The sequence below is a fragment of the Rhopalosiphum maidis genome, chromosome 4, assembly GCF_003676215.2.
Source record: "Rhopalosiphum maidis isolate BTI-1 chromosome 4, ASM367621v3, whole genome shotgun sequence".
NCBI classification, from domain to species: Eukaryota; Metazoa; Arthropoda; class Insecta; order Hemiptera; family Aphididae; genus Rhopalosiphum; species Rhopalosiphum maidis.
This window is the reverse complement of record NC_040880.1, coordinates 14,752,842-14,807,806: the sequence shown is the minus strand read 5'-3', so window position 1 is coordinate 14,807,806 and position 54,965 is coordinate 14,752,842. Positions and strand designations below refer to the sequence as shown.

Here is a 54,965-nt window from a genome sequence, read left to right as displayed (position 1 = left end):
CATCCATTAAAATACTGTTCAATGCTCACGCCATTCGCATATTCATCTGATTGGTTTTTTAGGTTCTAAGTGTATAGTTTTATCTTTAAATGCATTATTGGTTTTACAATAATGTGTATTTCTTATTTTATGTGTTTGTCATTAAAATATACATATCGATAATTTACTACGACGAGTCGCACCCGTATACAGCCATCACGATTGTGTGTGTATAAGTACCTACGTTGAAAAAACGATTAGAATATCCAATCCCTTTAACATGACGTTTGCTGCCATCAAGTCTATTTCAGTGTGTTGACCATTTGGGCCAGAGTATTTTATTTTTTTAAAACATATTTTCTTAATGATTGTCGGTCATAAATTTTACTTGATCTTTATCTTAAGCAATGTGTATAAGCAGATGTCATTTATTTTCATCTGTATTTAAGATAATATGTTATATCCCTCGGCAGGTATTGCTTTTGAAGGATTAAAGAAATTAAAGAAAAAATGTATTTCAACTGTAAAGTATTTAACTTCATTCACAGATATAAAGGAAATAATTTAATACATTATAATAAAATAAATACTGGTTTTTAATTTTCATAACATAAAATATAATAATATTATACCTCTTTTAATAATAAAACAATTGTTTCATTTTAGTTCAACTAATAACAAAAGATTTAAAATATGTTAATAATTATTAAATAAAATTTAAACTATTTAATTGACAATTTTAATAGTCAGTTCTAAGATTTTCAAATTAAATAGTATAGCATAAATATCATAAATCTTTTATAAGACTTATTATTTATTAATGATTTTATATTTTTTCCAAAAGAAAGAAACTAAAAGTAATTCTACAAATATCTATAAAAAAAAAACACGTATTAGATTGTGAGATTGTCTACCACAGCAACGCGATATCAAACTCCGCGTTTATATTTATATCTGTAAACAGATTCTCAGTCTCCCAGATGAAACAAGAAACACCATAATTTCCAAAATTCTTTTCTAAAATTTCAAATTTCAATTGTTCACATGCGTAAATTAATCACGACTACGAGCTAGGGATATACTCTGTGGACCATGCAACGTATGTGTTGATTAAATTAATTTTAGAATGTACATTATAGTGTTATAGTGGAGCAAATTAAATATTATATAGTATTTTAATATATAACAGTATAATAGATGATCCTGTGAAACCTAAGATAATGTTCAATCATCACACACTAACTACTAAATTTTTAGACGCAAGACAGTTGAAACAATTAAAGAATAATCTAAAGTCCTTAGGCACCAAAAACAAGTATGTACCTAAATAAATGATAATATGTATGTGCCCGTATAAACTGTGAAGTCTTTTTTAAGCTTTTAGTCGGTTTAAGTTATATAGGCATATAATATAGGTAGATATAGATATTTTGGGAACGTGCGTACTACTAATCCAAGTTTTTCAATTAAATTCAAAGAATATTGTCATATAAACACATTTTTGGAATGCAATAGTTATTTTATAAAGATAATGCACTTATGACAAATTTCAAGTTATACAGCAGTTAATTTTTGTCATTTTGATCAATTAAAATTTAAAAGTATATATCAAAATTAAAAATATCAACTTGTTCTCATATTTTAAAATCGAAATTCAATGATTCAAAATTACAAAGAAACATATATAGCTCTATCAAAACAATAAGTGCCATTTAAACTTAAATAAAATATTGTATTTTCGATTTTTTATCTCCATGTGTGTATATTCATATATTGTATCATTTATAAGATTTTAAAACGAGGTTCTTAGTAGTTGAAATATTTTAATTTATAAAATGTCACTAAAAAAACCTATTAAACCCAATACATGAATCCTTGGACCCTATATTTACGTGTACTTCAAGTATATTATAGGTACCTAACTATGCAATGCTAAGCAAGGTCTTAGCCAGAAAAAACTTGGGAGAGGAGAAGATTAAAGTAATCAACATTTTTATTTACTACTATAACTACAATAAGATAAAGAATTATTTTGATATAGGTATAAAAAAAATTGTCAATCAAACAATGTGCTAAAATTGTGAATTTCATTAGTTTATATAATTATACAATTTATGTATGTAAACGTACAGGCAATTGAATCACTATCTGCTAACGACCTACGAAATAATCAACGATTTGGAATCAGCGCAGGCAGAATACCGTCGACCGAAACAAGTCAGGGTCGCAGACAAGGAGTACGTGAACACCGTTGAGTTCGTTCGGCTAGTTGCCGAAATCGTTACAAGTCATATTTTGAACGCAGTGTGTGGCGGTCGCAAAGACTCGCCAAAAGCCGACGACGACAGTGGTCTAGCCAAACGGCTATTGGAAGAGATTTCGAGCCAATTTGGGACCGCTGACGGAGGTACATCGGAACAACACACTCACGGCGATCACATACGTTTGGGCGTGGCGAACGCCGTGGCTGAAATGTTGACTGCAGCCAAAGCGACAGGTGGTTTGCCAGGAGTGGAGCACGCCGTAAAGACGACCGCGTTGAGTGCCAAAGCCGAAGCTGAGCGACGACGTCGCGGGGCTTTGGCGGCGCGGTTGTTGACCTCCGGTAAACTCAACTATGACTATTGCGACAGTGGCAAATCGAATCCACCGGTGCAGGCGTCGCGGAATAAAAAATTCCCGAAGTTTGAGCGTCGCACTGACGCTGCCACGGTAGACAAAGGACATACGTCGTCGGATGGCGTTAAAAGTGGAGTGAATCCTAAAGCGGTGAACAAAGTTTCCGGTCGTCCGAAACCGAATATTTCGTTACCCGATGAAAAGGATCGGGGAACTGCGAGCTCGCATGACACTGCACGCAGAGTTCAGATCGAAAAAACAATCGGCTCTCGGACAGGCCAAAGACGACCGGCCAACATAATTAGGACCAGCTACGCACCTAAGATACCGGACACCCGAAAAACCGTAGGTGAAAGCCACATATCCAGCAAGAATAAAAACGTTAACGCCACGATGAATAAGTCACGGGACCCAATACCGCGACAACCGGTGGTCGGCGACGACGTCGTAAATAAAATGAGATCGCGACAACGGGGCGACGCAGTCCACGGAGGAGTAACTATTCAACTTCCTAAAGACGTATCTCGACGCAAACAAGCCACAGTCGGCGAATCGAAAACGGGCGTGTTGGTTAAGACCGATACAGGAAAGTCAAAATCAAATGTAGGTGAACCGACGTCCGATACTAGGAATAGTAAAGTCCGGTGGACAGCAACGATAAAGGACAATCGGAAAAAATTCGTCGATCCAGTGTCCGCGAAGACCTCGAATAAAATTCGGAAATCGGGACCGACCGGAGTGCTGCCAAGAGAATTGGGAACGAGTGAACCTCGGAGGAAACCTACTTTAACGAACGTCGAGGGACGCGATAACAAACATGAAAAGTCGTTAAACGGCAAAGGAACCGTTCTCGGCGACAGCGATATCATAGAAAAGTCTAAAAGTCCCGGGAAAATAAACAGGGATGCTGCTATGGAAAAATCTAAAGCCTCGAGAACGAAAAACGGTGGAGCTACTGTGGAAAAATCGAAAACCTCAGGAATAAAAAATGGTGACGCTGTAGTGGAAAAACCAAAAATCACCGGGACAAAAAACGGTGGAGTTAATATGGAAAAGTTGAAAACCTTGAGGACGAAAAACGGTGACGCTGATATAGAAAAATCGAAAATCTCAGGAATAAGAAAAGGTGACGTTGTAATAGAAAAGCCAAAAATCACCGGGACGAAAAACGATGGAGTTGCTATGGAAAAATCAAAAGCCTCGAGAACGAAAAACGGTGGAGCTACTGTGGAAAAATCGAAAACCTCAGGAATAAAAAATGGTGACGCTGTAGTGGAAAAACCAAAAATCACCGGGACGAAAAACGGTGGAGTTGCTATGGAAAAATCAAAAACCTCAAGAACGAAAACCGGTTACGCTGTCGTGGAAAAACCAAAAGACACACGTACTGGAAACGACGTTGACAAACCTGGGCGGGGCGAAAATATGAATAACTTAATGACGCCGCCGTCGGAAACCCTGATCTCACCGGCAATCGACTACCATGAAGATGCTTCGCTAACGGCCACCCGCGGCGGGATAAACGAACCGATCGAAACGAAGAGGACGGCCACAGAGACCATTAGCGGCCCCCATGTACCTGTAGACGAACAAGACGACGGCGGTGGTAAAAACGCATTAAATCCGGGCACCAGAAAAGATCTTGATTTTGATAAACAAGATCCGGTAAAAAACAACGAAGATCTGGTAGAAACCAAACGGGATCAGGTTGAAAACAGTGCAGATAAGCCTAAAACCGTGGCGTACAATGCCAAAACCGGAGAAGGTAATGTTGAAACCGGAGCAAATAATGCCGAATTTAGACAGAACAATGCCGAAACCGGACGTAACCGTGATGAGCGGGACCAGGAAAAAACTGGACATAAAACGACTACGTCGATGGCAGCGAACGGGGCTGATAGTTGCGATACGGATATTTGCAATGACGACGATGATATATATAAGCTACGTAAAACTTGTGTTTTGGGCCTATCGGACCAATACCAAAATCAAGTGAGTAACAAATTTTATTTCATGTCATTTAATTTATTTTTTTATTATCTAGAGCCCTAAAGGACCCTACGTTGTCGTTCACTATACTGACTTTATATAACATAATCTGCGGCCTTTTTGATTCTCCTATCAGTCATAATATCGCTTAGAATAGTTTTTCGGTGAAATATCACTGAAAAAACAACCTATTAATAGTTTGAAAATAATTATTAGTGTTTTACCAAAAAGATGTTTGTCAAACCAAAATTAACTTTAAAATCTTAATGATAAATAATATTGCATGTTTATTTGATAAGCAATAACTAATAAGTTAATTATTCTATGGTAAAATTTAATGGGGGGGGGGAGTAAAATGAGTAAATGCTCAAAATGTCAAATATTTTGTAGCGACAATAAAATATATTAAATAATAGCGTTTGTTTAAAATATTTTGGTGGCTACGAAGTACAATGCCAAACCTCGCAAGTTAAAAATCAAAAAGTTTAACCTTGAATCAACAGTCTACACTCGTATGTTTTTACAAGAATCAATGATTTTCATACCTTACCATATTCAAGAAGTGTATTCTTATTTCGTAGTCTTACTTATTAATACAATCGTATTTATAAAAATTTATTGTAACAAGTTTAATACCTATCAAACAAAACCAAATAATTACGAAACTAAATAGTTAACTCGATTATAACATCGTATAGATTCTGATTCGACTACGAAAAAGTAGTTTTGCCAAGTAAATCGTTTTTAAGGGGCAAGACGATGGCTATAAAAATACACGCCTGACCTTCAACATACAGCGCCTTACTGGATGTCATAATTTCGTTAGACGTTACAGATAAGGATAATTGATGTCAGACGTCAATGAATCTAAGAAAAAAAAGCCTTGTACCAGCTAAATACATTTTCGTTATTTTATTATGATTTACATAATTAAATATTTAAATATAAATATATAATCATTAGTCATTACATTTATCTATGAAACACTTCTTTAGCATATCTATAAGTATATATAGCTGCAATCTGCATTTAACATTGTCAATAATTTATTATCATTTACACTTACCTAATACCTACATAATTTAAAAAAATATTGAGGATAAAAATTTAAAATAATTGTCATTTATCATTTGTATTTTAAAATTAAAAAATTATTATTATTATTAAAAATAAATTATTTAAATTATATACAAATGACAATTATTTTAAATCTTTATCCTTTAACATTTTTTAAATTATGTAGGTACAAATGACAAATGGCAGTTATTGACAATTTTAAATACAGACTGCAGCTATACTTTTAAGATATGTTAAAGAAGTGTTACATAGATAAATGTAATGATTATATTTAATTATGTAAATCATAATAAAATAGTGAATAATGTATTTAGTTGGTATGGAGCTTTTTTTCTCCAAATACCACATCAGTATGTCATAATGCTTTATTATTGTCTTAAGAATAAGAATAAACTTCAGTATTTTATTATGGCTTTTTTATGATTTAGTATTTGACATATAAATATAATATTTAATCTTCGGCCTACGGACTATGATTGTAAGAGATCACTAGTTTTTGTATAGGTACTATTATGGTATTATCATATAATAAATTATAATAGAGCGTTAAGGTTCTCCAATTTAAATTCAATCCTGAACAAATTTTTTAGTAAAAATCTAATGAATAATTATTCCAATACTTATTGAAATATAATATATGACTATGATTTATTTGTTTTTATAGCACACCGGTCTCTATCAAGCTAAAAAAATATATAGTAAATATGAAGTAACAAATCTTACCAAAGAAGAATATTGTAAAAATACACTTAAAAAGTAATAGATCATACAAAATCAAATGTATATTTGTATTAGTCATTACTCATTAGTATACCTACTATTTAACAAGATTTTAGAGATTTAAATTGTAAAGAACATAAACTATTTTTAAAACATAATTTTATTTCCAAACATTAAATGATGTCATTTAAATTTATGAATTTACGATTTTAGGCTGTACCTAACTATAATTGATATTATTGATAAATGTACATAACATGTAAAACTATACCACTATTTGTATAATATAGGCATCACTGCATCGGGCAGTTTTTATAATTTTCATTATCCATCAATGTCAAGACCACCATGTGTTGGAACATGTTTTAAACAAATAATTTTGTTTGAACCTTTTTATACGTAAATGTTTAAAAAAAAGCATAACATTTTATCGTAATTTTTTGTATAAAATAAACAATCATTCATAACAATAGTCATATACAACCATGGTTTGGTTTTTATAGCATATAATTATAAAATGTTTAGAAAATTAACAAAAAGTATTTAGAGTAGAAAAAACTATTTTTTTCAACCCCAAGTCCACCAGGGTAGGTTAGATTAACCTAACCACCTAGGAGAGATGAAAATATCTAGGTTGACGTCAGTGAGTCAACTTAATATCTATAGTCAGTACTAAGAAGGGAAGGCAGCCCTATTGTATGACGGACCGGTTTGTCGCTCAAGTTTGATGATTCTACCTCAGTTGAAACATATGGTAGATATGGGACCCTAACAATGAAAGTCATTCAACAACTCAAATAAAGTATAGGCCACCAAGTAACAACTGACTAGAGGAAACACAAACAAATATTAAGATATCTTAAAAATGTATTTTAAATATATTAGTTTATATAATTATATTTTTAGATAAATCACCATCTCATGATTTAGACTACCATTTTAAGATATTTGATTAAAATCAAGATAAATCTTGTATCAAAATTGTTTAATAATAAAAGTAGTCGGAATCTGTATCTCTAGATCAAAAATCTTGATAAGGGGATTGGAAGCAGTGATTTTCTGTCTGTCTTATACACATGGAACATAGGAAAAATAGCTATACGCGTCTGACAAAAATTTAGGTACATCTAGTTGTTCGATTTAAAATATATAAAGATAATTGAATTGGTATACAAGTTAACTTTGCATTGGTCGAGGCATATTTTTAATAATAAAAATTGACAAATTTATAAAATTTAAAATATTTATTTTAAATAATGAAACAATCGAAAAAGTGCTTCAACCGATGCAAAATAAACTTGTATACCAATTAAAACATCTTTACATATTTTAAATCGAACAACTAGAAGTACCTTAATTTTTGTCAGGCGTATAGCTATTCCACGAGTGTTAGATAAAGACAAAAAGTTACTGCTTCCAATCCCCTTAAGAGAGTATGAGGATAACATGAGTTGATTATAATTGGAATACTTACAAATTACAAGATATAGGACAACATTATTTTATATCAAAGTATTTATTAATATGAATGATGAATTACAAGTACAAACCCTAAATTAGGTTTTATTTAAGCTCGCATATTACTTAAATATTAATACCATGTTTATTATATTTATTCATAGACCCACGAGTCAATAGCCTTTGTCCATGGGACCACTTCTTTTTCAGTGAACCATAATGCAATTTCTTTGTTAGCAGATTCTACAGCATCCGATCCATGAATAATATTACTAAAAATATTAAAACATAAAATAGTAAAATGAAAAACTGTAAAAATAAATTAAAACAATTATTATATAATATTTACCGGCCAACTTGGATACATAAATCTCCTCTAATTGTTCCAGGGTTTGAGTTTTTTGGGTCAGTAGCACCAAGAATGAAACGTCCAGTTTTCACAGCATCTAATCCTTCCCATACCTAAAATTTTTTAAATGGTATTAATTAATTAATCAAATATATGTGTAAATTAATATAATACAACATACCATGGGGACAACAGGTCCAGATGACATATACTTAATAAGACCAGGGAAGAATGCTTTACTGGAAAGATCAGCATAGTGCTTCTTCAACAATTCTTCAGAAGGCTACACATATAAAAATTAAGATTTTTAACAATTATTTAATGTATTATTAACAATACAATTTAAAAAACATGCTCATACATAACTTTCAAGAGGTTTATTTATACTATTGTCTAAAAAACTTCAAACAAATGTTAATTTATATGTATAAAAATATTTTATATTATAGTTATTAATTAACTAACCTAACCTTACCAACACTACATTTTAAAATCACAAGTTTATTCGAGCCCAGGAATAATCAAATTTATTTTTGGACAAAAAAATGTAAATTGGATAAGTCCCAAAATATAAAATGAAAACAGTTATATATATTAACAATAAAAACCCAAGTTATTTTTTTTTTTTAATTATATCTGAATCTTACTACAGAAATAACTAAATTTTAAGACCAAATAATATCAATGAAGTAGTTAAGACATACAAGAAATGAAAGCTATCTAAATTTTTTTTCTTCTAACAAATTTAATAAAATCAATTTTTGTCTGAATTGAAATTAATTACTAGCATTAAGTAATTTTTAATAATCTAACTTGAATTTGTTAAAAATAATTTAATTAAGTATCTTTACAATAACTAGTATTTATGGTTTAATAAATAAAAAAAACGAATACAAAAAATCTTACTTAAAATAAATTTTAATTTCTAGTAATAAACAAAATCCAAAATAATTATGTTTAGATCCGGAAAATCAAATTAAATCTATTAGTAAACATTACCATAACCTAAAAATAAGTAATGCACTGATATTACTTCTGGTACCTATGTGATGGGAAAAACACATTGTTACAACAATTATATGTCTAGACATAAATTGTAAATAATCATAAATAATATTTCATAACATTTTAAATTTCAACATAAATTGATATAACCGGTGTAAAAGAAACTAATAATCTTAAAAAATGGATTGGATTAGTGTTAAAATTTGTAGTCGCTTCTCCAATTACGATTACCAGTTACAATATGATAGATCACAATCAGTATTTAGATCCAAATTTACCATGTATTTTACGGCTTATGACCATTGTTATAACTCACCCAGACGAATTTCATAGCGACCAGTTTGAATCCCTTGGTCTCGAAACGTTTGATGATCTTACCAACAAGTCCACGCTGAACACCATCGGGCTTGATCATGATGAAAGTACGTTCGGCATTTGGATCGCCCATGGCTAGTCTGATGAGGATTTGAAAGGCTGTTAGTATCGAGCAAATGAACATGTAAAACAAGTAAGGAGATCGCAGGGGTGTTTGATATTGTGTAGCGGCCGCGAGGTGATGGACAGCGAAGGAATACAGTGAGATCAGATTTCGTGAGAAAAGGAAAAGAAAACGGTTGCAGAATAGTATGTTGTTGTACTGACCGTTGTTTGGTGGGCGTTGCTTCGAGAAAAATTTGTACTGGTGAGAACCGAAAAGGCGGTCCTTTAGTAAGTGTTTATCGGACGAAAGACCAACACAAAGTGTCAAAGTGCAAAATGTCCAGACTTCACAATAGAACAATCGTCAATCATGCTTCGGTGGCCGGTTTTTAACTTCATTTTGTGGTTATATTCTTTAATAGTGGTATTAACACAAAACCAGGGTTAGGGCGTTTATAACTTCAATTTATGAGCATAATAATATTACTCTTTTGATAAATGTTATCACTCATGTGTGTAAAATGTAAACAAAACCGCGTTGTTTTTTTCAACTTAAACTTAAAATACGAGTTTAAACTATGCAACAATAATTGATTGTAACCTTTTGTCCGCCTATAAAAGCTTTTTGGCGAAACCCTTAAAGATGAACGTGAAAGGTGACGAAGCAGAATCAACACACAGAAGGAATTTACCGGCTTTTCAAGGAATCGGATCGGTTAAAAAATCCAAAGGAAATGGTAATATAAAAAAATAAACAGCTTTGTATCATTCAGCTTTCATTAGATGTTATTTTTCATTGATTTTTTTTTAATTTGTGTAGAAGTAAAAAGTGCCGTTAAAACTCAAGAAGCCGAAGCCAAACGTCAGAATGCATTGGCTGAAAAATGGAAAACGTTACAAGAACAAAAGTGTGCAATTGCAAATGCACTAAAGGTACCTTATCTATCAAACATTGTTTTTTCAAAATGTGTGTAACCTATAATATTTTACTTGTTTCAATATAGAATTTTATTTATTCATTAATTCGCTGAATAAAAAGTTATAATGTTAATTATTTTACAATTCAACTATTAAGTAATTGTTTACAAAGATTGGTATTTTTGTATATTTAAATTTTTTAATAAACCTACTTTATTCAAAATATATTACCCATTATTAATAGAGAATTTTTCATAGATTATTGTACAATTTATATTTTATATATTTTCTCATAGGTATATAATGTTGAAACATATTTCATATTTTATTTTCACTGTATTTGACTTATTAATTTGAAACATATAAATTGTTTAAAAAAATATATAAGTTAGTGATTTTAATTATTAAATATTTTAAAAACAGTTTTTATTTTTCAATGCTTTTTAAGATATTATTCATAAAAATATACTATTGGTTCTATCAGTACATGAAACATTGTATCAGCATTTTAAATTTTAGGCCTTATAACTTGATTTACAAATAAGTGACAGTAGCCTTTTTAGGTTAATTTTACTATGTAAATCACAATGTTTAATTTTATTGAGAAAATTAAAAATGTATTGAAATAAATTACTTTATGTTATATCATTAAGTTTAAAAATGTTATTATTAAAAGTTTAATTTAATTTAACGTAGCTTATTGTCTTAGTTATAGCAGGACATTGCTATAAGCTATCTTAACTGAAACTGAAAATAAATAATAAAAGGTTAATTATAATTGTATTTCTAGGGAGAATCATTGAACAGGAGAATAAAATTTGATGAAGATGGTGATCATCAAAAAAATGATTTGCAATTATCTAAACAAAAGATTTCATTGTTTGATGATGATGATGATGATGATGCTAGTGATCATGAAAATAAAGGAGAGTTAGTATCAGATTACAAGCTAAAATTAAGATTTGAAGGTGAAAAAGGCAAAAAGGTGACACATTTTTGTAGATATTGTTACTTTATCATGTATACATTGCATTTATGTATATATTTTTTATTTTCGAGTAACAATATACATTTTTTTTAAATGTACTTAATATAATATTATACAATAATATATATTTTATTTTAATTGAATTGCTATTATTTATGTATTATATTAGTTGTTCCATATGCAAACATCTAAAGCTACTGGAGATGATAGATTTGTAATGGATAAACGATTTTTTGAAGAACAAGAAACTACTGAAAAATTGAGCGATGATGAGATAGAAAAACAAATGAATATTTTAGAAGATGTGATTGGACGATCAATTACTAAACCTAATAAGGCTAAAGGAGACGAAATGTAAGATTTTTTGAAACAAATCTATTTTAAATACTCTAGAATTTGTGTCTTCATTTCCTGAGTATTTTAATGTTTTTATTCAGTAATATATAAAACATAATGTAAATTAAAAATACTAGGTACCATATTTTATATGATAAATTTAAATTGTCAAAACTTTATAATTAGGTTTAGCTGATAAACTCTACATTGTTAACATTGCAATTATATTTACTATACTAAGCTTATAAGACTTTTCACAAAATCAACATTTTTTTTTTATGAAACTGACTTAGAGTATTATAAAAAATCTCGATAATTTGGTATTCAAATAAGATAAAACAGATTTGACTAAATAATAATGTTGCTTTAACAAAAAAAAAAACATAAGGTTGGAGGATTTTTTTTTTTAATTCAATTTATCAGATTTGAAATATCAACCTTGTATAGATATTAATATTCAAGTAAATGAAAGTTCTATAAATGTATTTTGTTTTTAATAAATATTAGTTTTAATAAAAAGTAATTATAACTAATGCTATAAATTAATTTATTAAAGACATATAGTATATGTTAAACAATTAATTTTTTATGATTTAGATTTAACATGGTAAGATATGATCCAACACAAGAAGAACATAAAAAATATGTTAAAGATAAACCAGAACTACCAAAACAAAAACGACCTAAAAAGCAAAAAGTAGAACAGAACAAAGTTGTAGCTGAAGCAGTTGTTGATACAGATAAATATTACAAAGTTGGTGATAAACTAAAAGATGTGTTTAGTACTCAAAATCAATTTAGTTTTACTAGCTTATTTCAATCTTCTGATAAAAGTGAGTTAAATAAAAAAATTATGATTTTATCTCAAAATTGTAATTTAATTAATGCCATTAATTAGATTTTTGTTTCATAAAGTGGCATATCCAAAATTGTTTTTATAAGGGAGAGGGCACACACTGACTAAAATGTTATCAAATTTACTATCAAAAGTAAAAATTAACCAACTATTTTATGTAAATACAACTAATGAAGGCGGGCTATGGCCACTGTGCCCCTCTAGATACTCCACTAGTTTCACATATAATCAATTAAGATTTTATTTAATAGAACTTCTACAGTTTAAAACATACTAATTTTCAAAAAACAATTATAAAATAAATTATAATTGATATGTTAGTTTCAATCATACAGTTACTTAAAAATGTGTATACCACCAATTGTCAATTTTTTATTTTTACAATGTTCCATGAATAAAATTAAATTAAATTCTTTCTATAAATGTGTAACATAAAATTATTTTCTCTCTGTACATATCTTAGCCACTTTATTAAATCAATTTTTTTCACAATAAGTTTTTAATTTTATGAATTGCTATTTCACAAAATGATCACTTTTACCTTGTATAATAAAATATTCACTGCACAAAATTATTAATATTATTTATTTAAAGATACCTTAAGTTATGTATAATAATATTAAATATTCATAATTTTTTAAGTCATCTTATTATACAAAACACATTTTTTTTTAAATACTTATTAAAAAATAAGTTTATATAATGGTTCAATAATTTATTTTTAGACATTTTAAGACATTTTAAGTAGGATGATGAGTGCTATCAGCAAATTACAAAATTTCATGCTCTGCATTTAAGTAGTTGTTTTGATTGACATGCACTTTTATACCAACAACTTAGTAGTCTCTAACCCACTATACAACTTGAAAAGTCATACAATGTTGATTATTTTTGTTTGTCAAGATTTCCATTTAAAATAAAATTTGTAGTATCATGCTGTGACACTATGTACTTCCAAGATTAAAATGTGTGAATATTAAATAGAACTTAACATAAACGGCAATTTACATATTTCAAATATCTAGGTGGCTAGACTACTATATGGATATTATTGAATTATTTATGTGTAACTGTCCAAGTTGTGTCAGAAAGTCAGAGGTCTCCGCCTAAGTTATTTAGTTATATGTTTATAAGTGCTTGTAAAATTTGATGATGTGCTTATTTTAAAGATGTAAAATACAATAAACAAATTATCATATATTTATATAAAATTTATTTTACAAATTTTCATTAATATTCATTTTTATTTTTTGTGTATAAATATTTTAATATTATGATTTAATTATTAATACTTAAATATATAATACACATACAATTTTGCATCGTACTAAATATGTCAAAAATATAATATAATAAATAATCATTGTATACCTATACCTTAAATAAACTATAATATTAATAACTATGTGCAGTGAATGTTTTATTTCTGAAAATGAAAAGTTACCATTTTGTAAAATAGCCATTTACATTTCATATATTAAACAACTTTTCATTAAAACATCAATTTCACAAAGTTGCTATAATATAAACACATAAAATGTTTTAATATAATATATATTTTAACAAATTATTTACTTATTTTTACCTTTTTGTTTTATAGCTGACTATGATGTAGACAAAAATGAATATCAATCAGAAAAAATAACTAAACCTCAAAAAAAATTTGGTCGTAATCCATTTATTGACGACTCTAGTGACTCGGAGAGTGATGAAAATAATTTAGAAGATAAAAAAGAACATTTTGATGCTGAGACTGATGAAGTGCCTTCAGGAAAATTTTTAGGATCTAGAGGTGTTTGGCGAGAAGTCTTTTTTTTCAAAGTAGATGATTCTAGATTCAAAGGTAACAAATTAATTTAATACTGTATGGTTAATAAATTATTTTTATTATTTATTATTATTATTTAGATGCTGAAGAATTTTATGATCCTCAATTTAATAAAACCAATTATACAGGAAGTCAAGATCCAAGATTTATTAAAAAAAGGGATATATTAAGAGATTTTTTGAAAAACAAAGATAAGAGACATAAACGAGATGTAGGCAAAAAGATGTTTAGTAGAAAACTTGGAGGAACCCATAATGACTATAAAAATGATAAAAGTCGTAAAAATAAATCTACAGTTAAAACAAATAAAAATAAAGATGGAAAAAAATTTAAATCAAACAAAACATCATAATAATTATAAATTTCCTTGTTAACAAAAATATATTATGTTATTAAATTATTGTTTGTATTGAAATAAATTTTTTATATGACATTATTATGTTTTATTTTTTAATTCTATATAAATAATATATAAATTCAAAATATTTTAACTAAAATGTCTAAGATTATAACAAATGAAATCCATTGTTATTCATGAGTAACTGTAAGTTAGTAGCTATAAAAGTTGACATGTTAAATTTACTTGTTTTTTTTAATAATTTTTTATGTGTGTGTTATCTTCTTGTACAGATACAAAACAGCAAATTTATGTTATTAAAACAATTTTGTGTTGCTAACTTCAATATTAAAATGATAAACGTTTTCTTAAAACTTAAGGGAATATATCTGTGTTTGTAAGCTGTTATTTTCTTACAACATTTGAACTGTTAATTGAGTTCTGACCATTTATTAATAGTAATTTTTACATAATCATAACTTGCTTAGAAATTCAAATATTGTGAATATTCAATGTATATCAGATAGAGATATACATTGAATATTAAAGATGCTGAAGATCTTTGATATATCAAAGATGTGGACAATGTATTACATAGATTTTGTCAGTAATCCTCAGGGTGTGTTTGAACTTAAAAAACTATGTTTAATGTTTTATGCTTTAGTCGATTTTACAATACATACATATAATTTATAAAAAAATTAGTTTATAAATTATTTTTAAATTTTCAACCGTTTATAGTTATATCATTGAATTATAAACTATTAATAGATTTAGAATATACTTAACGTCAAATTGTCATAACACTAATGTTGAAATTACTCACCTAAATATTCCAATAGACAATAGTATTATTAGTATGATTAAATATCAATATGATGCTGGTTAAACATATTATATATTATAAGTGATTTGAACTTATTATTTAAACGATGAAAAGAATTTTGTTATATTTTAGACATCAACAAATGTCAGACTACAAATTATGCCATTTTCTTAATATATTAAAAGTTATAAACTTTATTATAACATATTACAATTACATTATTTATGGAAATATTTTGTCTCAATTTCATTAGTCCAACTACTCCAAGTCAAATAAGCAAAAAATGCTGGATACTTAATTGTTAATGTGCAAAAATATTGATATCAATAATATAATAATATAAATATTAAATTAATTTATTACATTATAATAAATAATATAAATATTATTTTTCAAATTACGGTATTTATTATTAACATTAGTAATTATTAGTTAACATCTACATTCTACATTAAAAAAGAATGTTTTGCTTATGATTAAAGATTTAAAGATGTAAGTTCAATCATTAATTATGAATGTATAAGGGATCTGAATATCCGATACCAATGGTATTATTCTTAAAACTGAAGAAAATCAATTGCAATATTGACGTATTGTTATAAATCATATTTCTAATAAAATGAAATGTATTGTGAATTGTGATGCTGTATCATAAAATACAATATCATCTGTTTCAATGTTTAATATATTATATATTATATACCTATGTATATTTCTTTACAATGGTATAATATTAAAATTTTATTTTTGTCAATAATAATTGCATTGGTAAATTTATTTTTTGAAAAAATTATTCCTTGCTTAAATGGCTATAGAATATTTTTAGGTATTTTTTTTTATGAAATATACAAAAAATATATTTCAATAAAAAATGTTGAATGTAGGTAAGTCGTAAATTTACACCAACATATTTTATTATCTATAATATAATTAAGGTGAATATAATAATAAATAATAATATATATGTCTATAACTTTATTTAGGTATCTACATTCTACAATCCGTTAGTCCTAATGTAATAACATTAATAACTAATATTAATTTTTATTTTTAACAATTACTATTTTGTTATTATAATAATATGTGTATAGAAAAATCAATAACTTAAAAAGCACGCAAACGCTAAAATAAATAAAAATGGAGTTCCGATTATATTACGTATGAAAATAATTTATAAATAAAACCTAGAAAAGTAGAAAAGAAATCTATAATTATTATTTCCCAACAATTTTAAATTATTAGTTTATATTTAAAATTTAAATGTATAATCTAATAAGTTATAAATAATAAAAAATATTAGTTACAAATAACAATTTACAATTAGAGTATGTTTTATAATAATGGTTATTCACAACTAAACAACTAAGATTGAAAAGATGGGCAAACAAAGGATTGATGGTTTAAGAACCTGAGAAATTCGAGATAATTATTACTCGGATTATAAAGATGAATTTGTGTACCAAAAACTAGAATTCCGGCTATAAATGAATATAATTATTCATTTCATATAATATTCTATAAGATTTAATAATATAGTAATTAGACTAGATACAATATCTCAATATCTATGTCTATATGACAAACTGTTGAATATTATGCTGAACAGATTGATGTCCTTTAAACTTTAGTACCTATAGTATAATCTTTGTGATGTGCTTACAAGTTAAAATATTATGCATAGTGATTTGGGTATTATATAAAACATACTTCAAAAATTAAAAATATTTGTTCTGTGGTTATAGCAAATTGTCGGAAGTCTCGATGCAAAAAACCGAGATGTGGTACGCCAATTTAAAGACGATAATCAGAACGTATTCCATTTAAATTTTAAATTAAGTATTTTGGATTTTGGCTATTTAGGAATTAGAACAAATTTAACAAATTTACATTATTTGATTTGTCCATTGATAAACAATCAATAATAATAATTATTATAATCGACGATTATCGTCGCCCAGTTCCTTAAATTATATTAATAGGTACTGACTACTGTAACAAAAATAAAAATAATAATGTTGGTGATATTTCATTTCCACGTGTTTCGAACAATGAACTGCCATGCAGTATACAGAGTGAACGAAAAACACGTATTTACGGTCTGCGCTTATTCACTAAAATATTATGTGCACACGTGCTATAAATATTATTAATTCGTGCCTTTTTCAGTTTTCTAGGTAATCAGAAGAAAAATGTACTACTGTATAGTGTACAGACATAACAATAAAACTAATGATATAGGTATACGATGAAAAATACAACATGACGCAAGTAGATATAATACATTCATATTCATATTATATTGTAATATATTATTATGTGATGTACATGACGTGCGAGTGTATGACCTATGGTAGTAAGGAATAATCGTATAACGTAACACCTATAATAATATATTAATATCTACATATTATTATGGTGTGGTGTAATTTTTAATCAGGTTAATATTGTTGAACAGATAATGGTTTATTTATAAAAATTTTAAATTTTTAGTTAAAAATTAAAACATCGATATTATACGACAAAACCACATCCTTCGCGTATCTTTTTCAATACACGGATTCTAATAACGAATGATGAACGAAATGTTGAATGCTAATAAAAGAATGGAATATTATTGTCAAAATATCGTATTATTTTCGAAATTGTTGCTCATTTAGTCGAGTCATGTTTCAAATAAAAAATTATTTAATCATTCATCAGTGCCGAAATATATTAATATTTAATATTATTAATAAACCCTGCTCGCAACTAAATTCTTTGTAATGACTAACGAGGAAGAAATCAAATTTTTCAGAAATTTGAGAATGAATACTAATGTGTGTGTAGGTTCTGCCGAGTAATTTCGATTATTCATTCTGATTTGAAGAAAATACGCGAACAAACGCGAACGTTTCGTCAAGTCGCGAACATTCTAGAAGAACAGTACTATAATATTAATAACCGAATGAGTTTTGGTCAGAAAAATCGCCATCACGACTTTTTGTTCAATATAATATTAAAGCTTTAGGCAAATAAGTAAAATATATTTATTTTATACTACAAAAGCCAACGTTAGAAATCCACCATTTAATATTAGTTTGTCATTAAACTATTTATACTCGTAAATCATAGGGAATCAATATTGTGTATGGTGTTTGTTCTGTAACAATTAACTACTAACTTGAAACTGGTATTGAGGAAATTCCGAATTAAAAAAAAAAAATTATTATTGTAATACCGTATAGTGTTTGTTGTAAGCAGTACAGAGGTACACATTCCAACAGTATTGGTAATATTATAAAACGTTGTCGCCTAATATTTATAGATATCGTTTGATATTATATTATTTTAAAATTAACGTCAAAGATAAGTCACGGCGAAAACAAATTTCCTACGAATACGCCATATAAAATTATAAACTATGATATAAATGATATAATAATAATATAATATACTATGTAGTAATACATTTTTACGGTTATTCTAAAGTTTTAAATCTAAAATCGTATGTTTTTATCGATATTATAATTAACATAAATATATGAGATGGAAAAATCTTTTTTAATTTTTGATAAAGTTTTGACGATCCGACTAAATATCGAGAGAAAATGCATACAATACCTACTAACGGGTGCCAAATTTTAATAAATTATTAAATCCTAGCTAAATGAATAGGATGCCCGGGAAAACCGCGGTGGCGGACGTTGTGTATACGAAATCCGTATCCTTCGTACGTTTATAACATCGACAATCGACATGTTGACTTTGAATCGGATTTTGAATTAAAATTGATCATAAAAAACGATCTATGTACATTAATTTGATTCGAAATAGTAAACATTTCGCGCGATACGCCATGTGAGCGTCTCGGCGTCCCGGCGTAATATAACGACAATTTGTTTGAAATTTATCAGCAAGCCGGGAACGCGCGAAATCGTTGTGCAGTCAGTCGTTAGACTTGAAAGTTTTGTTAAATTATGAAAAAAAAAATGCGCGGAAAAATTTCGTTAGGAAAAGACATGATTTGGTCAAATTCGCGTGAACAAGAAAATCGCATACGATGATAAATAACGAGTATGTTAGCTCACAGGTTTTATAGTTGTTTGTCACGATCATTCACTAATAGTTGGTGAAATTTTTTCCGAAAAATTCATCGGAAATGGGAGAGGAAAGGGAAAAGTTTCAAATTTAATACGAAAAAATCGTCTGTTGGCAAGGAAAAACGATTGTCACTGCAACATCCTGTATACGGCAGGCAACTCATAGAATGTTCTAGAAGATTCTCGGCGTTCACCCGGCCGACCGAAAACGCAAGTTGACATGACGTTGGTCAAAGCGCCCGCGTCCTGGCCACCACTACACCGCCGTTCGCGCGTCCCGATCCGCTGCGCATCGTTTAGTCGCTGCGCACCAGCCAGCCGGGGCACCGTAAACGACCCGGCACCGTTCGTCGTTCGCCTCACCACGTGCTCTACCGCACCGTCCGATACGCCGGCTTTGACCAACGCGATACCGTATAGCCGGTAGAACGTTCGCGAATCTTCGACCCGGCGGCCGGGAGAGATTATAAATACCGAGTGCCGCCGTCGTTCGGTCGTCATTTTGGAGCTCGTTGTCGAACCTTCCACACGCACGCCTTAAAGCTTGCGCCACTACTTGCGATCAAGTGATCAACACTATTTGCGGAGTTTTGCTGCTTGCAGTGTTTATTCTCATTCAATTAACAATCCATCAACACACTATAAATCGTGAGTACCGTTTTCAATAACTATTAATTTTTTTTTTAAATTCATTTATCTCGTTTGAATTTTCATTAACTATTATTAAATTATTTATTCAATTAACTAGGGTTCTAAATATTTTTTTGGGTAGGAATTTCATTTCTCAATCGTAATTTACAATACTTAATGTAATTTTTTTTTAATAATTTCTTAATTATTTTCAATTAACACAAGTCGCGTTTTTTTTTTAAATTTCGTTTTTGTTCTCTTAATATTTTAACGGTCAAGTGATAAATAATTTTATATTTTTATAATTTTAGATGCCTGAAGACGTAACCATGACTGCATCCGAAGATGTTGAGACCTTCGCTTTCCAAGCTGAGATTGCCCAGCTCATGTCTCTCATCATCAACACCTTCTACTCCAACAAAGAAATCTTTTTGCGAGAATTGGTATCCAACTCTTCTGATGCCTTGGACAAAATCCGTTACGAATCGTTGACCGATCCATCCAAATTGGAATCTGGCAAAGATTTACACATTAAGATCATCCCCAATGCTGAAGAAAAGACTTTGACCATTATTGACACGTAAGTATTTTTATTATTTATCTATATATAGATGGTTTTTCGCGTTCAACGACACTTTTCTAACCGCAACTTTTTTTTCGTATAGTGGTATTGGTATGACCAAAGCTGATTTAGTCAACAACTTGGGAACAATCGCCAAATCTGGTACCAAGGCTTTCATGGAAGCTTTACAAGCTGGTGCTGATATTTCTATGATTGGTCAATTTGGTGTGGGTTTCTACTCCGCCTATTTGGTAGCCGACAAAGTCACTGTTGTTTCCAAGCACAATGATGATGAACAATACTTATGGGAATCTGCCGCGGGAGGTTCATTCACAATCCGTTCTGACCCTGGTGAGCCATTGGGCCGTGGTACCAAGATCGTCCTTCAAATCAAGGAAGACCAAGCTGAATTCCTTCAACAAGAAAAGATCACCAGCATCATCAAGAAACACTCTCAATTCATTGGCTACCCAATTAAATTAATCGTTGAAAATGAACGTACCAAGGAAGTCAGTGACGATGAAGCCGAAGATGAGAAGAAAGATGAAACTGAAGGTGAAACAGAAGAAGACAAGAAACCCAAGATTGAGGATGTTGGTGAAGATGAAGATGAAGACAAGAAAGACGATGAAAAGGACAAGAAAAAGAAGAAGACCATTAAAGAGAAATACTTGGATGAAGAAGTGTTGAACAAGACAAAACCAATCTGGACACGCAACCCCGATGATATCAGCCAAGATGAATATGGTGAATTCTACAAGTCGTTGACCAACGATTGGGAAGATCATTTAGCCGTCAAACACTTCTCGGTAGAAGGACAACTCGAATTCAGAGCACTCTTGTTCATTCCCAAGCGCGCGCCTTATGATATGTTTGAAAACAAGAAGAAGAAGAACAACATTAAATTGTATGTGCGTCGTGTCTTCATCATGGACAACTGTGAAGATCTCATGCCAGAATACTTGAACTTCATCAAGGGTGTTGTTGACAGTGAAGATTTGCCATTGAACATCTCTCGTGAAATGCTCCAACAAAACAAGATCTTGAAGGTCATCAGGAAGAACTTGGTCAAAAAATGTTTGGAATTGTTCGAAGAATTGGCCGAAGACAAAGACAACTACAAGAAATTGTACGAACAGTTCAGCAAGAACTTGAAACTTGGAATCCACGAAGACAGCCAGAACAGGAAGAAACTCTCAGACTTGTTGAGATTCCACTCTTCAGCCAGTGGTGACGAACCATGCTCCTTGAAGGAATATGTTGCCCGCATGAAGCAAAACCAGACACACATCTACTACATCACTGGTGAAAGCCGCGAACAAGTATCCAACTCGTCATTCGTTGAACGTGTCAAGAAGCGTGGTTTCGAAGTTATCTACATGACCGAACCCATTGATGAGTACGTCGTACAACAGATGAAAGAATATGACGGCAAGAACTTGGTATCCGTCACCAAAGAAGGTTTAGACTTGCCCGAAACTGATGAAGAAAAGAAGAAGCGTGAGGAAGATCAATCCCGATTCGAGAAATTGTGCAAAGTTGTCAAGGACATTTTGGACAAGAAAGTTGAAAAAGTTGTCGTCAGTAACAGACTTGTCGAGTCACCTTGTTGCATCGTCACATCTCAATACGGTTGGACTGCCAACATGGAACGTATCATGAAGGCACAGGCTCTCCGAGACTCGTCAACCATGGGTTACATGTCTGCCAAGAAACACTTGGAAATCAACCCCGACCACCCGATCATCGAGACACTCAGACAAAAAGCCGAAGCCGACTCCAATGACAAGGCTGTACGTGACTTGGTCATGCTCTTGTTCGAGACAAGTTTGCTGTCATCTGGTTTTGGACTTGAAGACCCACAAGTTCACGCCTCCAGAATCCACAGAATGATCAAATTGGGTTTGGGCATTGACGAGGATCTGCCAGTAGCTGAAGAGAAATCTGCTGAAGTTGAAGCCGAGCCAGTTATTGAAGCTGATGCCGAAGATTCTTCTCGTATGGAAGAGGTTGATTAATTTATTACAAAGTGAATTTATTTTGAAAGAACATTTCCTATATTTTTTATTGTTATATATTATTTTGAGACTGATTTGTCCATTCTTTTTTTTTTTCTTTCTTTTTATTTCAAATTTGTTCCAAAATTTATTACTACATGGCAATTTATTTAAATCTGTTAGATTTATTTAATTAATTTTCATGTACACATGTATAAGTTTGCTTGGAATAATATTCTAGTTGTATAAGGTGTTTTACAAGTTTTACGGATAATAAATATACATGGAATAATTTTTGTACATAAACTGATCAAATGTTAATTTTCCAAGTGTTATTACCTAATTATCCACATTTTATTATTCTGTATTGTGAGTAGACTTCTTGAATGTTAAAACATCCATTCTGTACAGATATTTTAAATAAATATTATGCAACTTGTGAAGTGAAACAAAACTGGTATTTATTTAAAAAAATATCCAATTGTGGTCTGTTGTGATAAATTTAGTACATGCATAATGTGTGTTAGGATAACAAGTTCATAATTAGACATTCTACTATAACTACGATTTTATGAACTATGTATTATGTGAGTGATTTCTTGCATTTAAATTGAAAAACCCGGTCATTTAGTCTTAAAACAAAGTAATGAAATTAGTAAGATTACGTGCACAGTAGTAGTACGGATAAGAACAATTTAAATTATGATTTAACAAAGCTGCATAAACTATCAAACAATTATTATGAGCTATCACTTTAATATATCAATTGGTTTTACATTCTTTCATTTTTTTATTCTATTAATATTTATCATTGATGCTGATTATTAATAAAACCATACTAATGTACAAGTTGTGCAGTTGTCTGAGAATTTTAAAAGTGATGTAGATTTCATAATATGATGAAAAAAAACATAACTAGATGAGAATTACTATTAGGAAACATTTACATTTTACATTTAGGAAAATGTTTCATTATCCATGTACTACATACCATTTCCCAACCAACTTAAAAAAAATGTTTAAATAAAAAATATTGCAAGTGTTACACATTTTATGCTTAAAACCATACAAATATTTTCAGTCATTATTAAGAATAATATTGAGTTAAGCTTTAGAATATTAATAAACTGACATTTTTATTATAATTTAAGCTGTGAAGACTGGTGACATCTTAGTTGTTAGAATATATTGATGTTTACATTTGGATAATTTTTGTAATCTTAGTTCTCAGTTTCTAACTTATTTATTTGTTGTATCTGTATATTTAGGTGTTTTGTTGGCTGTATTCTCTACATTCTGTGATGAAAGTGATTCATACTGATTAATTAATTTAGGATTTTATTAGAGTAAATTTAAGATTATTCCAATAATAACTTGTAGACATTTATATCTAAACAATGTGTATTTATATCAATACAGTTTATAAATATTAATTGTTCAATAGTTAGTATAAAAATGCTAGATTATCTTTTTTTAAATTAATTCAATATTAACCACATTAAATGTTAACCATCATTTAGAATAAATATGTGTATCTAATATTTTTATAGACTTGTCAAATTTACCGATAGAATAGTTGTAAAATAAAAGATTTGATTTATATTTATGGCTTTATGGGAGAATAAGAAATTCTAACATTTAACTATTAATGGTTAATACTTATTTTTTTTTCATCAATAACTAGTAGTTTAACAGGTATTAAAAATGCCAGATACCACTAATCAGTATTTTTTAGTTGAATTGAAATGAATCAAATCATAAAAAAGGTCAATAAATCAGAGAACAAAATTATAGTTTAAAATAAATCCAAGAATACAAAATCATTTCAGATAATGAATACCAATCCAAAAAGTATATCATATAATACAGTTAATTTTAAGCGAAATACAGTTAAAATATATGAAAATTATAGTTAGGCAGAATGATTAACTTTTATTTTTGTAATAAATTATAAAAATATTTATTAATTATCTTTGTGAAATCAGTACTTATATGAATTTAGTAAGTAAAGTTGTTTTTATTCTTAAATAAATATAATAGGCGCACACCACTCATGCTTTTAATCAGAAATGTTTAAGCATCTATAACTTTTATATCAATACCTATATTTAATTTTGGACTAAATTAAAAAAGGCAATAATGTTTAAAAATAAGAATAACTTTATTCAACTCGATTGTTATGTACAAAAATGGATTCCAGGCCTTTGGGATTGTCTTAAGAGTTTTCTGATTCCGTGAATCTGCAAAAAAAAAAACATTATATTAGATTACAAACCAATAAATATACACAAAACAAATATTTATAAGACAGAGGCGATCATAGCTCTTACTTGCAGTTAAGACAAGTGTAAAACACAGTCTGTCCTTCATCAGCTGATCTCAATTGCACAGCAGCATAGGACATCTGGTTGTGACCACATTGGCTACATCTTCTCTCGGCAATTGGACCGTCGTCCGCATCATTTTTGTTATGTTCAGTTTTTACTACATTATCTATATCTTCTACAGAGTTCAAAATAATATTGTATTCAGCAATAGAATTCCATAAACTGTAACAATGAATAACAATTAATATAAATCCTTGATAATCATTAATAATAATTTGTTTATTAATTATATGATAGATTAACGATTATCTGTATTAACAGATTGGTCCATTCCACGCAATACCACTTTTATGCAAGACGAATCTAGCTAACAGCTAAGTTGAGAGAAAGGTAGTTGTATTAGAAAACTTTTTTTCATAGTTTTACAGTACCTAGTTTTATTAAAAATAAAATATACCTTTAGTCTTTGATTTCTCACTTGCACGGTTTTTAACTCAATAATTAAGTTTTTATTTAATTGCTTATATACAATTAAAATTATGTTTTTAGTAAATTGATATGTCATGTTTATTAGCAGTAAGCTTAAATAAGAACATTAAATGCATGAGACACAAATATAATTAATTCATGATTATTACAAATAAAATGATAACTGTTCGCTTTTTACTTACTTTCTGGCCCAAAAACTGTTTTACAAGAATAACACTTAATAAATTCTTCCATACTCAATGACGGTAGTATTGAACCACATTTAGAACAAAATCCTGGATATGTTTCAATGTCGTTGTTTGATTCCATTTGATTTATTTTTCCTAAGACAGCATTAAAATAGAATTAAATATATTGATAATTTAATGATTACAAGTGGAAAACATAATAAATACTCATGCAGGATGATTCACCAGTCATTCTCAACCCTATTTTTCTTTTAATCGTGCATTTCTCCAAATTGTAAACATATCTAGGTACTTAGTGACCGTGTTTTCAAACATTTTGATTATTATATGATTCAACAAGTGTTGTATGGAAACTGACAATACAAATTTATTTTTATTCTAATCGGTAACCCACTATTTTACTGTGAATTATTAATTAAGTAGATGTTTTTAAATTTATAGTAACCTATTCTTTAGTTATTTTATATTTGTATATTATATACTGTAGAAGATCACAGACAGAGATAGTTCATATAAAAGTAATTTTAATATTATGATTTTACACACAAATACCTAGATGAATAAAACTATAAAAGTGGTGCCTAACAAGTTGACTAGAAAACAACTATATTATATATAAAAAGTAAATCATAAATCTTTAGTATAAGCGCTTTAAAATACTCACCAGTCAGATCGTGAATCGAAAAACGGTTACAAAGACCTAAAGACCACAGTCGACAGTCAACACTTTAATTTAGACGTGTACGAAGTTTTAGCTGTTCGAGTTTCAAAGGTGGGTGACGGTTTTTCGTACGACTTGTGCTCAGTGCTCTCAGGCCGCCGCTGATATCTCAGTATAATATTGATAAAAAACCTCGTGTGTTGGGTTGCATTGAATGAGGATTCGGGAGTGCAATATCAAAAGTTCAATTTCACTAGGATCTTATTTCTGATTTTTCTTATTTTGTGCTTGGACCTATGACTAATTATACCATGTAGTATGCACCATAGATTTCTGAATGTCATTGTCGTGTATCTTAAAATTGTATGTTTATGCAGTGTTGGACTCGGGATATAAGTATATAATGTTTAAATAATAATATTGGGGAAAAATTACACGATTTAACAGTAAAAAACGTAATACTTAAATTTATATTATTTTTCTTTTATATGTGTCGATACACCAAATTTAAATAGCCACCCCCTCCCCCCAACTCTTACCACTATTTGTGCCTATGCAGCAAGCATAACACGATGAGCCAAACTATAAGTCGGTACCATGGATTAAGTATTAAATTTAATTGTTCTTAAACGTTTAAACGGTTTATGTTGTACCTTATTAATGAGTTATTTTTATACATCAACTTATGATTGAATAATGTGCTTAAACAATATGTTGTTTATGTTAAATGTGCTCACAGTAAAATCAAAATTGGGGAAGTTTGAAAATTAACTTGCGAGTTATAGACCATAGTTGTCTAATTCAGATTATTCAACGTTAAGGAAATAAAGTTATAGTTATTATAACTTATAATAATATATATTGAGCTTAAGAAGTTAATTGAACAAATACAATAATATAAGTATATATTTTTTCAATAATTTTTCTCTTGCGTTGTATATGCTCTTCGAATTCTACCATCATCTCTTCAGCGTTTATTGATATATAATTTGATTTCAAATAAGTCTTGTAATTTGTTGAACATAAGAACATCCTTATTCACAGTGGCCGAAAACAATACTGTTGTTCTTTTGTCCTAAAAATAAATTTATATTTTTTTTTAAATGTATAGCCAGTTGGTGATTTAGGAACAAATTCAATTTGGTTGTCGCGTTTCAAAAGACCATGGAAATCATTAATTTTTAAGTCTTAATTAAATTTCAGTTTACTGAAATTTACGATTGTCTGTTTTTTTGTTGTGTATACGTTAGCGTTACTATTATATTGTTTAAAATTAATTCTCATTTTTACTATTTATTACCTATGTTTATTTAACTATTTTTATACTACAATAAATATTTTTGCATATTGAAGTTTATTGAAAATCGTCAACTCGGAAAGGCTCTGAAGGCCGATGATTGATGAAGGCATTAATTCACAGCACCGCAGATACGTGCGTATCAGGTATTATTGGACTTTTAGACTTTCAACTAAATTAATTAATTTTAATTTAATTATTTTACCGTTTTATTTTTCGCATTCGAATATTTTTTCAAACGTATTTAAAATAAAGTAAATCAACAGGTGTCTACGTATCTTTAACGTGGTAGGGAGCCGCTGTGCACTTAACATTGTAGAATAAAATATATTTTGTGGTAATTTTTGAAAAAAAAATTGAATTTTATGCCATTTAATCAGAATTTTCATACTTATTACTGAAAAAAAACTGCATTTAAGTATATTGATTTCCTGAAGAGATATTAAGTATGATACGGGACTTTTGGGACACACCGATACTGTTTATTATAATTATTCAACAATCTTATTTTTGTTTTTACTGAAACCTGCAGTGACAGGTAATTCAGCTATTTATTATTTACTAAATAAAAATACTTTCAATTCAATTTACTAGTTCAATTTTATAATCATTTGACGTTATCTTTATTACTGTTACTGCTCTTTGTTTAAATATTATTTTCTTAAACTAGGGTATGAAGTCCAGTCATAATGCCTATGCATCAATAATCCAAATAAATGGATTATTCCTAGTTCACCATTACCAAAATAACTTTCAATAGCTTCTGCCAGCCGACCACCATAGAGTATGATAATATTTTACTATAATTAATTCAACATTTAAAAAATATATAAATTCGAAATTGTTTAATGTTTTATAATCTAAAATTATAACCCATTAAAATGAATCTTTAAAGTTTTTGTGGATACAAATATTATTTATAACCAACTTAACATTTATTGGGATCTTTATTCTTTAGTGTTTATCGCTACCCCTAAAGATATAACCAATAATGGATCCATAATATCAACATAAAACTAAAGATTTAATATAATTAAAAAAAAAACATATTATTATTAATAGAATAATTTATTTTATTCGTATATGAAATAAGTACATATAAGATAGTATATGTTTTGATCTAATATTTTTAATTTAAGACGAATCAAAAAAAAAATATCCTGCCCCGAAATAACTAGAAAAATTATGAAACATTGCAACTACCTAGTCTACATATTATTATGTGAGATTCTTAAAACAAGAATACAGATTACGAGTACCAATGTCGTTTTAATAATGAAGAATAATTAATCATTGAGGTTTCTGTTGACGTAAAGCGCCAATAAACTTAATGTTAATTGAACCGACTACAAACCTAGATGACGCTAGTAACACGACCTTCTCTCAAATTTTTGATAAGAATCTCCGGTAGACCCCGGCTGTGTGAATAAATGTGATCGTATGAACACAATCTGTTTTTAGGCAAAATCCTAAATCGTTTGATTGCAAAATACCTACTTAGATTTCATTCAAATTTTATTCTGCGGTTTCACGCCGGACGTGTAAATAGCAACAACGTTAACTGAATGGCATGCACAGATTTTCGGACGTGAGTATTGCCGCTACAATGTTGGGAAATCTGAGATCCGTCGTCAGGAGCTTTGCAAATAGTAAGAATAAAAATAATTTTACTCGATTTATGATAACACTTTCCTTTGGTATTTGTTTTTTTATATTTATTGAAAGTTTTGAGAAATGTCTTAGTCCAATAATTTTGATTAATTTATAAAAAAAAACCTTTTATTTATAATTTAATTTAATTGTTTTTACAAATAATTCATTTGTACTTAATGTGTAAATACATTTTTTTTTGAGTGGTGTGTCAGCCTACTGCAGATTTTTTGTGGATATTCTGGTTAATAATTTAAATTAATTTATGATTTGTGTACGGTGTACATTTCAATAGCCCTCATTTATTGTCAAACACAAGAATTTTTAAATTTGTAGTGTCTTATGGCGTTTTAAATTTTTAGGTTAAGGTTTTATTAATATCTTAAGTGTTTCATTGCTCTTTAAGTAACAGTTAAAATTGTACATTTCTGAGAATGTTTGGTATGATTCTTTAGATTTAACTTAATAATCATGATTCATAATGTGTGAGCTATTTAAATTCTTTGGATACAGGCAAATACATAGTAGGAAAGTGTACAGATTAAAGTGATAAAACCAATAGCTTATTAATTTTATTATAATTTATTTATTTTCAATTAGTTACTATTGCTGCTGAAAGACATTTACATCCAACTATACGGTCTATTTGCTCTTTAAATCAGTCTCCTTTGGGTTTGCCAACATTACCTATTTCTATTAAACTGCCAACTATACCGACAAAAAAAATTATAGATAAGCCAAATCCTTGTATTCCTTCAAGAATCCCTCGACCAACAATATCCATTCCATTGGCTGATCCTTTGGTTAATAATGATAACGAAATTCAAGCAGCTCGGCTGATAGTAATTCGCCGTAAGAAAATGAAAAAACATAAATTGAGAAAGTTAAGAAAACGCATGAAGTATATTTGGGCCAAAGTTCGACAAAAGAGAGAAATGAGAAAAGAAAAGGCTTTTCAAGCTGAATTAATGGGACAGGTAATCTATGTTCATTTATAATTCGATGATTTTAATAGATTAGCCTAGTTGATATTGTTTTAAATGACTAAAATGTGTTAACAAACAATACAGTTTGTTAATAGTTATTTATATTTTACATACACTAAAATACATGAAATTAATAATTTTAAAACAAATGTAAAATGTATTGTTTTTACATTATAACAGTAAAGCTATTCACATAACCGAATAACTTTTGATAGTTAATTTTATAATGCACATCTTAATAATTTCATCTTATAAAAGTAGAATATTATTTACTTCAAGATATTGAAATATTTTGTTGAGTACAACTCATAAATTCTAAGAAGTCTATGTTATAGAATACATTGCTGATTATTTAACAATTTTAACATTTCACAAAGTAAGAAAAAATAGTGTTCGTTTAAAAAATATTGATCTCAATTTTAAACTGTACAAAATATTATTACTCATTACTTAGTATTAGTATCAGTAAATGTTAATTACAAGAAAAAATTAATTACTCTGTTAATAATTATTTGTTGTTTTTTCAATTATATTAAATCTTTAGTTTTATGTTGATAATAAGATCCCATTACTGGTTATATCTTTAGGGGTTGTATAAAACTAAAGATTCCAATAAATGTCCAAAAAAATAATAGTTAATATTTGTACCCATGATAGCATTAAACAATTTATCTGTGATTTATTTTATGATAGAAATATGTACTCATAATGTTTAATAGTAACTATTATTCACAATTTTACAGGTAAAAGAAGCTGAAAAGTTTAGTGCTGCCAATTATGTGCAAGAAAAATTGAATATTGTTAATATGACAATATTGCCAAACAGATGGAGAGGAAAACGATTACCTGAATTTGTTATAAAAGATTTGATAGCTAAAGCTCAAGCTAAAAAACAAGCCAAAATCGAAGCTCTAGAACGAAGAAAAAAATTTATGGCTTCTTATAAGCCAGATCAATTTTAAGATTGTAAGCAATTTTTAATATAAATTAATAGTACAATAAAATTGTAAGTTTGGGTATTTACTTTTTATTTTTAATCATAACTAATATAGAGTACATTTTTATTTTTATAATCCTGTCTTCCTTTTTATTTTTGCTGATACCAGTAATACACATTACTTTAATTAAAAATTCAATAGCCAATTGGTAAATTGCATAATACGGTAAACAATTCAGAAAGAAGACGTGAAAATATTATCAAATATCTGATGATCTGATGTGTATATTTATTTGTACAATCATTTAAAATAATTTTGGTATACTGATAATTTGTATTTGTTCAAATAGTAAAATATGGTAATTATTCATTAGCATTTAAAAAATATGTATATAATTGACAAAAAAATACCTCATAGTTATATTATAACCACATAATATTATAACATGTAACATAAATAATAATAAATAAAAACAAAATGTCCATAACCAAGTCAATAACGGAATTTAATATTGAAGTCTTATCTAGTTTTATATCCATATTCTTTTGCTAGTTTTTCAGCTATAACCAAATATTGAATATCCGTTGGACCTGCATATATTTCAGTTATCCTTGCATCTCTGTAATGCCGTTCGGCTGGCATATCGGAAATATATCCCATCCCACCAAGAATCTGTATACAATTGTGTGTAATATACGTTGCTGTTTGCGATGCATCTAACTTGGCCATGGATGCAGCCTTAAAAAATAAATTAATATAAGTATCTAAAATATAATATAATTATTTAGTATAAACATTAGTTATAGAATAGTCTATATATAATCAATGGTAAAACATGTACCTTAGTGAAAGGTAGATCATTGTCCTTCAACCAAGCGGCTTTCCATGTTAAAAGTCGAGAAGCCTCTAACCGTGTTGCCATTTTAGCAAGCCTTTGCTAAAATAAAATAATAAATTCATTGTTATTACTGAGGCTTGAATTTTTTATATTTTATATTACTAGAATATGTAATATACTTCCAATAATAAAATTTGTAATAAATCTACCCTCTACATAATTGATACCCACATAAGTCATTATCAATTTAATTTTTAATGGAAATAAAACTTTATAAGTCGGCTATATATAATTGATTTAACAAACATATTTTTCTAAAAATTATTTTAAAGCTTAAAATGTTGATGTCTTGAAAGCCAAAAAAAGCTCGCAAAAATTGTTGTTGTGTGTATTAAAAACTGAGAATATTGATTTGAATTTTTATTTTTTAAATTTGTTCTTTTTGTGCTTATTATTTTGTAAATGTTGTAAAATATTTCTTAATTGTTATAAATTGTTCATAAACAAAACAAATTTAACCACCACTTAATAAATGTTCAATTGGAAATATTCAGAAATATATTTTGCAGCTTTTCCAGTCTTAGACAATTGTTAAATATTGAGCTATAAGATATACGTAATAACAATTAATAATTGCATGAAATAAATTTATCGCTTGCATAATTTAATTTTCAAGTCACAGACTCACAGTGAAAATATGTATTTACATATTATAAATCCAAGTGCTAATATTATAACAAATATATTTACTATAGATACTATAGTATACGTGAGAACATTATTCATACCTGCACTGCTGAAAGTTTAATAATAGCGTTACCAAAAGCGGTTCTATTTCCAGCATAGTCGATTGCACAGTCCATTGCTGCTTGTGATATCCCTAATGCTTGAGATGCAATACCTATTCTAGCCAAATCTATATAAAAAAAAAAAAATGGCTCAAACTTACATTTATTTACTAGTTACAAATTAGTTAATAATTACATGTATCTAGTAATAGAATTTACTAACCAATTCCTGACATGGCTATTTTGAAACCATCACCTTCATTTCCTAACATATTTTCAGCTGGTACAACAACATTATCCAGAATAATATTACAAGAAGACGCTGCTCTAATACCTAATTTATCATCTCTTTTACCTCTTGTTAAACCTAGAAAACAAGACAAAATAATTATCATACATTGAAAACAATTTACTTAAATATAAAAAGATTATTTATGAACAACATAGATTTAATACATTATAGAGTAAAGGTAGACTGTTGAATATGATACAGAATAAACAACTATAAAATCAAATCATAATAATATTTAATCAATTGTATTTTATGGAAGTAAAGCTATTAATAAAATTAAAAAATGGAGCATTTGTTTAATAAATAGGCTTTACCTACATATTGCATCAAGTGTTGACTTTAATTTACTTTGCTTTTTAAATGTATAATTTTAAAATAAAAACACCAACTAGGAATCATAAAACAAAAATGGGACTTGAGATGGCCTACTAATTATAAAAACTTAACAGTTAACACAATTAAAAAAAAAAAACCATCTTCATAGATACTGAATTCTTCACAGAATAAACAATTTTTGTGTTACATTATTATTTTTTAGTACGACTATCTGCTGAATAAAATTTTATTTTGTTATGAACTTATTTTGTAATAGATTATTAATATACATATTAAAAACTATATATAATAATTTTTATGGCTGTTTTTTAAGTTGTTATACCACTTAAAAAAGTTGAAATAAGGGGTGTCTAAACTATACATTTTTACTTTTATTTATGGATTAAAACTAGCACGAATAAGCAGTAAATAATAATATTTTTACAATGTAGATAGTACAACAAATAACTGTACAAGTATTCGATTCCTTAAAAAAGGTAAATGAGTTATCTAAGTTTTAAACTTAAAAGTTATAGATTTAAAAATATAATAATAAAATAAATAATGTGCTCATTTAAAATTGTAAGTTTAATGCTCATGATAATATGATTATAAAAATACCTGGTGAATTTGTTGGTACAATAAATGCTGATACACCTTTATGACCTTTAAAAACATCGGATCGAGCCATCACAATAATCGCACCTCCTTCAATACCATTAGTCACCCAAGCCTTTGTACCATTCAATACCCATTGATTTCCTTCACGTTTTGCTATTGTGTGCATATTAGCAGCATCACTGCCACTTCCTAACCTTACATTAATAAAAAAAGAATGGTTTATTTAAAATATGATTGATATGTTTTAAAATAATTACCTGGTTCGCTAAGAGCAAAACATCCCACAACACCTCTACTAATGAAATCTGGTAGAAATTGCAATTTTTGTTTAGGTGTGCCGACTTTGTTTAATATTCCTGCATATAAAGCATTATGAATGCTTACAATTGAACCAGTTCCACCACAGCATCTAATTAAAGTACATAATATTATATTTATGTTAATCAACATTAAACAAGGATTTCATGACGAATAGTCCAACAGCAAACTACCTGGATATTTCCTCGACTGCTATTGATAATGCAAGAGAGTCAGCTCCTGATCCTCCATATTTCTTGTCAACCACAACCCCTAAAATTCCTAAATCGGCTAATTTTTTGATCTGTAACAAAGGTATTAACCAATATAAACTTGAAAGTTCTACATTTTTATGATGCTTATTTATATTTATAAGCATATATTATGTCAAGAAAGTCTATGCATTTAATACTGCAAATATTTTTCAACTAATGTATTCCAACAGAACACCTCACATATCGCTAGCCGTTATGGTTATTACACAGTTTAATGATTTTAAATCGGTAAATACCTCTATGAAACCACCTGTATTTATTTACTTGATCAGAAGGGTACATCTGTTCCTTATCTAGTGTTGCAGCGATTGGACGCAATTCAGCTTCAGAAAATTCACGACAAACATTTTTCAATTTTGAATGGGTTTCGGGCAATACCAAACTGGATATGTTTCGGACGCCTGAATATTTAAAATGAAACTTCAAAGTTAATTATTCATTACAAAATAACCACCTTTACCTGTAGATGGTCGTAAAAACGTGTTGAGCAAACGCATTGTGAATCGCAGATGGGTGTAAAAATTAAAACGTATTCAATAAGCCTGATAACTTAGAGAAATTAACACTGAACTAACTCTGAAGTATAAAAAATATTATGCCATAGGACGGGATAAAAATGCTATTGGTCGAAAACGAAAACTATTTATATTGTAAACTGTTGATTGCATACGGCATACGGGTAATCGCAGAGAGCACTATCCACTAGGCATTAATCGCTAAACTCAACCACTCGTGATGTTCCTACCTGTGGGTTTTGAGTGTTTTGACACTGGCGGTGGGTCAACATTTAAATTCAGAAACTGATAAGACAGAAACTGTTTCATTTCAGTTGCTGTTATCAAATTGATGGCGAATTCGCAAACACCGCGGCAAAGGCACAAAGTAAATAAATAAACTGAAATAGGTAAATATCATTTATTCTATGGCAAGGGCGAACTTAGAAGTGCATAAATATTATAGTATAATATAATATTATGCATGTTTGGTAATTACCTAACACCGGGGGCCGGGTACGAAAACTTTGGCGGACGAGGTGACTCGGAGTTGTGCAATTGCGCAAACTGCAAAGTAGGCTCACAAACTACCTACCTGTATGCAAATTGTGTATTAGTATATTATATTTTCTTTAAGAGGACGTTATACCCGCATGTGTTGTCTCTGTCTTACTAACGTACATCATAACAAATTTTCGTTCAGCAGAACACATTTTGTGATATTAGCTTTAAAATTAGAGTAAATTTACCTATTATCAAATTTAAAGGTAAAAATATTATCTAGTATATTATTGTTGATATCTTAATTTTTAAGTGAGTTATGGTTATGTAAAATACTAGAATTTTAAAATGCTCGTAACTCGCTTAAAAATTGATATACCAATAAAAGCCTATGAGATGCCCTAGATAACATTATTACCTTTAAGTTTGATAATAGGTAAATTAACTAATATTAAAGCTAACATCACAAAATGTGTTTTGCTGAATGAAAATTTGCTATGATCTACATTAGTAAGACAGAGACAACACATGCGGGTATAACGTCCTCTTAAGGTCAGAGTGTCAGATTATCTATAATAGCCACACACAATAACAATTTTAAAACTTAAACACTCTTAAAAACTTAATCACTAATAATTACTAAAGAACTTTTGATTGATATTCATCGATTTTCATTTCTCAGTTACTTTTTCGTGGTGATCATGTTTATAGTGGATATTGTAATTTAATGTGTTTAGGGGTATTCGACGCGCCTAGAAAAATCCAAAACTACGCCACTTATGCGAGTACTATATTTTTCAACTAACCACGTCTTCTTTACAAAATATATAGGCCTGAGCCCTGAGCCCTTCAACCTCAAACACATTTTAATTTTTGAGTATAGTAGCATGTATTTTTTTTAATACATTTTCAATCATTTAATGTAAATTATAATAATTTTTCTATTCCGAATGTGGGTCGCGAGATGAAAAAAAAAAATTTACACGTCTACTTAAAATTTTTGAAACTGCTGTTTATTTAGGCCGCGAGTGAACACGCCTTCACAGATATATTTAAATATTTCAAACGTTGACTTTGTTCGGTTCGTTGATTTAAAATATTCCAACTATATTCGAAGACCGTGAAATTGTTCACATCGACTTTTGTTCAAATGCCGACCGATAAAAGAAAACATCATAAATCGCGTAATCGTAATTTACAAATATTAAATACAAACCAAACAAAAATCGTAAACGGCAGCGGCCTCTGACGATAAAACGAGCAGCAGAAAACGTCGTGCGGAATGTTGAGTTGTCGATCCTGAGAAGTGAGGGTCACGACCTCCTCGTACTAATTTTTTAGGGTCATCTATAAAATATGAGCATATAAAATATATGTATGGCAGTAATTAAAAAATTGAACATTCATTTGGGAAGTCGCCGAGTTAAAAAGGTTGAGAAACACAGGTCTAGACGGCGCTGCAGACTCGTTCATCGAATACGAGGTAAGTAGCTAATTGGATCCGTATTATAATGTATACATTTGCTAAGAATATATTATTTTAAATGTAATAAAATAAGTTAGGTATAGATTTATAACATCAATAATTACTAATGTTATACATTTATATTGTAATAAAAAATATTGGTGTTCCCTATAATCGCCCTCCGCCCTTTCCTTTGGGTATGAAAGGTGCAAAATTACTCTTTTGAGTGGCTCAGTCTAATGAAAATGTCTAGTTCCGTCTATGCGTTTACCTACCTATTGTTGTAATATCTTACTCGATGTATTATCCAAATAGTATTATAACGTTTACAATTCAGGGATGAAAATGTAATTTTATCGAGAGCTCCCATCATATGATCAAACTATTGCCCCTGCAGTTCTTTTCGCGGTGCCATCGCTGTTCATGTGACACATCCTAGGTAACCTGCCTAGTGCTTACTAGCTGTAAACACCTTACTTGTCAATTATAGCGAGCTTAAATTTTTAATGGCTGTTCAACAAACATGCATGTTTATAATATAAACAAAAAAAAGTTATTTGACGTTGAAAATAATTCTTATATTCCAATCATTGATTATAAATACCAATATTTACAATCAATGATTCCAATATGATGAATTTAATTACCGCATATATTTATAGATATTTCGAAATCAGATTAGTTGATAAGTAAGCAACAAATATTATGAGCCGTAGGTATGTATTTATTATAGGGTATGACAAGTTGTCTATTTTATTGATAAAACCATTGGTGAACGCATTCATAGAAAGTTATTTGTTATTAAATATTTAAATTGAATATTAATAAATATCGGTTAATATAATATTAAATTTTAAAGTATCCAATGATGCAAAGAATATCATTAAATGTTTGATTCTTATCAAAAATATAAATCAATAATCAACAATACAATCAGTATTTGAAACATCCCCCGACTTTTAGCTTTTTGTGTCCTAATAAATAGTAGTAGGTATGCATTATATTTTTATAAAATATATAAAATATGTACCTACTAAGAATAACTAATAACTATGTTAATAATTATTAATTATTATGGTTAACGATAAATTTTTCATATTTTCCAAAAGGGAGCCGATTAACACAGATTTTACATTTATCAGGCATTACAATAGTAAGAGACAAACTTAAACTTTAAAATTTACTTATAAGTCTCTTGGGTATAGCACATAATAGAGTATGTACAATATTATATAATTTGTACCGACGTGATATTAATTAAATAAGAATAAATAAAATACAAACGTTAAGACTCGCAAGTATTGTTGTTTAATTGTTTGTACTTGAAAATAAAATACAAACTTGGCCACTATAATAGTCAACACTATTTTGTAAAGCGGTTGTTTTTCTAGTACACTGAGTTTGCATTGTTTTCAAATTTACAATAAATAATAATAAGGTGTGTAAATCGATTTATACAACTTCATTAGACATTTATACCGATGAAATTAAGCCATTCGGTTCTTTATACTGAATAACAGACCTATAAAAACGAACGGATCTTGATTAATTATTAAATCTTAAAATGTTAAGGTACAATCATGTTTCCCCGTTGATTTAAACACTATAATAGTATAATGGCTAACGTGTTACAATATAAATCAGTATAAACGTATTACGTTATTAGTTATTACATATAATGTTTAATTATTATTAATAATAATAATAATATATTGTTTATTGTTTATAGAAAAAGCACTTTATACTTTATAGTATAATAATAATATGACAAAATATTTGTATAATTGTGGTGTTAGATAAATTACAAAGAAAAATAATGTAAAATATTATGATTTCACTTGTTATATTAAATAAAATGTTGGTTAATAATAATAAAAATAATATATCGATTACGTTAATAATATACTCTTAAGTATCTAAAAGCGTTGTGGCGAGAATTCTGGACGGCAAACTATACCATAGTGACTTGGATACGGATATTATTCCAATTGAATAAGTTGAGCCAGGATTTAAATTTTCGAGCTGTAAAATAATAAATTGATTTAACGCGATGAAAGTGATTTGATTCAAACAGTTGACATTTAAAAAAAGAAGATAATTTTATAGGGTTAAAGTTTATGATGCTCGTTTCATTGTGCTTATCTCAGTAACTAGTAAGGTGCTGTGGTATAGCAATGATTGTAACAATAATATTTAGTTCTAGAAAATCTTCATACTAACAGTATAACACAATATAATGTAATATGTATAACTTTAAATTCCGAACACGACGAGTAAATTATTGGTTTTTAATTACCTACGAGTTTTTAAATGGAGTTATACTATAAGGAATTAACAAAACATTTTTATTTATTTTTATTTTCCGGACACTTGTTTATTGTTATTGGATGGATTCACTTCTTTAAAGTACAATGGTCTTTTTTTTAAATACGGTGTTATTTTATGGGCTAAGTCAACAAACATGTGAATATGTGATTGATAGGGATTACTGGATAATGGATTTGCCTATTGAATAATGCAAGACGAGCAAGCCATAAAAAGTTTACTCTTTAATTAATTATATAAAAACATCTTAGTATGATTTTGCCACTTTGGTGGGTGTAATATATGAATGACAACTGCAGCTAACAAGTCAGATTATACGTATTTTTATAAGTAAAATTCTTGATAATATGTATTGTATTGTATTATTGTAGCATAACTATTTAAATTTATAGTTTTAATGAATTACCGTATAATTAAAAGAAGGTACTTCTTCAGAAATTGGATATTCTGTTGTCTGAACTCCTGAATATAAATTTATATTGGCGTATGATATTTCCTCTACATTTATAACGAACATTTTCAGTATACCATTAAATATCCATGGAATATCCCACTGGAGAGATATAAAAGTGTTTCCGATGTCAGTAATTTTTAAATTATTTGGAGAATCTGGTACTAAACAGAACATTTAATTAATCCTCGATCATAAAATAATAAAATAACATAATGATTTTATATATTATTGTATCTGTTTAGATTTTACTTACATTCATCGTTTATGTCAAATGAAATAGACGACACTGGGCCCCCTTCAGGATAATCTATTGACTTCGGCTTTATCTATAATATAAAATACAATTTCATAAATAATATTATAATCAATTTTTTTTATACTCTAAATTATTTTATATTGTTTAACAATACGTACTTTGAAAGTGAAGTTATTTTTGGGACTCAAATTATGATAAGTATAGCAATAATATTCTGGCCAAGCAGGACATTTCGTCGGGGAAATAACTGAAACTTTGTTTTTATTTCCAAAAGAGTCTTCATTAATTGATACTATAAATCCATCTAAACTTTCATCTTCTATATAATACCAACGAAGTCCCGCTAATCGATATTTAAGGCTTTTTTTATAAACTACTAAGTCATTGACTGGTGTTAAATCTACGTGTGAATAAAATAAAATATTTATTGGTATATAAATAAATGATAAATAATTCATAATAATAATGAACTCACATCTTGTTTTAGTAGTAAAATTAGTAAACATATAATGTTCAGGATTATAACCGATGTGTGTTTTTATAAAAACTTTCAGTTCATAATAATTATTTGATTGGAGATCATTAATGTAAATGTAGTTTTTTTTCGTTTCATTTACTTGTAATATGTTATTCTCCTTATCCTTTAAGAACAATATGTTTTAATTTTATAAAGAAATTATTATATATATTTAACAAAAAAATGTACCATTAATTCAATGTAGAACGTTGATAAGAATCCATTTAATCTTGAACAAGTTATGGGATCGACTTTCCATTGGATAAACACTGAACTGTTAGTCACATACATTGGGTGTTCAAGGTCAAAAATAGGTTCAGTTTTTGGTCCTTTGCAGAAACACAGAAATAATTTATCAAAATATAAATAGAAAAATGGTTTTATCAAACTTTACTTGATGATTGTGTTAATGCGAAAATTTGTGTTTCTTGTTGAGTATCAATGTTATCATTAGCGACTTTAACTTGTATACAGTACTGCGCATTAGGAACCACATCGAATATTTCGTAGCTCGTTCGATTGGAAATTATTACTGATGTCCAATTGTTTTTTAAATTTTCCAAAGAACAACTAAGAATTCGTTGTAGCTAAAACCAATTCAAAATTAATTTTATAGTAAAAAAAAAACGCAAGCTAATGTATAAATGTAAGCTAGACTATTTCAATTACTTTAAATCTGACTATATACGTAAAAGGTTCATTCACTATTGTGTCCTGTTGGTAAGTATTTTTTAATTTCCAGGATATTTTAATTTTATCATCAATTGTAGTTGCAACAATATCTTTAATACTGACTTCATTTTCTATGTTTAGAATATAATATTTAATCGATATTTCAATATTTGATAAGTTTAAGCCTTTAAGCACGTGTACAGAACAAAATTCTCGGACAATTTATAGGTAATACGTTTTTTCAATTAATTTCTTTATTTTGCCGTATTAAAAAAAAAAAAAAAAAAATGAAGAGTGGGTTTGAACTTAAAAACTGTCCTGTAAGCATGCCTGAATAGCTTAATGAAATTTAATATGTTACTTGTTATTAGGGGAGTAAATGAATAAATATGTGACGATATCATTGGTCCTTTATTCGTCTTTGGAGTCAGAGATACACTATAATTGTATCCAGGATAAAGATTTTCTATTAAGTGGCCATTATTAGAACTTGATTCTATTTCTTCAATTCCCGATATTTGATTTTTTGATTGGTTAAACGTTAACGTCAATATATATTTAACTATATTGCATTCTAATCGTTTAAGATGTATCTGTAAATTCATAATTTTGTCATTTATCCATTACAATAAAACTTTTAACTAATAAACAATAATGTTTTGATTTATAATTACATAACAACTAATACCTATTCAATAAAAAAAATTCATTAATAAATTAAAGTTAACAAAAAGTCTACTTACTCTATCCCATCTTACGTTGACACTTTTTATTCCACTGATTACTTGAATGTTATAATCAGTATTTTCAGGTTCTAAAAATGTAGAATTATATTCATAAATTTAAAACAATTTTAAAATTTAAATTACGCAATCAAAATATATTCTTATTATTTAGATAATAATTATGTTTTTATAATTTATAATAACTTATTCAGGTTTTTTTTGTTGTACTTTTTGAAAAAAAACTATACATTTTAAACAATAGATTTCGAGATTTTTAACGTCATAACTATATGATATAAGTATAACCATTACTCAATGAATATATTTTTTAAGATTAGATATATTATTTCAGCATAATTGATTGAGATTTCGATAATTATTATCGATTCACTGCTGAAATTTAAATGTATTATATGATTATATAAAATAAATACGTTTATTCTTAAATTGATCCATACATAACTTTTCGACTATTGTCTATATCCAAAAATGGTTATATTATATTATTTAAAACTGTTTTGTTGTTTTAAGTTTGTAATTATAAATACTAAAACTGTCAAAGCTTCAATATGTTTTATTTGATTAGTGCCAATAATGAATAATATAATAATTATTGTAAGCAACTATTATGTTTTATTAATTTTCTTTAAAAATATTTTTATTTAAATAAATGACAATAATTGATCCAAAATACTTACGGATACATGATGTTTTATATTGACCATATACTATATCATCGTAATTGAAGTTTCCATCATCTGTTATAACCAAAACACCGATTATATAAGTGGTATCTGGTTCTAAATTATTTAAAATATCGATGGTTCTAGTATTATTTTCGTTTATAATTTTAAATTCAGTTTTTGTAAATTCCTCTTCAGTAATTGACTAAAAAATTAAAAATATTAATTAGAAATAACTTTCTAGCTAATGACTTAAATAATAAATTATTGAATAAAAATGTTTACATATTTATATGTATTTTATGGGTGAGTACGTATATACTAGTCAGTAGTCATTAGATAGAATTATAAGTTTAACTATTTTAACGATTTTATTTAATTATAGTAAATAATCTATTATTCCGGTTTATGTCGTGATAAAAACGCTATAATGAATTGCTAAATTATTGATAATCTGGGAAAGGAATCAAATATATAATATAATATATAAATTGATTTTGCTTGGGTTTTATATGATTTATAGCAATAAATAGTTCGTAAGTTTTCATATTTAGTTATTTTATGATAAATTATTTTAAATGTATGTAACTATATATGGCTATGTTATTATAACATTGTAAGAATAATCAAATATCCATTAAAATACAGTACTTATTTTTTATGTATAATATCATAAATATCTGTATAATATAAATAGTACTACTATCAACACTGTTTCAATTCCGTAAAAAAAAAAAATGTATACTTACTTTATAAAATATTTGATAATATTTTAACTTTATAGTGTTATCTCCTCCTTTTACATTATCCGATTCGAAATTTAATTCCATCTCTAATACTTCGTATTCATCCGAAAGAAGTCTTGGTGGATTAATAAGGTATGGATACTCTAAAAAATGAAATAAATTATAATTTATAATATTACATAATAATTTCACCATTATATATTTTGAAAGCTTTAGATTAAACGGTTGAAATACAAAAAGAATAATAAGTAATTGGAGTTATGTTCAATTTTTCGAGTATAGTTTTTGAACAAAATTTTTTTATTAAATAATTATTATAAAGTGTTATACGTTTATGATTTCATTATTTTGCTAGATTCTTAAGATGTTTATAATGTACACAATTATAAATTTTAATTATGATATTTATATTTTTTATTTTTCGTATATTGTATCTTACTTTGTAAACAATACGGTGGTAAATATCCTTGTGAACACCCATGATAGCAGATGCCGGTATATCGATCACATGTATTATTACGACAATTTGATGAACATACCTGTTTACAATTGGCACCATATTTACCCGGTTGACAATCTATAAAAAAATACTATGCTCTGTTTTCAACAATCATACAACAGATTGTTTAAAAATAATATTCTTCAAACCTTTGTCACATAATGCACCAGTTAGACCTACTGGACATGTACAGCCATAATATTCTGTGCACATCAACAATCCACGACACATATCATCGGCATGCATCGAACAAATACCTTTACAATCCGCTCCATAATGATTTGATCCACATCCTAGAACGTATTTTATTTGTTGATTTATATTTTCGTATTAATAATAAAAAGGTTAAGCAGTTTGAATCAATAAGTCATAATTAATTAATTATTATTTATTAGTTCTATAATTGTTTATAATAAGTAGAAAATTAAAACTATGCTGTAATTTAAAAAATATATTATATACTTGTATATTAAGGTACGGTTTTCTTAATAATTAAAAATTTGTTTTTTTATGTTATTATCCGAAAAATTAAATTATACAAAATATTAGTTAAATAATTTATTATTTGTGGAATAGGTATTACATATTTTTCTAATGTGGATTATGTGTAGTGTGTACTATCTTGATATATTATTCTCGTATTGTATTAAGTGTATTAATTGTAAAATTTCTGTAAGACATTTTTAAAATACCTAACATTTTTTTATTGTTTCTTGAAATATTCTTATATTATTGTACCTGTTAACGTTTTTAAGTAATAGTACATTTTTATAAGACATAGTTTTTTATAATTGATATTAACTCAGTGGTGTATTTTATCTATGGTCTCAAATAATGCAACTGCATGGGTAGTCACAATTTTAATTTTTAAGGAAGCTAAAGATTAAATTCTTTAGGACGCACTTTGGTTTATGGGTGGGTGTCTATTTTTTTTGGTGCTGCACGGCCTTTTAAAAACCTATAGGTATATGCCACTGTATTAACTATAATATAGTTATCTATATAATATATTATATGTATATATGTATATATTTTCTTTTCTGTAGAAGTTAAGTTACCTATTTCACAGAATTGTCCTATAAATCCAGGTGGACAAACGCATGTTGATCTTATTGGTTGCAGGTAACCTCCATTTAGACAAGATTTTGTTGATGGTGTTGAAATGTTGTTGTAGGTAGTATTTTTATCCATATCTAATGTTAAAATAGAATATAAATAATGTAATATTAAAATATATGTATAAAGTTGAATTATATAATGCATATTAGGTACTACATACAACTATACAATTAGGTATAATAAGCATATGGAATATGGATATACATTTATAAGGGTATAAGTGTATTACTGTACGAGGTAAAAGGTAATGTAATTTAAATATTATAATATATCAGCTAAAACAATATATATATATATAAAAAAAATAATAATACAATTTATAAAATACTACTAAAAATGAAAAAATTCAATAAGAAATTTATATAGTTGAGTTTAATATATTAAAATTTGAAAGCTAAATGATAAATTGTTGATTTCGGAAATGATTTTTAGCAGAACGTAGTTACTAAAACTGGTATATAATTAATTTAAAAATATAGACGTGCTTAAGATTTAACTTTTTTTTTATGTATTTTGTAGGGGTATAACTAAGTTAATGGGGATAAAATCATATTGAATTAAGTTATTTTCAATTTATAATTTCTGAAACTTTATAACCGTTGTCAATATCAAAAGATTTTTATGAAAATAAATGTGAAAAATCATTGTATAATTTATCCAAGGTATTAAAAAAATATGAAGATACCTATCTCAGTGTGTAACTCTATAGTTTCATTTATTTTGAATGTGTGATTATTTAGGACTATTTTTTTAAAATTCAATGATGATGCTTGGACGGCTATTCCAACTATTTATGATATTTATAGAAAAAGGTTTGACTTCTTCGTCCATGAACAAATACCAAAATTAATTCAGTCCATTAAATTTAATATTGGTAAAATATATTATTAAACTACGTTATGTCAATAAAAAATAAATAAAGGATATGCGTAAAATATATCTTGTTCTGTATATTTCGTGGTTTTTTACAATATTGTGACTAACATTGATGAGCAGTTTGTACTATTATTTTTACATTTCTATTTCTGATTGTAAAACTTAATTGATGTTTTTCTCCAGTGGTTTTTTTAACTTTGAAATCTTATTTTTTTAAATGTATGTATTCCCACATAACAAAATTATATTTTAAATTTTTTTAAAAAATCTTTTAGAAAAGTAAAACATTTTCATATGATTTTCTAATCATCTGTATACGTTTTAAATATATTTTGAAAATATTATATTTTTACCATTTTTCAGTATATTGAAAGGTTTTGGGAGGTTACACCAATTATGATCAATATCTTCCATTGAAACAAGTCTGACTTCTTCTTCATCTAAGAACAAATAACAAAATTATTATTTCACAGAAAATAATATTTACAAGTCTTTAAAATTTAAAATTAATTTTACATAATCTAATTTATGATATATTAATGCGCAGAATTAATAATACTTAAATAAACGAAGATACTTCGTTTTTAATTTTAAAGAACATAATATTTATTGTTATTACCATTATTTGGACATTGAGCAATACGTAAGAGTTCGAACCAATTTCCAAAATTGCTATTGTATCCATAATAATTACGCGTATCACCATATTTTCTTTTTAATTGCAGTTTGTATTCTTGATCTTGAATAAGAGACATGTTTTCAACTTTTAACGTTGTTATGCTATCCTGTGTGCCAAACAAATTTTTAACTTCATGCTATATATCATAAAAATATCTTAATAGGTCCTAAATTGGTACATTTATAATACTACTAATAATTACATTTCAGATTTAAAATCATTTATTATATTGCTCATAAGTTATAATAGTACAAAACATTTTAAAAAGGTATGTATTTATAATGTTTGACAACATTTTACTTACATGTTTTTCTAATATTGGTGATGCTATTAACATATCGTTTTCATTTGATATAGTCAGGATGATATTCATATCAGAATTTATATTATGAAAATACGTAATTGATAAGCAACTTTGGTTTTTAATTGGTTTCCAATGAACCGTTAGAAATGTCTGATGAACATTATTACTAAAATAGTATGGATAATAATGTTTTTCATATTTATATTCTAATGTTTTCATACATTTATTCAACTCATATTCTGAAATTAGAAATTATATAATAAAATACATAATTTGGTATTGTAGAAAAATGAATTATTTTTTGAATTTAACATGATTTAAATTTGATTAAATTATGATGTTATAAAAATAATGTAATATACGTCGTGGTAATCCGAACATAGCTTTAAAATATATAAATAGTTATAATAACAACGTAATCTATTAAGGTACTTTGTTTTACTTTTTTAAGTTTTTTGATCTAGCAAAAAATATTTTTGTTTTGAAAAGTACTGGGAATTATTTATTTTTGACCATCCAAAATATCAACTAGCTAGGTATAATTTTATATTAAAAACTATTCGCTAAAGTTTAAAATCGAAACATTTATATTTTTCTTAAGGGTATTTGTCTCCACTCAAAATCTAATAATATATTTTAAAACTTTGTTAAATTTAAAGATGCATTTTAAATTATTACTATTTATAATTGTAAATTATTTTTTTTATGTATAATTTTTATAATTGTTTTGAAGGGCCAAGCTCGTCTGTAAATTAAAATAAATAAACATAATCGTGTTTTTCAATGGTCTGAAATTGATATCTATATGAAAATTTTTATTATAAATGTTTAATATATACGAAAGAAACATAACCGGAACCGAGACGATAAGAATATTGGATTTATCTATGTTCAATTTACTTTAGGATTAGGAATTTAATTTTAATATCTTATTGAAAAAAATTTATTATTATTATTATTATTTTTTTGATAGTATATTAATACTTTGGTTATGAAATTATTACTCACTTATTATAGTTAAGAGGACGCCATACCCGCATGCGTTGTCTCTGTCTTACTAACGTACATTATAAAAAATTTTCGTGCAGCAGAATACATTTTGTGATGTTAGCTTTAATATTAGAGTAAATTTACCTATTATCAAATTTAAAGGTAAGAATATTATCTAGACAATGACCAATGCTTTTAATGATATTACTTTTTTAAAGTGAGTTACAGCTACGTAAAATATAACAACTTTAAAATGTTCATAACTCCCTTTAAAATTATATTATCAATAAAAGCCTATGAGATGCTCTAGATAATATTATTACCTTTAAGTTTTATATTAGGTAAATTTATTCTAATTTTAAAGCTAACATCACAAAATTTATTCTGCTGAACGAATATTTGTTATGATGTACGTTAGTAAGACAGAGACAACACATGCGGGTATGGCGTCTTCTTAATATTACCTGTATTCGATGTAGGAGTACTAGGAGTAACAGAGTTGAAATCGCATTTTTTCCCTATTAAAATTATACATGATTAGGTAATAAAGTCATCATATTTTAATAAGATGATTTATAAAATAATAATAGTTTTTAATTGAAACAATTATAAATTGTATCTAATAACATTTTATTTATTACCTGTAGATTCAATAGCTGATTGTTCCCAGAAATCTGAATCAAAATAAACGCTCATACGACTATTATTTTGAATAACTCCGTATTTATGCAGCCCAGCAGTATTTATTTGCAAGATATTATCCGATATTGAATTATTATCATTGATTTGTGTGTTTATTGATATCGGTATTCCAATGGCATTTGTCCTTGAATGTACTTCAATCATACAAAGCTGCCTCCAAATTTGTCGGTGCCAAGGGCAAAAGGAATGCTTGTTCTCTAAATAATTATATTACGAATTTACGATATGATAAAAAAATTGTCACGGAATTTTGCCAAAATTTGACCAATTAAAGTCATTAAAACTCATGAAATTAGTATCAAAATAATAATATTTTGGCCACTAAACTACAATACTTATAAACACTAAACAAAGAATAAGTAATAACAAAAATATAGAATATTAATTTTATGTCCATGCCCACAGCCCATAGGTCACCCACCACTTGATATTGCTGTGCTTTTTACTTGCAATAACGAATTTCTACCAAGAAATTTGGATGTTTGTATCAGTATCATTAATTTTCCCATTTTTAAGATTAAATAGTATATTTTATAATTTAGAGGCACTAGAAATTGTCTGGTTCTGAGCAAAATTAAATTTTCTAATTCAGCTAATATAAGAATATAATAAATCATTTAATATTCTGCGTTTTAATTTTTATTGTGGTTTCAAAGAACTTGACAAGAACCAGTGTAGGTTAAGTGTGAAAGAAAAGTCACTTAACTCAGGTCACATTCTAGAAAGGAAACATCATAACACAGAGAGGATATTCTAATATAATTAGTATTATTATAAAATATATTACTTTATAAATAAACGTAGTTTAATACATTCTATGAGGTTCAACCTGTTCTATGATATCTGATGAGTAGACATCGCATTAACTATAGGCAAAAATCTCACTATCATTTGCCAGCACTCTAGCAAGTATGAGATTTGAGGTGTTACCATTTAGACGTTATGTATGCATAAATATCTGATTTATTGTATTTGTTGTAGGGTCTAAAAATACATGTTTTCCTAGTCACCATTGGTCGGAATTGTTATTATTATGGTTTTTTAGTATAGACTTGATTATAAAGTCAAATAAATCGGTATTTTATCGTACTCTATACTGATAATCTTAATTTCGAACATTTTACATATGGTATTATGTATACGATATATAGGTACAACATCGGCCAACATTGAATACAGCGATATAGTTTAAAATTATGATAACCTCGAGAATATAATACACTACCTTTTTGTTCTGTTATTGAACATTTAGTCGAGGAACGCATATTTCTGAATCTATAAATTGTAGTAATATCATAATCTTCAGAAGAATCTAAAATAATAACAAACAAAGAATTAATATAATTTTAAATTATGTTACGTAATTGTACAGTAAATAATTTTTGTAATAATTTTATCTGACTGCAGTGATTTTAGGAATTACGAAAGATAAATTTAAATTTAATCTAAACGTTTACTTCAATAGAAAATGTTTTTCCTATATACTTCAAAATAATTTGTAGATGTTAGATATATATCTTTTAATTAAAATCTATGTAAGGTTTATTTTAAATGGTTTATTACAAACAGATGAACGTGTAGAGATTAGACTACAATGGCTATGCATTTGTTTAAGTTTGTGTAGGTAACCAGACCAGTCCAAGGTTTGACGGTAAGTTACATGTGATATATATTATATAATGATGATGGCTGTAATGATACAATATAAGGGGTATGGTATTAGGTCATGAAATAAAGATCATCGCTATAAACTAAGGGCAACATTAGCAGACATCAATCCAGCATCACTGTAAAGTTTACAGAGATGTATAAATTCATGGATGTGTAGCCTTCATATTTTAATTGTTACCTAGTGTGTTTATACACGTAGCTCCGTATCACGAAATGAAAAGGAAAGTTTTAAAATTATGTTTTTTATGCATTGGTATGATAATGATTTTTTATATTATCATTATAATTTATTAACAATTTTTTTCCTAGGAAAATCGTATAATCGTATATTATAATAAGTATTCGATCAGCGGTTCTCAATTCATGGGTCGCGGGCAACATCGAACTGAGCTGTGGACCAAATAATTTTTATATAAGTACATTACTAAAGTATGTATTTAAAATAATATTATTATATATTCATATTATATACATACATATATACTATATATGTGTAATTTTAGTTATTATTGGGCCTCAAAGATTTTTTAACAAAATTGGTGGTTCACGCAACAAAAAAGGTTAGGAACCGCTGTATTAGACCATCATATACTTGTACGACGTTATCTCTATACTATAGTGTACCTTTTTAATACTTAAATTTATCCTTGGAATTAGTGTCAATTGGGAATGATTCACAGATATTTATTTGCATATTATATAGATCGCATCATACATCTTTACAAATAAATCATATTAAATGTTATAAAGCAGGGGTAACCAACTTTAATAGACTTGTGAACCGACCTCTGAGCTTTCTCAGGTTGTTACGATCGACAAAAAGAAGGTTAATAAACAAAATTATATTTTATATAATCATAAAATTGTATTGTTTGTTCCTATATATTGTTAATTTATGATGATTATAAATAAAAAAATAATAAAAAATATACATGCGTGTTACACTTATAAGTATTATTTAATTTCACAGTTTTACACGACACGTATTTTAATCTATTATTTGATTACAAATTATTATTTTTAACTTATTATTATTATGTTTATTTAATTAACCAATGTAGTAACGTAGCGACACGACATCAATTTATATATTGTGTATAATCTCGTTTTTCATAGTTATTATTATTGCCTTTTTCTAAAACTAATTTTTATATTCGTGGGTTAAACAGAGATATACAAATTTAAAGAAAAATAAAAATATTTTATTTGTTTTTAAATAAATCCAAAACGTCGAGAATATGCAAAAAGAAGTTGCAATTAACTCAGACGTCAGACGCATGTCACGATCGACTTATTGGCGACTCCTGTTATAAACAACGATTATTGTTCAGTTAAGTGATGCTATAGTTTGTTGTTTAAATTGGCAACACAAACCATTTGATAATGGCACATTCCTAAGTTAAACAGAAATCTACATTTTCCGATAATGATTTGGTATGAATAACACATAGGTATCTAAGATTTTTAGATTCTGAGCTTTGCTCAGTATGTTTTGGTTTTTCAATGATTTTTCTATTTTTATTTTTGTGTCTAAAATAATAAGCAATATAGTATAATAATTTCTATAGTAGGGAAAATGTTTCGATCGTCAACATAAAGGTGAATTTTGGTATCAATAAGCTGTCCCCGCCCCTTAATAAAAAATTGGACACACCGCTGTGTAAATGTGCATAGTGGTTAATGGCAGATATTGGGATAACTTATTATAACTCTTATTCCCTTGATGAAAAATCGTGTAGCGACCACAGCCAGTTATGCCGATTTTTATTAATACTTTGTAATAATTTACACAGTGAATAGTACGAAATTGTATTTTAGGAATTTTATAAGTAAATAATCCAATTTAATTTGATGACAAATGTATTTTATTTTTATAAGCTAATATATTTTTTGTTATTATCAATATTTTTTTTATATTTTCATTCAAAGAAAATCACAAAGAAAATTTAATGTAATTATTATATCATTTTATCGGTTAGGTTATGTTACCAAGACGAAGGAAATCTGTATTTGTCATTTGATAATCACTTGAAAATTACAAGTCACTTTAACTGTTGGTATCTAATGTTCATAATTAGAAAATTTGCTGATGAAGTAACATTATAGTATAGATATTAGGTAATTACGTGTCTTATCTTTTTGATTATCGACTTGTCAGAGAGACTACAACGAGTTTATTTGTATGCTAAAATCATTGATAGCACTCTACGGGCAACGGTATTGTCGTATGTACATTCAACGTTATATTATTTTATTTTACTATTTAAATATTACAGTTAAACTTTTTTGTTTTAGAGTTGACAAAAATTATTTTTTCTATTAATTTTCAAATTTTGTTTTGTGTATGATAATAATTTCACAATATTATACGTAAATTATGAATTTGTAGGTAGCGGATGAATATATGTTAGAAAAATTTGAATGATCTTAATATAATGATGGTATCATCATACAATGTGAGTTATAAAAATTACAAATTTATATAATATTTAATGTTTATAAATAGAATAGATAATGATAAAATATACTCATCGAGTATGTTCCATACTCTTTTTAAGTAACTATAATTTGATTTCTGAATTAAAATTTGTTTATTTGTGATTTAAAATTTAAAAAGGCATTAGTTATCATTTATACTATAACTAGATTTATGATTTTTTATATGATTACAATTTTGTATATCTTAGGATAATATTAAAATATCCGGTTCATTTATTAAATGATTATTCATAATGGCTGAATATTTATGAGATTTACTATACACAATATGTCAATATCCTACCTATGTATATTAATTAAAAATTAAACGACACGGATACATTTTTCAAAGTTATTTTGTTCATGTAATTTTCCACAATTTATTTAAACTGGTTTTGCTCAATTTAACAATATTTAGTATTGTATTTAAATTCAGCACGTACAACTTTATTTATAAAAATCAAAACCTATAGTTTTATAAATTCTACATTTTAAAATCTTATTGGAAAAAAATAATTGAATAAACTTATAAACTATACATCTAAAAAACCAAATAAAGGTTATAAACTTTAACTTAATTTAATTAAAATTGTTTATTATATTTGATTGTTGCTTACATATTACTTACTATTTTTGTGAAAATGCAGTGAAATTGTGACATTTTGTACTTGCACATCATTTTCGTTTGAAGCATTTAAAATGTCAAAGCTCAACAAAAAATATATAGCTGGTAACAACAACATGCTATAATTATGGCTCCGATTCCTTTGGTACATAATGCACGGCTTTTATAATTCATAAAACAATATTAAATAATTAAAAAAAAAAAAAATAATTACCTAATAAAATCTCTTAGTTTGTCTTCAGTAACCAGAATTTCCTGAAATGATGCGTCTACCAGTAGTTAATGATTAGTAATGTACAGCCGTACTGACTATACAAATATATTATACAATATAAGGTACAAAATTTATCGCACGCACGGCTATTTACAATAATTGTCGACACGAATATGAGATAAGTGTATTTGTTAAAAACCGGGGAACTCGTTCTGCTGGCTGCAACTTGTTTGCGTACATTTTTTATTTTTTACCTGAAAAATCGGATCTTGTTTGGGTACACGGTGATATTAAGTGTATAATTGGTTGGCTGTATATCATTTGCACATCGTCTGTTTTCTTGGAATCTCGACAAAAAAGACCAAAGTAATAAACTATAGAATAAAATATATTTTTATTACAACAATGTACATTATAATATAATCATTTTAGAGTTTTTTTATGACCAACTGAACAAATGCTACTAATAACATGCTATTTTTTTTTATATTATATATATATTACACTTGTAAAACCATAATATTATGCGGCGCATCCCAAACGGCTCCCGTCGAAAAAGTTTTACAAACAAGTGACCTCCCAAACTGCTGACGGCTATATCGGTGTACCGATTTGAGGTTAGGTCTTAGGTCGATCCGAAACATTTAACATAATTTCTATACAGAAATTAATTATATATTATACGTACTAAACAGGAGCTCATTATAAATATCATTGACGAGTTTTCGTCGAATAAAATAACACGTATAGATAATGGATTATATAAAAAATGGTACGAATAACATTTACCCAATGTCTGGGTTTTTTCTAATTTTACATATTTTAATACATGTATTTTTTTTTACATTTTTTTTTACTGTAAAATTTAATAAAAATTAATTCACAGTAATATATGATTTATTTTAAATTATAATTTTTATTATTTACTTTTAGTGTACTGTGTACACCAACATATTTTTATCCAAACCTCTTTTAAGACAATACCAATGTACAAGAATGTAAACTAATGTAATACAAATGTACGCTACATTGATC

At 27.6% G+C, this 54,965-nt stretch overlaps 7 protein-coding genes across 10 annotated transcripts; 3 read left to right on the top strand and 4 right to left on the bottom strand.

Annotated features, from left to right (window-relative positions):
* Window positions 1–7,881: 7,881 nt before the first annotated feature.
* Window positions 7,882–9,992, bottom strand: LOC113560597 (nucleoside diphosphate kinase-like). Of its 3 annotated transcripts, none has more exons than XM_026966575.1 (5): window positions 9,839–9,992; window positions 9,513–9,651; window positions 8,373–8,474; window positions 8,192–8,304; window positions 7,882–8,114 (listed from the first exon to the last, which is right to left on the bottom strand). In XM_026966575.1, exons 2-5 carry the CDS (start codon window positions 9,642–9,644, stop codon window positions 7,997–7,999), a joined length of 465 nt encoding a protein of 154 aa, XP_026822376.1. In that variant the 5' UTR covers window positions 9,645–9,651; window positions 9,839–9,992; the 3' UTR covers window positions 7,882–7,996. The 3 variants fall into 3 exon arrangements, with proteins under 3 accessions (XP_026822376.1, XP_026822377.1, XP_026822375.1); XM_026966576.1 differs by having other exon boundaries at window positions 9,513–9,670; window positions 9,839–9,981; XM_026966574.1 differs by having other exon boundaries at window positions 9,513–9,934.
* A 137-nt stretch (window positions 9,993–10,129) lies between these two features.
* LOC113560596 (nucleolar protein 8-like) lies at window positions 10,130–14,909 on the top strand. Its single transcript, XM_026966573.1, has 7 exons — window positions 10,130–10,353; window positions 10,437–10,549; window positions 11,325–11,519; window positions 11,692–11,876; window positions 12,456–12,691; window positions 14,315–14,557; window positions 14,623–14,909. The coding sequence occupies exons 1-7, from the start codon at window positions 10,260–10,262 to the stop codon at window positions 14,892–14,894; spliced, it is 1,338 nt and encodes a 445-aa protein (XP_026822374.1). The 5' UTR covers window positions 10,130–10,259; the 3' UTR covers window positions 14,895–14,909.
* A 5,361-nt stretch (window positions 14,910–20,270) lies between these two features.
* Window positions 20,271–23,422, top strand: LOC113560890 (heat shock protein 83). The gene is made up of 3 exons (XM_026967010.1): window positions 20,271–20,432; window positions 20,726–20,994; window positions 21,080–23,422. The coding sequence occupies exons 2-3, from the start codon at window positions 20,726–20,728 to the stop codon at window positions 22,992–22,994; spliced, it is 2,184 nt and encodes a 727-aa protein (XP_026822811.1). The 5' UTR covers window positions 20,271–20,432; the 3' UTR covers window positions 22,995–23,422.
* A 1,691-nt stretch (window positions 23,423–25,113) lies between these two features.
* On the bottom strand, window positions 25,114–26,915 carry LOC113548675 (DNA-directed RNA polymerase I subunit RPA12). Its single transcript, XM_026949679.1, has 4 exons — window positions 26,642–26,915; window positions 25,968–26,112; window positions 25,304–25,522; window positions 25,114–25,213 (listed from the first exon to the last, which is right to left on the bottom strand). Exons 2-4 carry the CDS (start codon window positions 26,096–26,098, stop codon window positions 25,189–25,191), a joined length of 375 nt encoding a protein of 124 aa, XP_026805480.1. The 5' UTR covers window positions 26,099–26,112; window positions 26,642–26,915; the 3' UTR covers window positions 25,114–25,188.
* Window positions 26,916–29,353: 2,438 nt separating this feature from the next.
* On the top strand, window positions 29,354–31,618 carry LOC113548603. Its single transcript, XM_026949565.1, has 3 exons — window positions 29,354–29,584; window positions 30,186–30,562; window positions 31,315–31,618. Exons 1-3 carry the CDS (start codon window positions 29,506–29,508, stop codon window positions 31,531–31,533), a joined length of 675 nt encoding a protein of 224 aa, XP_026805366.1. The 5' UTR covers window positions 29,354–29,505; the 3' UTR covers window positions 31,534–31,618.
* Window positions 31,619–31,914: 296 nt separating this feature from the next.
* Window positions 31,915–35,839, bottom strand: LOC113548102 (short-chain specific acyl-CoA dehydrogenase, mitochondrial-like). Its single transcript, XM_026948779.1, has 9 exons — window positions 35,396–35,839; window positions 35,200–35,336; window positions 34,855–34,964; window positions 34,621–34,772; window positions 34,364–34,552; window positions 33,359–33,502; window positions 33,136–33,263; window positions 32,351–32,446; window positions 31,915–32,247 (listed from the first exon to the last, which is right to left on the bottom strand). Exons 1-9 carry the CDS (start codon window positions 35,430–35,432, stop codon window positions 32,029–32,031), a joined length of 1,212 nt encoding a protein of 403 aa, XP_026804580.1. The 5' UTR covers window positions 35,433–35,839; the 3' UTR covers window positions 31,915–32,028.
* A 3,380-nt stretch (window positions 35,840–39,219) lies between these two features.
* On the bottom strand, window positions 39,220–54,087 carry LOC113560410. Of its 2 annotated transcripts, XM_026966269.1 has the most exons (23): window positions 53,931–54,087; window positions 53,720–53,856; window positions 50,168–50,254; window positions 48,882–49,139; window positions 48,705–48,758; window positions 47,251–47,489; window positions 46,887–47,052; window positions 46,621–46,707; window positions 45,331–45,465; window positions 44,422–44,565; window positions 44,213–44,350; window positions 43,777–43,916; window positions 43,043–43,232; window positions 42,363–42,433; window positions 41,981–42,212; window positions 41,617–41,750; window positions 41,342–41,534; window positions 41,137–41,276; window positions 40,906–41,071; window positions 40,589–40,830; window positions 40,428–40,500; window positions 40,127–40,335; window positions 39,220–39,417 (listed from the first exon to the last, which is right to left on the bottom strand). In XM_026966269.1, the coding sequence occupies exons 2-23, from the start codon at window positions 53,832–53,834 to the stop codon at window positions 39,304–39,306; spliced, it is 3,327 nt and encodes a 1,108-aa protein (XP_026822070.1). In that variant the 5' UTR covers window positions 53,835–53,856; window positions 53,931–54,087; the 3' UTR covers window positions 39,220–39,303. The 2 variants fall into 2 exon arrangements, with proteins under 2 accessions (XP_026822070.1, XP_026822069.1); XM_026966268.1 differs by lacking the exon at window positions 53,931–54,087 and having other exon boundaries at window positions 53,720–53,867.
* Between the last annotated feature and the right edge of the window lie 878 nt (window positions 54,088–54,965).

Excerpts from the sequence above, each read along its gene's own strand:
- LOC113560596 (XM_026966573.1), top strand. The coding sequence starts at position 10,260 with ATGAACGTGAAAGGTGACGAAGCAGAATCAACACACAGAAGGAATTTA. Across the intron at positions 10,354-10,436 it reads TAAAAAATCCAAAGGAAATG|AAGTAAAAAGTGCCGTTAAA; the intron begins GTAATATAAAAA and ends TAATTTGTGTAG. Across the intron at positions 14,558-14,622 it reads AGATGATTCTAGATTCAAAG|ATGCTGAAGAATTTTATGAT; the intron begins GTAACAAATTAA and ends ATTATTATTTAG.
- LOC113560890 (XM_026967010.1), top strand. The coding sequence starts at position 20,726 with ATGCCTGAAGACGTAACCATGACTGCATCCGAAGATGTTGAGACCTTC. Across the intron at positions 20,995-21,079 it reads ACTTTGACCATTATTGACAC|TGGTATTGGTATGACCAAAG; the intron begins GTAAGTATTTTT and ends TTTTTCGTATAG.
- LOC113548603 (XM_026949565.1), top strand. The coding sequence starts at position 29,506 with ATGCACAGATTTTCGGACGTGAGTATTGCCGCTACAATGTTGGGAAAT. Across the intron at positions 29,585-30,185 it reads CGTCAGGAGCTTTGCAAATA|TTACTATTGCTGCTGAAAGA; the intron begins GTAAGAATAAAA and ends ATTTTCAATTAG. Across the intron at positions 30,563-31,314 it reads AAGCTGAATTAATGGGACAG|GTAAAAGAAGCTGAAAAGTT; the intron begins GTAATCTATGTT and ends ACAATTTTACAG.
- LOC113560597 (XM_026966574.1), bottom strand. The coding sequence starts at position 9,695 with ATGTTCATTTGCTCGATACTAACAGCCTTTCAAATCCTCATCAGACTA. Across the intron at positions 8,305-8,372 it reads CTGGACCTGTTGTCCCCATG|GTATGGGAAGGATTAGATGC; the intron begins GTATGTTGTATT and ends AAAAAATTTTAG. Across the intron at positions 8,115-8,191 it reads TTATGTATCCAAGTTGGCCG|TAATATTATTCATGGATCGG; the intron begins GTAAATATTATA and ends TAATATTTTTAG.
- LOC113548102 (XM_026948779.1), bottom strand. The coding sequence starts at position 35,432 with ATGCGTTTGCTCAACACGTTTTTACGACCATCTACAG. Across the intron at positions 34,773-34,854 it reads GCAGTCGAGGAAATATCCAG|ATGCTGTGGTGGAACTGGTT; the intron begins GTAGTTTGCTGT and ends TACTTTAATTAG. Across the intron at positions 32,447-33,135 it reads TTAAACTTTCAGCAGTGCAG|CAAAGGCTTGCTAAAATGGC; the intron begins GTATGAATAATG and ends ATTTTATTTTAG.
- LOC113548675 (XM_026949679.1), bottom strand. The coding sequence starts at position 26,098 with ATGGAATCAAACAACGACATTGAAACATATCCAGGATTTTGTTCTAAA. Across the intron at positions 25,523-25,967 it reads GTTTTTGGGCCAGAAAGTAA|TTTATGGAATTCTATTGCTG; the intron begins GTAAAAAGCGAA and ends TCATTGTTACAG. Across the intron at positions 25,214-25,303 it reads TACACTTGTCTTAACTGCAA|ATTCACGGAATCAGAAAACT; the intron begins GTAAGAGCTATG and ends TTTTTTTTGCAG.
- LOC113560410 (XM_026966268.1), bottom strand. The coding sequence starts at position 53,867 with ATGTACCAAAGGAATCGGAGCCATAATTATAGCATGTTGTTGTTACCA. Across the intron at positions 41,072-41,136 it reads CGTTCTACATTGAATTAATG|GATAAGGAGAATAACATATT; the intron begins GTACATTTTTTT and ends TTGTTCTTAAAG. Across the intron at positions 40,831-40,905 it reads TTTTACTACTAAAACAAGAT|ATTTAACACCAGTCAATGAC; the intron begins GTGAGTTCATTA and ends ATTCACACGTAG.